The 72,089-nt window shown below is 43.0% G+C and overlaps 1 protein-coding gene and 1 long non-coding RNA gene across 4 annotated transcripts; both read left to right on the top strand.

Moving 5' to 3' along the window:
- The first annotated feature begins 37,120 nt into the window (after positions 1-37,120).
- Positions 37,121-51,077, top strand: LOC134356415 (tyrosine-protein phosphatase non-receptor type substrate 1-like). The gene is made up of 5 exons (XM_063067354.1): positions 37,121-37,231; positions 47,180-47,373; positions 47,723-48,043; positions 49,262-49,570; positions 50,588-51,077. The coding sequence occupies exons 2-5, from the start codon at positions 47,265-47,267 to the stop codon at positions 50,710-50,712; spliced, it is 864 nt and encodes a 287-aa protein (XP_062923424.1). The 5' UTR covers positions 37,121-37,231; positions 47,180-47,264; the 3' UTR covers positions 50,713-51,077.
- Positions 51,078-51,783: 706 nt separating this feature from the next.
- LOC134356414 (uncharacterized) lies at positions 51,784-59,493 on the top strand. Of its 3 annotated transcripts, none has more exons than XR_010020348.1 (4): positions 51,784-52,126; positions 53,631-53,753; positions 55,943-56,149; positions 56,773-59,493. It is a non-coding gene; the product is annotated as an uncharacterized LOC134356414 (long non-coding RNA). The 3 variants fall into 3 exon arrangements; XR_010020346.1 differs by having other exon boundaries at positions 53,631-53,759; XR_010020347.1 differs by having other exon boundaries at positions 53,631-56,149.
- The last annotated feature ends 12,596 nt before the right edge of the window (positions 59,494-72,089 follow it).

The following is a 72,089-nucleotide window of genomic DNA, read 5'->3' as shown; positions in this document are numbered from 1 at the left end:
CAATCCTCTCCAACAAGTCCTCAATCCGGGTCATCGGGTAGGCAACGAAAAATGAGATGGCATTCAGTTTCCTAAAGTCAAAGCAAATGCGAAGAGTTCCATCCTTCTTCGGCACAATGACAATAGGGCTACTCCACTCACTTTCAGATGGTTCGATAACTCCTAGCTCCAACTTCAAGCAGTCCTCCTACTTCAACGTCTTCACCAGACGTTCTGGTACTCGGTAGCATGCCTGCCGTACTGGAGTCTGACCTGGTTTGACTCGATGGCATGCTGCGACACATCTGTATGGCCTGATTTCTGTGTGAAAAACTGAGGAACGGTCTTGAATATGACTTGCAATTCAACTGGTTTCTTACCATCCAGTTGAGAGAGATGCACCTTAGCAGGCTGTTTTCAGGCCCCCACTACACCTTCAGAGTCATCTTCCTCAATCACCCGGCGTGCCAGTGGTGAGGTGATGGAAGGAGGGCTCCTTCTTTCCCTGCAGGCTCTCAAGTGGTTCACATGGTAGGTTTGCTTTTGTTTTCCCTTCACCGGATACAGGATCTCATATGTTGTAGGCCCCATCCTCCTTATAACCTCAAGAGGTCTCTGCGACTTGGCCAGCAGCTTGCTGGATAAGCAAGGCAGGAGCAACGGGAGCTTTTGACCTGGTTTGAACTCACGTTGGTGTGCCTGCTGGTCATACCACCGCTTCTGAGTCTTCTGGGCTTCCAGGAGGTTGAGTCTGGCCTCTTCGCGGTACCGCTCCAACCGTCCCTCATATGGAGGACATATTATAAAACACCTTGCCCCTATACAGGATTAGCTGCCACCTTCTCCTCCCAGTTCTGTTTCAGCAGATCCAGGGACCCCTGGACTGGCTAACCATAGAGCAGCTCGAAAGGGGAGAGTCCGGTAGACGCCTGAGGCACTTCCCTGTAGGCAAAAAAGAGAAAGTGTAACCACTTATCCCAATCCTTCCCTGTAGCAAATACAAACTTTCTGAGCATCCTCGAGTGTTTGGTTAAAACTCTCCACCAGGCCATCTGTCTCTGGGTGATAAGGAGATGTCCTGATAGTGGTTTTGCCCAACTCCTTATGGAGCTGGCTCATCAGGCGAGATGTAAAGTTGTCTCCCTGGTCGGTCAAGATTTCGTCCGGGATGCCTACACGAGAAAAGAGCTGGAGAAGCGCACTGGTTAGTTTTGGAGTGGTCACTGACCGAAGAGGAAAAGCTTCAGGGAATCGTGTGGCATAATCACATAAAACAAGAATGTAGTGATATCCTGCTGAGCGTCTTTCCAGGGACATCACAATGTCCATTGCAATCCGCCTAAATTGGGTGGTAAACACGAGCATGGAACGGTGGGGTGCTCGGTCTGATTTACGGACAGCGCTGGTTTTATGACAGTCTGGGCACGTTTTGCAATATGTCTGCTCATCAGTGTACATTGAAAGCGAAAAGAACCGAGAGGCCAGCCTGGGTCTTGCCTTAGGCTCGGAGTCCATACCCTAGCCTCTTCATGTCTCCTCCAGTTCTGGGAGCCGATTCCGAGTCCTAGCCCAGACCCTTAGTCCAAGCCTAGTCATAGTCCTGAGTCCTTGTCCAGTTCGCTACTCCTGCTCCTGCCTTGCTCTGCTGGGATCGAACAATAAACTAAATCGATGTAACCTCTCATGATGTGTCTTGCATTTGGTTCCACCCTTGATCCCAACGCTCTGCCATTGTGACAGCACACTTAGTCCAAACATATCTCTCCTCACCCCGCCAAAATGTTCTATTTTAACTTCATCAGTCTACAGGACTGTTTTTTTCCAAAATGCATCAGGCTTGTTTAGATGTTCCTTTGCAGACTGTGATGAGAGCGCAGGAAAGGTTTTCTTCAGATGACGTTTCCATGAATGTGATATTTGTGCAGGTGTAGTTGCAAAGTAGAACAGTGCACCACCACTCCAGCGTCTGCTAAATCTTCCTGAAGGTCTTTTTGCAGTCAAACGGCGGTTTTGATTTGCCTTTCTTGGAATCCTACGACCAGTTATCCCGGAAAGTTTTCTTGGTCTTCAAGATCTCAACTTGACGTCCACCGTTCCTGTTAACTGTCATTTCTTAATTGCATTACCAACTGAGGAAACAACTAGCTGAAAACGCTTTTCTATCTTCTTTCAGCCGTCTCCTGCTTTATGGGCATCATTTATTTTAGTTTTCAGAGAGCTAGTCAGCTGCTTAGAGAAGCCCCTGGCTGCTGATTGTTAGGACAACGTTTGAGCAGTTAGAGCATTTATAAAGCTATGAAATTTGCATGTCCTGGCCGTTGCCAATGATGACTATGAACAAGCCATAGCCCGACAAGCTAATTAATTTCTGAGACTTTGGTAAAAGTTATCTGAGAGTTCAAATCTCTTGGGGTGCCTAAACTTTTGCATGGTGTTCGTTTCCCTTTTTTTTTTACTCTAAAATTGTACAAAAGAAAAATAATACTCTAACCTTGCTTAAAATGTTGAAAGGAATGTTTCATCTTTAAAATTATGACTATTGGAGATCAGTTCGTCTTCTAATTACTTAACTATTTACAATAAATTATCACCAGGGTGCCCAAATTTTTGTATGCCACTGAATCTCCTCATTGATAGGTAGAGATGTGCGTAGTGGCAGCTAAACTAGCCGTTGAAGATTAACAAGGAAGCATACCTGCATTTGAAGAGGAGCTGACTACAGTATAACCTCCCTTTATGGGGTTACCCATAGCTTTATCTCTATTAGATACGGTTTAAGTTCTTCCTTTGAGCTTATGACTTTGTGATCAGCAATCCGAATACCATCACACAATAAGAAGATTAATTAAACATTTGCTCTTGTATAATAATAACGTATAAAATATGTATTCTGACTTGGTACCCTCTCTGTGCTCAGCCGGACAAGCATGATTTCGATGAGATGGTGGCGCTCCCAGACGAGGCGGACACTATGTCCAATCAACAGGGTCTTATAATCTTTTTTTACAATCACGTCACTGCTAGATACTAATCACCTTAAGTACTGCAGGTCCATCCAATCAACGGGTGCTTAATAACGATGCAGATGGAATTACTGCGTCCATTTTTTTTTGTGTGTGATGGGTGCTTAGTGCTACCATCTAGTGTTCTCAGGGTGCTTCCCTCTGTTCTTCGCTCTATACTACCTACAGCTTTCGCTGGCTGTAGCTCTTCCATAACCTCCCATGAAGAAGCAGCTTGATAAGGAGAAATTACTCTCAATCATTCTTTAGCTATATTATCATGGGCAATAGTATATTTTGTGGCTGTGTGCTTTTGTCTCAAATCTTAACCATATGTGCTATATATTCTATGAACTATGTGTTCCGTACTGTTGGCCATGCGTTTTGCACTTTGGTCCCGTAGGAATGCTGTTTGGTTTGGATATATACATGTATGATTAAATGATAATTAAACATACATTGAACTTGAACCTCAATATTTATAAGGTTTAGTAATTCTTCATTCGCATTATTGCTGCTTGTTTGGTTCGCTTTGACTTAATTATGAGTAAGGTTCCGCATTATTATTGCATTGCCTTAATAGAATCGCCTCTAAATTGCTTACATGTACTACCTCAAAGCAAGACCAAAAGTGGAAAAAAAAAACTATATACATAGCCGCCCTCAGACTAAACACAAACGAAAACTACATCAATGCCTTGGTAACCTGAGACTTTTAACTGCTAAATCCCTCGCCTAGACCAACCAAAAGCTAATTAACTCAACTATCCAATTAAATATGGTATCCTCCACCATCAGCACACCCGCTTCAGACCCAGTCACTACTACTGCTGGGGATGAGTGTTTTACTGAGTGCTCCATGTGCAACTACTTAGCACCACTAACCTCCTGTTGTCTGTTCCGTATGATCTCCTAAGCAGGGGTAAAAGTCTCCGTAATGCTCGTGAACCTGCGTCAGAACCGAAAATGCATGTCTCTTGTTTTGTCATGACACGATCCCAGGCAAAAATCCAAGCTCAGTCTGGAATACAGCCTTTGCCAGACATATGTGGTAGTCTGCGCAATGCTGGAACCAAAGGGCCCAGAAAGACACGTCGGCAACGGCGGTAAGAGAAACATGCTCGTACACCTTTATCTTGTGAAATGCTGAAAATGCAGTGTCAGATGTTAAGTGGGAAGTGCCAGAAAACACCACCATGTTACAACACCCTGATATTTGTTAAAGTCTTTGTTAACCAAGGTCTTAGCCACTGCTAATTACACCGTATAGGTAGGTGGTGTAGTGTATGTTCTTCACAACGGCATCCTTTATCAGGGAGAGGTGCCAAGTAACAAGAGGTTAGTGTTGCCAAGTAGTTGCAGGTCCCTTATACTACACCTTACACATACCATTCCCTGGGCAGGACACTTAGAACGCCAGAACCAGGCATGGAAATGTCATGGACTAGGGAGAGGAGGAACATGGAAAACAGAGCTTCGGTCTCGGGAGAGCGGGTAAATGGAATCATGGACACATACACAGAACAGAGAGCCGGGACCCCTCCTAGGGTACAGGACATATGGCAGGGACTCATGACCCACTGTGGGGCAACGGCAATACGGGCTGACTTACCCCACGGAGGCGAGAACAAGACGAGACCCCCTGCGAGGCAACGGCAAGATGGCGTGACTTAGCCCACGTAGGCGAGGACAAGGCAAGACATGACCCCCCGCGGAACAACGGCAAGAAGGCCTGATTACCCCGCGGAGGCGAGGTCCAGACAAGACAAATAACAAAGAACAACACAGTTCCTGTCTAGCTCCAGTGATAGACCTAGACCGAGGTGCAGGCGAGGGCTAAAGACGAGGGCTAGAGGCGAGAGGGGCAGAGAGAGTATTCAGACAGGGGGGTATGACAGGAATCACAGACCAAAGGGGCCAGATTAGGTACTCGGATGCCGCCAGCACCAGGACTTGACTTGGTACTCTAATGCCGCCAGGGACAGAACTTGGACGTGGTACTTGGGGGCCACCGGAGCCAGGACTTGGACGTGGTACTTGGATGTCGCCGGAGCCAGGACGTGCTGCTTGGGACCTCTGGGTAGTGGCAAGCTCTAGACTCGGCCCAGGAACTGTAGACAGTGGATCCTGATACTCTTCGGCGGGTTAACTGACGGACCCACCTTGATGAGGAATTTTTGCAAGCTCGCTTCGGCGAGGTAACTGGACAGGGTTGCTGCGGTGAAAAAGGGCGAATTACCGGCATTCGCTTCGGCAGAGACGAGGCTTGCTCCGGCCAGATGACATCGGCACACGGTACCTTTGATGACCTTGCAGACGCTACCGAGCGGAACAGCTGAAAGCCGGAGACTGTAAACTACCGGTTCAGACGAGCGTTAATTGCCTCTCATCACCAAAGCCGAGGGACACGGGAAAACAGGGAATCAACGGTCCGGATCGTTACGTAAACAAAGTAAATTTAAAGGGACCCTGATCCGGAACAGGACAGTATCCCCCTCCCAATGGGAGTGTCCAGGCGGCCAACAGATTTGCCTGTATTATCTATGATGCGGTAGGTTGGAGGGGAATTTGTCGGCGGGAAATACAGAACAACACCTTGACTTTAAGGCTGACAAGCGTTTGGAAAAACAGTTTGTGTCTGCTGGGTCCATGTTTAGCGAGAGCGTTCTGTCACACTGGCGGGGGTGAGGGGGTGGGCATTGGGAAGAAGGGTGGACCTAAATGCTAGACACATCTTGTGAGGTTCCTAAGATTTAGTTTATTGTTCGAACCAGGAGAGCTAGGCAGGAGCAGGATTAGCGACTGGACAGGGACTCAGGACTACTAGTAACGAGACTAGGGGTCCTGGCTAGGACTGGGAATCGGCTCCCAGACCTAGAGCAGACATGAAGAGGCTGGGTATGGACTCCGAACCCGAGACTGGGCAAGGACGTAGTACCTGGGTCTTGCCTCGGGCTCGGACCCCAGAACCGGGCATGGACGTGTCATGGGCTAGGGAGCGGAGGAACATGGCAACCAGAGCCTCGGGCTCGGGAGAGCAGGTACATGGAACCATGGATACATACACAGAACACAGAGTCGGGACCCCTCCTTGGGTACAGGACATAGGGCCGGGACTCATAACCCTCCGCGGTGCAATGGCAAGACGGCCTGACTTACCCCACGGAGACGAGGACAAGCCAAGACAAACATTAAAGAACAACGCAGTTCCTATCTAGCTCCAATGATTGAACTAGACCGAGGAGCAGGCGAGGGTTACAGCCGAGGACTAGAGGCGACAGGGGCAGAGAGGGGATCCAGACAGGGGGGTAGGAAAGGAATCACAGACCGCCAGGATCAGGACTTGACTAGGTACTCGGATGACACAAGGGCCAGGAACTGACTTGGTACTCGGATGCCGCCGAAGACAGGACTTGGACGTGGTACTTGGATGCCGCCAGGGCCAGGGCTTGGAAGTCGTACTTGGATGCCGCCGGGGCCAGGGCTTGGTATTGGGACCTCCCGGTAGTTGCGACCTCTGGACTCAGTCTAGGAACAGTTGACAGCGGCTCCTGATTCTCTCCGGCGTGTTAGCTGACGGACCCATCTTGATGAGGAAACTTTGCAGGCTCGCTTCGGCGAGGTAAGTGGACAGCGTTGCTACGGTGAGGAAGGGCGAAATACCTGCACTCGCTTCGGTAGAGACTAGGCTTGCTCCGGCCGGGTGACATCGGCTCACCGTACCTTTGATGACCTTGCAGACGCTCCCGAGCTGAACAACTGAAAGCCGGAGATTATAAACTACCGGTTCAGCCGAGCATTAATTGCCTCTCATCACCAAAGCCGAGGGACACATTAAAACAGGGAATCAACGGAACGGATCGTAATATAAACAAGGGAAATTTAAAGAGACCTCGATCAGGACCAAGACAGTACCACCGTTCCAGTGGGAGCCTCCAGGACACCAACAGGCTTGCCTGTATTATCGATGACCCGGGGGTGTGGACCGGGATTTGGCCGGCGGGCAAAACAGAACAAAAACACCTTGATTTAGACCATAAGACCATAAGACAAAGGAGCAGAAGTAGGCCATTCGGCCCATCGAGTCTGCTCCGCCATTTTATCATGACCTGATCCATTTTATCCTATTTAGACCCACTGCCCCGCCTTCTCACCATAACCTTTGATGCCCTGGCTACTCAGATACCTATCAATCTCTGCCTTAAATACACCCAATGACTTGGCCTCCACTGCTGCCCGTGACAACAAATTTCACAGATTCACCACCCTCTGACTAAAAAGAAAAACCTCGCATTTCTGTCCTGAAAGTGCGCCCTTCAATCCTGAAGTCATGCCCTCTCGTACTAGACTCCCCCATCATGGGAAATAATTTTGCTACATCCGCTCTGTCCATGCCTTTTAACATTCGAAATGTTTCTATGAGGTCTCCCCTCATTCTTCTAAACTCCAAGGAATACAGTCCAAGAGCGGACAAAGATTCCTCATATGTCAACGCTCTCATTCCCGAAATCATTCTAGTGGATCTTCTCTGTACCCTCTCCAACGTCAGCACATCCTTTCTTAAATAAGGAGACCAAAACTGCCCACAGTACTCCAAGTGAGGTCTCAGCAGCGCCTTAAAGAGCATCAACATCACATCCCTGCTCCTAAACTCTATTCCTGTAGAAATTAATGCCAACATTGCATTCGCCTTCTTCACTACTGACTCAACCTGGAGGTTAACTTTAAGGGAATCCTGTACGAGGGCTCCCAAGTCCCGTTGCATCTCAGATCATTTAAATAATAGTCTGCCCGTTTATTTTTTTCTGCCAAAGTGCATAACCATACACTTTCCAACGTTGTACATCCTTTGCCACTTCTCTGCCCATTCTTCCAATCTATCCAAGTCTCTCTGCAGACTCTGTTTCCTCAGCACTACCGCCCCCTCCACCTATCTTCGTATCGTCAGCAAACTTAGCCACAAAGCCATCTATTCCATAATCCAAATCGTTGATGTACAATGTAAAAAGAAGCGGCTCCAACACTGATCCCTGTGGAACACCACTGGTAACCGGCAGCCAACCAGAATAGGATCCCTTTATTCCAACTCTTTTTCCTGCCAATCAGCCAACGCTCTATCCATGTATGTAACTTTCCAGTAATTCCATGGGCTCTTATCTTGTTAAGTAGCCTCATGTGCGGCACCTTGTCAAAAGCCTTCCTTCTGAAAATCCAAATATATGACATCCACTGCATCTCCCTCGTCTAGCCTACTGGTAATTTCCTCAAAAAATTGTAATAGGTTTGACAGGCAGGATTTTCCTTTAAGGAATCCATTCTGAGTTCTGTTTATCTTGTCATATGCCTCCAGGTACTCTGTAACCTCACCCTTGACAATAGACTCCAACAACTTCCCAACTACCGACGTCAAGCTAACAGGTCTATAATTTCCTTTTTGCTTCCTTGCCCCCTTCTTAAATAGCGGAGTGACATTTGCAATCTTCCAGTCTTCTGGAACCATGCCAGAATCTATCGACTTTTGAAAGATCATCGTTAATGCCTCCGCAATCTCTACAGCTACTTCCTTCAGAACACGAGGGTGCATTCCATCTGGTCCAGGAGATTTATCGACCTTTAGCCTTTTCAGCTTCCTGAGTACTTTCTCTGTCGTAATTGTGACTGCGCACACTTCTCTTCCCTGCCACACTTGTGTCCAGTATCCTGCTGTCTTCCTCAGTGAAGACTGATGCAAAATACTTGTTCAGTTCCTCTGCCATCTCCTCATCCCCCAGTACAATTTCTCCAGTATCATTTTCTATCGGTCCTATATCTACTCTCACCTGTCTTTAACTCTTTATATACTTGAAAAAGCTTTTAGTATCCTCTTTGATATTATTTGCTAGTTTCCTTTCATAGTTAATCTTTTCTCTCTTTATGAACTTCTTGGTTTCCTTTTGTAAGATTTCCAAAAACTTCCCAATCCTCTGTCTTCCCACTAATTTTTGCTTCCATGTATGCCTTCTCCTTTGCTTTAACTTTGGCTTTGACTTCTTTTGTCAACCACGGTTGCATCCTTTTTCCACTCGAAAATTTCTTCTTTTTTGGAATATACTTGTCTTGCACCTTCCTCATTTCTCGCATAAACTCCAGCCACTGCTGCTCTGCCGTCTTTCCCGCCAGTGTCCCTTTCCAGTCAACTTTGGCCAGTTCCTCTGTCATGCCACTGTAATTTCCTTTACTCCACTGAAACACCGACACATCAGATTTCGGCTTCTCTTTTTCTAATTTCGCAGTGAACTCAATCATGTTATGATCACCGCCTCCTAAGGGTTCCTTCACCTCAATCTTTCCAATCCCCTCCGGTTAATTACACAATACCCAATCCAGTACAGCCGATCCCCAGTGGGCTCAACAACAAGCTGTTCTAAAAAGCCATCTCGCAGACATTATACAAATTCTCTCTTGAGATCCAGTGCTGACCTGATTTTTCTAATCTACTCGCATGTTAAAATCTCCCACAATTATCATAACACTACCCTTCTGACAAGCCCTTTCTATTTTCAGTTGTAATTTGTAGTCCACATCACTGCAGCTGTTTGGAGGCCTATAAATAACTGCCATCAGGGTCCTTTTACCCCTGCTATTCCTTAGCTCAACCCATAAAGATTCTGCACCTTCCCATCCTATATCACCTCTTTCTAATGATTTAATATCTTTTCTTACCAATAAAGCCACGCCTCCCCCTCTGCCTACCTTCCTATACACCGTGTATCTTTAGACGTTCAGCTCCCAGAGACATGCATCCTTTAGCCAGGTCTCACTAATGCCCACAATATCATACCTGCCAATCTGTAGCTGTACAACAAGATCATCCACCTTATTCCTTATGTTGTGTGCATTTAAGTACAACAGCTTAAGACCAGTATTTGATACTTTTTGCTTTGATTTCACTGCAACTTTATTGCACTTCAACTCATCTCAATGGCTACACATTTGCCCCATCACGTGCCTGTCTTTCCTGACATCTTTCCTGCTCACTATCTTAGATTTATTTCTGTTTTCCCCTTCCTCCGCTCTATCATTCCGGTTCCCACCTCCCCCCCCCCTGCCAAATTAGTTTAAACCCTCCCTAACAGCTCTATTAAACTTTCCCGCCAGGATATTGGTCCCCTTCGGGTTCAGGTGTAACCTGTCCTTTTTGAACAGGTCATACATTCCCCAGAAGAGATCCCAATTATCCAAAAATCTGAAGCCCTGCCCCCTACACCAGTCTCTCAGCCAGGCATTCATCTGCCTGATCCGACTACTCTTGCCCTCGCTAGCACGTGGCACAGGTAGCAATCCCGAGATTACTACCCTGGAGGTCCTGCTTCTCTGCTTCCTTCCTAACTCCTGGAAATCTCTCTTGAGGACCTCCTCTTTTGCCCTATCTATGTCCTTGGTACCCACATGTACCAAGACAACTGGCTGCTCACCCTCCCCCTTTAGAATATTCAGGACCCGATCCGAGACATCCCGAACCCTGGCACCTGGGAGGCAACACACCATGCGGGTATCTCTGTCAGGCTCACAGAATCTCCTGTCTGTTCCCCTGACTATAGAATCCCCCACGACTACTGCATTTCTCTTCTCCCTCCTTTTCTCCTGCACAACAGACCAGGTCACGTGGACGTCCCCCGTCAGGTCATCCCCCTCAACAGCATCCAGAACAAGATATTTGTTGCTGAGGGGGACAGCCACAGGGGGGCTCTCCACTCTCCGGACATTTCCCTTCCCTCTCTTGATAGTGAACCATTGTTCTCACTCCTGTACCATAGGGATGACTACTGACTCCTGTAGCCTAGGGATGGCTACCTCCCTGTAGCTCCTGTCGATCACTTCTTCACTTTCCCTGATAAGCAGTAGGTCATCAAGCTGCAGCTCCAGATCCCTAACACGGTCTCTGAGGAGCTGCAGCTCGGTGCAGCTGCTGCAGATGTGGCCATCAGGGAGGCTGGAGGTCTCCCAGGATTCCCACATCTGACACCCTGAACAAAGCACTAACCCTGCAGGCATGCAATCTAATTCTACACGAATGAAACAGGAAAAATAAGTCTACTCACACATTTACCTCGCTAAACAGGCAAACCTTTTTAAACCGTTAGCTCGTACCGTTAGCTGTAAGAGCCCTGCTGTTCCTGTCTGTCCGGGCCGATTCGCGAAAGGGGTGGCGGGGGGGGGGGGGGGTGGGGGGGAAGGAAAAGATAAAAAAACAAGAGTTGGCGCTTCGCTCTCGCCTCTTCCCGTTTATCGCCGAAGCCCGTTGAAGCCAAAGCCCTACACTCTGCTACCGCTCCGACAGCTGCCCGCTGTATAGGGTGGTCGACTTTCTAGCTGACAAGAGTTTGGAAAAACTGTTTATGCCTGCTGGGTCCATGTTTGGCGAGAGCGTTCTGTCACACTTGTGGGGGGGGGGGGGGAGGCGGCATTGGGAGCAAGGGTGGACCCAAATGCGCGACAGATCTTGTGATACACTTAGATTTAATTTATTGTTCGATACCAGGAGAGCAAGGCAGGAGCAGGAAATAGCAAACTGGACAAGGACTCAGGACTATGACCAGACTGGGACTAGGGGCCTGGGCTAGGACTTGGAATCGGCTCCCAGAACTAGAGGAGGCATGAAGAGGCTCGGGTATGGACTCCGCGCCCGAGAGTGGGCAAGGATCCACTACCTGGATCCTGCCTCGGACTCGGACCCCAGAACCCGGCAAGTACATGACATGGGCACTAGGTCCATGGAACCATGCAGACATACACAGAACACAGAGTCGGGACCCCTCCTTGGGTACAGGACATAGGGCCGGGACTCACACACAGAACAGAGAGTCGGGACACCTCCTTGGGTCCAAGACATAGGGCCGGGACTCATGAGCCTCCGCAGGGCAAGGGCAAGACGGCCTGACTTACCCCACGGAGGTGAAGACCAGACAAGACATGACCCCCGCGGAGCAACGGAAAAACGGCCTGACTTACCCCACGGAGGCGAGGACAAGACAAGACAAGACATGACCCCACGCGGAGCAATGGCAAGACGGCCTGATTTACCCCACGGAGGCGAGGACAGGACAAGACAAATACCAAAGAACAAGACAGTTCCTATCTAGCTCCAGTGATAGAACTAGACCGAGGTGCAGGAGAGGGCTACAGACGAGGGCTTGAGGCGAGAGGGGCAGAGAAGGGATTCAGACAGGGGTAAGACAGGAATCACATTCCGCCAGGGCCAGAACTAGACTAAAAACTCGGATGCCACCAGGGACAGGACTTGACCAGGTACTCGGATGCCGCCAGGGCCAGGACTTGGACTTGGTACTTGGTACTCCGGTACTTGGACAAGACAAGACATTACCCCCCGCGGATCAACGGCAAGACGGCCTGACTTACCCTACGGAGGCGAGGACAGGACAAGACAGATACCATAGAGCACGACAGTTCCTATCTAGCTCCGGGACAGGACTTGACTTGGTACTCGGATGCTACAGGGACAGGAATTGGACTTGGACGTGGTACTTGGATGCCAACAGGACAGGACTTGACTTGGTACTCGGATGCCGCCAGGGACAGGACATGTCTTGGTACTCGGGTGCCGCCAGGGACAGGACATGACATAGCACGCGGATGCCGCCAGGGCCAGGACTTGACATAGCACGCAGATGCCGCCAGGGACAGGACATGACTTGGACGTGGTACTTGGCTGCCACCGGAGCCAGGACTTGGACTTGGAAATGGTATATGGATGCCACCCGGGCCAGGACTTGACTTGGTACTCGGATGCTGCCAGGGCCAAGACTTGTCTTGGTACTCAGATGCCGCCAGAGCTAGGACTTGACTTGGTACTCGGATGCCGCTAGATCCAGGACTTGGACTTGGACGTGGTACTTGGATGCCACCGGATCCAGGACTTGGACTTGGACGTGGCACCTGGATGGCGCCGAAGCCAGGACGTGGTACTTGGAACCTCCGGGTTGTGGTGAGCTCTGGACTCGGCCCAGAAACAGTAGACAGCGGCTCCTGATTGTCTCCGGCGGGTTAACTGACGGACCCACCTTGATGAGGAAACTTTGCAGGCTGGCTTCGGCGAGGTAACTGGACAGGGTTGCTCCAGTGAGGAAGGACGAATTACCGGCACTCGCTCCGGCAGAGTCCAGGCTTGCTCCGGCCAGATGACATCAGCACACCGTACCTTTGATGACCTTGCAGATGCTCCCGAGCTGAACAGCTGAATGCCGGAGACTATAAACTACCCGGTTCAGCCGAGCGTTAATTGCCTGCAATCACCAAAGCCGAGCGACACGAGAAAACAGGGATTCAACGGTCCTGATCGTAACTTAAACAAGGTAAATTTAAAGGGACCCCGATCCGGACCATGGCAGGTGAAGAATTTCATTAAAAGAACACCTCTCCAACTGTTAAGAACGGGGGTGCATCGATCATGCTTAGGGTTTGTGTTGCAGCCAGTGGCACGGGGAACATTTCACTGGTAGGGGAGAATGGATTCAATTAAATACCAGCAATTTCTGGAAGGATAAATCACACCGTCTGTAAAAACAAAAAGCTGAAGATGAAAAAAGGGTGGTTTCTACAACAGGATAATGATCCAAAACACACCTGAAAATCCACAATGGACGACATCAAGAGGCGCAAACTGAACGTTTAGCCATGGCACTCACAGTCCCCCGACCTAACCATTATACAAAATACCCGGATAGACCATAAAAGAGCAGTGTATGTAAGACGGCCCGAGAATCTCACACAGCTAGACGCTTTTTTGCAAGGAAGAATGGTCGAATTTCCCCCAAACAAGAATTAAAAGACTCTTAGTTGGCTACAGAAAGCTTTTACAAGCTGTGATACTTGCCAAAGTCGTTGTCCAATCCCTTTAGGATTTTATACGTTTCAATCAGATCCCCCCTCAATCTTCTAAATTCCAACGAGTACAAGCCCAGTTCATCCAGTCTTTCTATATATGAAAGTCCTGCCATCTCAGGAATCAATCTGGTGAACCTTCTTTGTACTCCCTCTATGACATGGATGTCTTTCCTCAGATTAGGGGACCAAAACTGCACACAATACTCCAGGTGTGGTCTCAACAAGGCCTTGTACAACTGCAGTAGTACCTCCCTGCTCCTGTACTCGAATCCTCTCGCTATAAAAATTTTGATCAATGGTGCCTAAACTTTTGCACACCACTGTACATCCACGAACTGAATAAGTATGTTTCATCAGTCTTCACTGGGGAAGACACTAGCACAATAGTGGATATTCCATGTGTCAGTGAGCATCAAGTGTGGGGAGTTACCATTACTAGAGAAAAGGTTCCTGGGAAACTGAAAGGTCTGAATGTAGACAAGTCATCTAGACTAGATAATGTTCACCCCAGAGTTCTGAAAATGATGGCTGAAGAAATCGTGGAAGCCTAAGTAATGATCGTCCAGGAATCCATTAGATTCTGGAATGTTTCTGGAAGACCAGAAACTTTCAAATGCCACTCTACTCTTCAAGAAGGGAGAGGGACACAAGAAAGGATGGTGTCAAGTTAGTCTGAACTCAGTGTTTGGGAAGATGTTGGAGTCGATTAGCAAGGGTAAGTAACAAGGTACTTGAAGGCATATAATAAAGTAGGCCATAGGCAACATCGTTTCCTCAAAGGAACATCTTGATGGAAAAATCCATACATGAGCTGCATCTTTATTCTTTCTTCAGCCACTTGGTGAATTTCACACGTATAAGATATTTTTTAGAAGTCTATTTACAAATGGTCTAAGATTTCTGTAGTTACCGTTCCCAAATTCTAGCAGTCAATCTTCCTCTCCCAATTACCAATTATTGTACGGAATAACTCGCCACATCATCGCCAGATCGTCAATTCCGTTGGCAGACTGCTGTGGCCTCATCACCAACGTCTCCAAACACATGCAGTTAGGGAGAGTTCACTTAAACACCTTGAGCAACAACGTGTGCGTGTAGTACAGACATCGGATTACCAACGCATCAATGTCCCAGTGATTCCGGAAAACGGCGGCTCCCCGGGTAGAGGCAAGGGGCCTTCTACGAGCAATTTCTCCCAGGTCCCTCGTTCCAGCAACATAGCCCGTCTCAGTCTTTCGGTACTCCTCCACGCTCTGCCGGTTCTACACGCACAGGAGGCTCTCGTGGACCCGATTCTGTTTATGGAGTTTGGACCCTAACAAACTTACCTCTCATACATATAGATTTACGTGGATAGGGCGTTGGCTGTTTGGCAGTAAACATAGAGTGGGAACAAAGGGATGCGATTCTGGTTGTCTGCCGGTTACCAGTGGTGTTCCACATGGGTCCGTGATGGGGCCGCTTCTTTTTACGTTGTACCTTAACGAATTGGATAATGTAATAGAAAGCTTTGTGGCTAAGTTTGCTGATGACACGAATATAGGCCAAGGGGCTGGTAGTGCTGAGGAAATAGATAATCTGCAGAGAGACTTGGATAGATTAGATGAATGGGCAAAGAAGTGGGAAATGAAATACAATGTTGGACAGTGTATGGTTCTGCACTTTGGCAGAAGAAATAAAAGGACAGACTATTATTTAAATGGGGAGAAAATTCAAAGTCTGACTTGGGAGTCCTCGTGCAGGATACCCTTAATGTAAACCTCCGGGTTGAGTCGACGGTGAATAAGGTGAATGCAACGTTAGCATTCATTTCTAGAGGAATAAAGTATAGGAGCAGGGATGTAATGTTGAGGATCTATAAGGCGCCTGTGAGACCTCAGTTGGAGTACTGTGGGCAGTTTCGGTTTCCTTATTTAAGAAAGGATGTTCTGACGTTGGAGACGGTACAGAGAAGATTCAATAGAATGATTCCAGGAATGAGAGGGCTAACATATGAAGAACGCTTGTCCGCTCTTGGATTGTATTCCTTGGAGTTTAGAAGAATTGGGGAGGGGACTCACAGAAACATTTCGAATGTTGAAAGGCATGGACAGAGTGGATGTGGCAAAGTTGTTTCCCATGATGCGGGGGGGGGGGGGTCTAGACGAGAGGACATAGCTTAAGGGTTGAAAGGCGCCCGATGAGAACAGAGATGCGAAGAAATTTGTTTTAGCCAGATGGTGGTGAGTCTACGGAATTTGTTGCCACAGGCGGCAGCTGGAGGTCAAGTCCTTGGGTGTATTTAAGGCAGAGATTAATAGGTATCTGCGTAGCCAGGGCATCAAATGTGATAGTGAGAAGGCGGGGTTGTGGGACTGAATGGGAGAATGGATGAGCTAATGATAAAATGGGGAAGCAAACTCAATGGGCCGAATGGCTGACTTCTGCTCTTTTCTCTTATGGTTTTATTTTGTGCGTGTTGCTTGAATTTCCAGCATCCGTAGATTTCCTCGTGTTTGGTCAAAATTCGGTATTTATTTTCATTCTGTATGCAACTGAAAATTAAACGGAAACAGGACTGCGTTTTTAGCTTGGTGATGCCTGGATAATTTGCAGAATTAATCCATAAATTTGCTGCAGTTGCTTCACTTCAATAAAGCCTTTGCTCCAAAACGTTAACTTCCTTTTGTTCTCTACGAGTACTGCCTAACCTGGTGAGTATTTCCAATATTTCCCATTTTACTCTATGTACAGACATTTCTTGTTTTTTTTTCTATAATCGATGTTTAAGTCTCCAGGTACAGATCAATAACATAATCATGTCAATGCGTCCAGTAAACACGTCTATATTACTTTGCATCAAGTAACTGGAGGTTCGGCTTTTAGAAATATATGCTTTAGTTGTTTGACTTTTCCTGAAATATCAAGATAGAAAATTAAGCAAATGACGCCGGACACTTGGTGTGTCTCATTATTTTAGTTGTTGAATTGATTTATATATATATATATATATATATACTTTTTTTTCTATACAATAGTGCAAGACAGCAAATTGTCAGTCCGGAAATATTTCAAACCTGTTTAGAGTGAATTATCTAAAATAAATACAAAACCTGATTATCTTCAGAGTATTGGTTAATAATAACTTGATGAGCACGTAATGTCTGAGGAAATGAGATGGCGGAAAATATGTGCATGTTGTACGGTGCTTGGAAAATATGTGTCTCATTTACGTGATTATCCGATTTCATACTTCACTTTATTGTCGCCAAACAATTGATACTAGAGCGTACAATCATCACAGCGAAATTTGATTCTGCGCTTCGCTCTCCCTGGAGTACAAGTCGGTAGTAAATATTATAAATTTAAATTATAAATCAGAAATAGAAAATAGAAAAGGGAAAATAAGGTAGTGGGAAAAAAAAAGACTGAGAGGCAGGTCCCCATATTTGGAGGCTACGGCCCAGAACCGGGTCAGGATCCGTTCAGTAGTCTTCACACAATTGGAAAGAAGCTGTTCCCAAATCTGGCCGTACAAGTCTTCAAGCTCCTGACCCTTCTCCCGGAGGGAAGAGGGACGACAAGTGTGCTAGCTGGTTGGGTCGTGTCCTTGATTATTCTGGCAGCACGGCTCCGACAGCGTGCGGTGCAAAATGAATCCAGGCCGGAAGATTGGTTTGTGTGATGTGCTGCGCTGTGTTCACGATCTTCTGCAGCTTCTTCCAGTCTTGGACAGGACAACATCCACACCAGGTTGTGATGCACCCTAGAAGAATGCTTTCTACGGTGCATCTTTAAAACAAAGTGAGGGTTTTAGGGGACAGGCCAAAGTTCTTTAGCTTTCTCAGGAAGTAAAGACGCTGGTGGGTCTTCTTGGCAGTGGACTCTGTTTGGCTGGACCAAGTCAGGTCATTTGTGATATTGACCCCGAGGAACTTAAAGGTTTTGACCTGTTCCACTTGCGCACCACCGATGTAAATTGGGTCGTGCGGTCCACTACTCCTTCTGAAGTCAACAACAAATTCCTTCGTCTTGCTGACGTTGAGAGATAGGTTATTGTCTTCGCACCACGCCACCAGGTTCTTAATTTCCTCCCTGTACTAAAACTCATCATTACTCGAGATACGGCCTGCAATTGTGGTGACATTAGCAAACTTATATATTGAGTTTGATGGAAATTTGGCTACACAATCATGGGTGTACAGTGAGTAGAGCAGGGGGCTGAGTACACAGCCTTGTGGGGCACCGGTGCTCAGAGTGATTGTAGAGGACAGCATGTCCCCTATTTTTTCAGCCTGGGTACTGTCTGTGAGGAATTTGAAGATCCAGCTGCAGATCTGAGTGAAAAGGCCCAGGGTCCGGAGCTTAGGAATCAGTTAATTTGGAATGATGGTATTAAAGGCAGGGCTGTAGTCAATGAAAACGAGCCTTACATATGCGGTTTTATTTTCTAGGTGTTCTAAGGAGGAATGTAGGGTCAGAGGGATGGCATCTGCCGTTGACCTGTTGCTCCGGTGGCGAATTGCAAAGCGTCGAGGTAGACCGGTAGACTGTGGTTGATGTGTGCCATAACCAATGACTCGAAGCACGTTACAGCAATTGATGTCAGAGCCACAAGTTGATAGTCATTCAGGCATGCCACCTTGCTCTTCTTCGGCACTGGGATTATCGTTGCCTTCTTAAACCCGAGGGGATCTTAGACTGAAGCAAGGAGCAGTTGAAAATTTCAGCAAACACTCCAGCTAGCTCGCTTGCACAGGCCCGGAGAACCCGTCCCGGACGCCATCCTTGGATTCATCTTCAGGAAGGCCTTTCTAGCGTCCTCCTCGCTGACGATGAATCTCGATGCCACCAGGTCCGGTTCATCCAGAAAGAGCGGGACGTTCCTTTTCTGTTCCAATCTTGCGGAAGTTCGTCAGGAAGAGAAGCACAACAGTTATTGATATTCCCAGCCCTTTCTTTGCGCCCAGTAATCTCATTTAGACCCTGCCATAGTCTACCAGCATCCCTCTGGTTAGCCTGGGCTTCTATCTTGGCTCGGATATTACCTCTTGACGCCCTTAGTGGCTCTCCGGAGTTCACGCCTGGATTCCGTGTAGCGTCTGGTATCCCTGGAGTTAAAAGCCGCAGCTCTAGCCTTTAAAAGGGGCATGGCCTCACAATTCATCCAAGATCGTCTTGCGAGATACACAGTCCTCTGTGCACTTCCAGATAAAGTCCCTGATAACTGAGGCATACTCATTGAGTTTAACTTCCATTGATGGTCATACGTTTCCATAGCAATCAAAGCATTGCTAGAAATTTGAAATAAAGCCTCACAATTGTGACAGACTATTTTTCGAATATGTTTGTAAGGTCTACATCGGAAACTACACAGCAGAAATGAATTATATGAGCACTTTTATATTAAACACTTCAATCCATGTGACTAATGCTATAAAGTACTTGCGTGTTTTTGATTGGCATGTATGTAGAGGACCAATTTTTCAAGAGACGTGCTTTTTTTTTCGAAATCTTTTCTAGTTAACGCAAGGAAAAATCACCAAAAGTAATATACCAGGTGCTGCCACTGTATTGCGCGGTTTCGAAGTCAAGATTGTCCTGTTAAAGATCGTTATTGATTTTAGTCCCAGCGAAATTTTACTCATACAAATATAAGACAGTAAAATTAGACTCACACTATGCCAGATTCTGTGTGTGTGTTTGTGTGTGTGTGTGTGTGTGTGTGTGTGTGTGTGTGTGCGCGCGCGCGTGTACGTGCGCATTCCGGATCTGTTTGGAGTACATGGATTAACCGGATATTCAGTCGTAATGTATCTTTGTAGCTTGGCAAATCTAATTCAGGGCCTGATTCTAACTCAGCAACAGAACTGTGGAGTTTCGGAATTCCTCTACTGTTCATTGAATCGCAGTCAGATAGCTTTATCGAAGCTAATTTAAATACAACAGACATGACTGATTTCAGTATCGGATGAATCCGTCAAGATCTTTTGAGAAAATTTGCTGTGAACTGTCATAACATTACAGGCTTATGGTAATTACTGTTGATGAAATACATAATTGTATCCTTTTATGCTCCGAGCAGTGCCGATGAACTGTCTAAATCTTTGTTCTGTAAACTTACAAATACATTTTGGTCCTGTGAACGCGGTATGAAGCAGTTGCAGAAAAAAAATAATTTTGTTTTCAAAACAACATTTTTAAAGCATTTTTTTAAAACAGCATTTGGGATAACGTGATAAAGTAAACTAAACTATAATTAAATGACGGTTGTTCTGGTTCAATGGGATGATTGATGATTTATATGGAAAAATAATGGGCTGTCGATAATGGGAGTCCTAATGGCGGAAGACATACCTGATTAACATAATAATATCATGGCAGAAAATAACTCCCTGATTCAAACTTTATCTAGCAGTAGTGTATGATCCTAGATACAGTGTGAGGCTGTTTTATAAGATAAAAAAGGTAAAAAAATAATAAGTACAACAACACACAGGCGGATTTAAAATGCAATGAACACTGAAGCAATAGGAAACAGAATTTGTCATTATAATATTCGGTTACATCAGAGTGAAATGATTGATCTCGCTCCTCAAGGTTTTGTCAACTATTTCACTACAATATGTCATCAAGCCGGGTGACATGGATAGGTTAGGTGAGTGGGCAAATTCATGGCAGATGCAATTTAATGTGGATAAATGTGAAGTTATCCACTTTGGTGGCAAAAACAGGAAAACAGATTATTATCTGAATGGTGGCCGATTAGGAAAAAGGGAGGTGCAACGAGACCTGGGAGTCACTATACACCAGTAATTGAAAGTGGGCATGCAGGTACAGCAGGCGGTGAAAAAGGCGAATGGTGTGCAGGCATTTATAGCGTGAGGATTCGAGTACAGGGGCAGGGAGGTACTACTGCAGTTGTACAAGGCCTTGGTGAGACCACACCTGGCGTATTGTGTGCAGTTTTGGTCCCCTAATCTGAGGAAAGACATCCTTGCCATAGAGGGAGTACAAAGAAGGTTCACGAGATTGATTCCTGGGATGGCAGGACTTTAATATGATGAAAGACTGGATGAACTAGGCTTACACTCGTTGGAATTTAGAGGGTTGAGGGGGGATCTGATAGAAACGTATAAAATCCTAGGGTAGATGCAGGAAGATTGTTCCCGATGTTGGGGAAGTCCAGAACGAGGGGTCACAGTTGAGGATATAGGGGAAGCCTTTTAGGACTAAGATTAGGAAAAACTTCTTCACACAGAGAGTGATGAATCTGTGGAATTCTCTGCCACAGGAAACAGTTGAGGCCAGTTCATTGGCTATATCTAAGAGGGAGTTAGATATGGCCCTTGTGGCTAAAGGGATCAGGGGGTATGGAGGGAAGGCTGGGTTCTGAGTTGGATGATCAGCCATGATCATACTGAATGGCGGTGCAGGCTCGAAGGGCCGAATGGCCTACTGCTGCACCTATTTTCTATGTTTCTATGTTTCTATGCCACCCTGGATAGTTGTATTCATTAATCCACACAGCCAAATGATGCAGGCACATTTTCCGGGCTCGAAGCATATCTGTCCCATCTTTCCTATAGGCAGGTCAGCTTGCCAGCACAGGAAGTATTGACATCAAAATGAAACAAATATTTAAGGACTGAACGCATCAAGCTTGGTAACAGGGCAGGCAGAGGTGCTAATCACATTCTTTACGGGTAAAAGACTATAAACAGTGTTTACTGAAGGGATTGGTGGAAATATATTTATTTGTTTCTGATGATTAATGTTCTGGATGTAAGTAAATGAAACTTGTTTAGTACATCGGTGCAACAGAATCATAGGTAACGAGAACAGTTCAGTCAGTGCATCGCGTCCACGCCGATCATTATCGTTCAATTATACTAAACCTACACCAACCTCATTTTATTCTGCTCACATCAAACCAACTTCCCACGATTGCATACCAGAACTACTTTGAGTGACACATTAAACATTCCAGTGTTTTGGATTTGAGAGAAAACCCTTCTGAAAGGAGGAAATCTACAGGTAAAATATGCAAATTCCACACAAACAGTAGCAGAAATCAGCAGCAGAACGTTTATCGCTGGAGCTGGGAGAAAACAATACCCGCTACAATACAATGCAATTCACCGATAATGCAAAATTTAGTGTTTTGACCGATAATTCGGAAAGTACTCCGCAGTTGCAAACCGATGGCCATAAACTGTAAGATAAAAAAATTAAAACTGAAATACGTGACACGATGCAGCTTGGAAGGCCAATTAAGCACAGATAATAAAGAATATGTGTTCTGAAACTAGGAAGGACGGAATAACAGAGGAACTGTGGTTGCATGTTCATATATTATCGTGTAATAACAGGGACACATGTATTAATTGGGTACACCGGTTTCTGGAATTCACCAGCAAAGATATACAAACAGTTTATGGTAAAAGTAATAAATTAAGCGGATTATACCTGTCCTCTCACAAATACCAAAAAATCAGCCAGATGCTGGAAGTCTATTGCAACGCCCACAAGATGCTGGAGGATCTCAGTAGGCCAGGCAGCATCTATAGAGAAGAGTAAACCGGTGACGTTGCAGGCTAAGATCCGTCATCGGCACGAAACGTCGACTATTTTTTTTTCCAATGATGCTACCTTTAATTTTGTGTGTATTCTCGTTGCAACGTGATAAGAAGCTCGATACGGCAATGCAGAAGGCACTGGGATAATCAACAGTAGATTGTTTGAGACAGAAAGTGTCAACTTGAATATAGAGTTTTTAGAGGAATTTGAAAGCTGCAAATGAGCAGCCAGATGAGATCCAAAGGCAATCATAAAATGGAAAAAAAAAATAGAAAATCACTTGGAATGTCATGCTTACGAAGGCAATGGGAGACTGCTGAAAAAGACATTGATATAGTTAGTCCAGCATTAATGGAGTCCACCGAAGCTCCTGATCTCGTTGTATGATTCTCTGACTGAATTCACCAAAGTTGAACCTCTGTAAACAATAAGAATGGCACAGCTTAATGTAATGTTTATTCAATCATATTTCTGAGAGAACCACTCTCGGCTACATTATAGCAGATCCAGAAAAAATTGCTACGAAAAAAGAAGTATGAAGATACTCGTTTTGCATTCATCCGCATGGAATTATTATGGTTGTGTTGGTACTTTTTGCTGTATGGACGTGGAACGGAAGAGATCTGGAGTCATTTTGAAACTGGAGATAGACCCGAGCCTTATTTTCTCTAAATTTCCAACCGTGATAATTTGAATAATGAATGGACATTATTGAGATGAGTCAAAATTGAACGGATTTTTTCTTTTTCTCAAAGGCAAATGTAAACATAAATTAACAGACACCAGGTTTCAGCACGTAGAATACATTACCTTCAGCAGCTGCAGTACCTATTAAGTAATGGCAGATTTTATATTCAATCGGAAACAACCTAGCAACGTTGCGTGATCTTGCAACTCTGTGGTTTAGGCGAAAATAACGACATTCTTAAAATGAGATTATTTCAAAGCAGAGTAAGCAACTGTGATGTTGCCTTGTAAGCAATAGGTGGAAACCACTGCAACAGTCGAATATGTCACAGCCGTTTGTCATAAATACAATTCAAAACTGATCAGTATAGTTGTAGAAAGGAACGGCTGATCCCAAATTGATGCATTTTTTCAGATTGCATTGGTCACATCTTAAAATGTTATTTCCGTCGAGTTGTTCCTCGTACGCAGGTGTGCATGCATGTACAGTGTAATCAGTATATCTCATCATCTCACGTTCTTGATATTTATTATTTATTTATTTATTTATTTATTTATTTATTTATTATTATTATTATTATTATTATTATTATTATTATTATTATTATTATTATGGTGTTTGCACAGCTTATTGTCTCTTGCATATCGGGTGCTTTCCCGTCTTGCTCTCTGTGTGAGTGAGTGAGTGAATGTGTGTATGTGTGTGTGTGTGTGTGTGTGTGTGTGTGTGTTGGTGAATGATCACAGGAAAACAAATCACAGGATTGTTTATAGTGCCATAAATGTACTTCGGTAATAAGTTTACTTTGAACGTTGAATATAGATGTACTTGCAGGATTACTGGCACGTAGCCTTCACAGGAGAAAATGACTTTACCATACTGCGTGCACTTTTACAAAAGGAACACAAGTAGATCACAAGGAACTGTTCATTTTATTGTTAAATGATCAAAATTTTCATAGCGGTGTTGAACTGTAGTGATAACGATTGTGCTGTTCGTTCAACAACCGAATAGTTGAAGGAAATTAACTTAGTAGACGCGGTTATATGAAATTTTAGGCTTCTGCAGCTCTCTCTGATGACAGCTGCGAAAAGATAGCATGGCGTGGATGATGGGAAAATTCGATGAATTTTGTTGTCTACTTAAGGCAATGCTTCCAGTAGATACTGCCGATAGTAGGGAGAGAGAATGGTGATGTATTGGGTTGATTCTCTGTAAGGTGCACGTTTTTAAATTGTATTTTCGAATGGGATAAGACCATGACTTATCCAGTCATGATGTTTTCAAAAGTGTAACTCTAGCCGGTTTTTTAATGTGGAATTGCTAAGTCGAACGTGGAACAGATATTAATTTAATACTACTTTTTTGTGTAAGCGGGGAAGACTGAAATCCAGAAACTGCCTTTAAAGTTGTCCACACTTACTGCGAATCTCCTCTGAAACCCAAGATCCATATGAATTATTAATGGACTTGGTGGGAGGAGCGTACTCCTGCTACTTACTAATTTCCAATGGTAGTTTAATAAACGAATTTCTCCTTTTCAATTAGATGTATTACTTAAGAAAGTTCCATCAGTTTTTTTTTGCAAGTTGACTGTTGTGGGAAACAATAACTACAAAGCAAGTCAAATATGAATGACGTTATTACATAAAAGAGAATATACTGTTTTAAATGAAATATGATAATAGTAGGATACCATGTCAGTGACAACTGTTTGCAATTAGCATTTTAAGGCATGCACCTGCTTGCTGGCTAAGCATATCTTCCATCCTGTGCACAATTTCGTTTCTATTTTTCAGAGGCAACGTATGAATATTGCGATGTCACTTTTGCTCCGCAAGTATATACGTCGAGGCAACGACCAACGCAGTGTAGTGCTGTGCATTTGATATTTGTCAGATCCTATACTGGGGAGCTGACAGAAAGCTTGAATAGTATGAAACATATTAAATCCGCACCCAGATGTTCTGCTCTGTTGGCTTGAAGCTTCCAAAATGCAAACACTCTGGGAACACTGCCTGAACAAAAATAAATGCTTCTACTCATCCAATTACAAGATAAGTACAATGCAGTTCTCTTGGCTTCAAGGATGAATATAATCAGACCTATTTAAATATAAAATGCAAACATTCCGTGTACTTTCTCTATACCTCAAAATAGTTTATATACTAGATTGCCCTTCAATCTCTCTCCAAATTTATCTAACTTCCCCATAGTTAGTATTTTCTAATCCAGTTATCCTCACAGTAAAATTCTTTTTCACACTTTTCAAATCTTTTACATCCATCCTTCCTGTAGAAGCGACTACTAGAAAGTACGGTGTTGTAAATTTGTCAAAAATAATTGCACTTATACCTTTTCAGCACGATTTCCGCAAGATTACACTCAGTGCCCCTACTAATGCAAACAAGCATGTCCTACTCTTTATGTATATTGTTGCCACTTTCAGAGAGCTCTCGGTTTTTAACACACAATACCTCTGTATATCCATGCTTTTGAGCGTCCTGCCATTTACTGTATACTACACACTTTCATCGATGCACGTTTATTGGAGAACGTTGCAAGTAGCATATGGATTGTTTGCTATGCAACGGTGCCTGGGACTGATTGGTCCTTTCATTCAGTAAGTGTGTGAGTTGACGAGCATACCCTGTCTTCACATTCGTGTATTAATCTAGAGAGCAGATGCTACAACAGTAGCCCACGTCCCAAATGCATGCTATATGGTTACTTTAACATTGCAACAGTGTGTAATTGATTATTCGAATTTGGTGGAATGGATGTCAACGGGGAGAGAATAAACAGATTGAATATAAATCAATTTTAGACTTAATATAGTGACCTGTATTACCCAGTGGACCGGTGTCCATGTCCATACTGTACGTTTACACGACTTTATCATCTTCCTTGTCTGGCCAATCGACCGCTGGCATTTAGGGTAGCAATGAAGGTTCTCCATCTCTGGGGATATTCACAGTATCTTAATCGTGTCAGTAGCTTCTTCTTGGTTTCCTGTCAGTCATGCAAATCCTGGGTGGAGACTCAGGAATACCGTCACACACCCATTTACAATGATTCTTCACTGCTGCTTTCAGAGCAGTTTCTTTTTTTTTTCCATCCAGGTTAGTTAGCCCTGAGGTAGTGAACCTTGAGGATCGGTGGACCACTCTTAGTCTGCCCTCTACCTTTTGATATGTTTGGTATAGTTGGTCAGACTAAGATGTAAAGCATAAAACCTTGATTTCATCCAACCTATAGCTTAGCCTCTTTGAGGCACGCAAGCCTCCAGGACAAAATTATGGCCGTCTCAGAGGAAATGCAGATTGGTGAGGCGATGATGCTCGCTCCGTTATTGTGAATAAGTTATTGTAAGTCCAATTTTAACTCGGAATTGCCATCTCCAACAACTGATCAACTTCAATATAAAATCTTTTGTTTTAAATTTGCTAATGATACAACGATTGGAGGAGTAGTGGACAGTGAGCAAGGTTTTCAAAGCTTGCAGAGGGATTTGTACCAGCTGGAAAAATAGGCTGAAAAATGGCAGATGGAGTTTAATACAGACAAGTGTGAGGTATTGCAGGTTGGAAGGACAAACAAAGGTAGAACATACAGGGTAAATGGTTAGGCACTGAGGAGTGCAGTAGAACAGAGGGATCTGGGAATACAGTCACAAAATTCCCTAAAAGTGGTGTCACATGTAGACAGGGTCGTAAAGAGATATTTTGGTACATTGGCCTTTATAAATCAAACTATTGAGTATAAGACCTGCAATGTTATGGTGAGTTTGCATTGGTGAGGCTGAATTTGGAGTATTTGTACAGTTTTCGTCACCAAATTAAGGAAGGATATTAATAAGGTTGAAGGAGTGCAGAGAAGGTTTACAAGGATGTTGCGGACTTGAAAAATTGAGTTACAGAGAAAGGTTGAATAGGTTAAAGATGGCGCCGGTAACTGGCGACTTTGCGCGTGCTCTCCGAGCAAACTGACCTCTCCACTATCCTATACCTGAGAAACCCTTCTATACCAACAATTCAGCAAGATGAAGATCAACAACACCCAGGCGAAGCTACTGACCCAGCTGGAGACCACCGCGCCAGAAATGCTTCTTTATCTCCGGACCGCACCTGGACCCAACTAACGAGGCCCACCAAGTTCCCGAAGGCCCACGGCCTGCTACCGTGCGGGAGTGCTTGGAGACACGGCCCATTCCGACCAGCACCTTTCCGGAGCAGACGACCACACAGAAGTGAGGGCGGAAACCTCAAGGTGCCCCAGACGCTTCCCCGGAGCGACCACCGTAAAGACCCGTTGTAGGCCATCCACAGTTGCCGGAAATGAGGCTTCCGCTGCTGACTTCGGTAAACGAGCCCGAGGCTCGACTGAAGCGGAGGCCTCCGGAACCGTGACTCGGCTTGAGGACTTGCTTCAGCCAGGAGCCCGGCCCTGCGGGATTAAGTGTCGGATTCGGGGCCCGACCCAATCGACAGCCCGGACCTCCGGCAGCTGGAAGTGGCAGCGGAGCCTCCCCGGTCACTCGGCTCGATGTGGCGTATCCGACGAAGCGACCCGCCGATTGATCTCCGTGGGACGCGTCCACAAACCTCAAAGAGCTGACAATAACACACTGCATCGATGAACACCTGGAAATATGCACTACCTACCGTGGAAGCGTGGGAAAAGAGCTGGAGGTCAGATTGAAGCTGAGGGGCTTCAGGTCCCTATGCCCACCACCCTACTAGCTAATTTGCAAGCCATAGAGAACAAGGTGGATGACCTTAAAGGGAAACTCACCTACTGCAGGGAGATGCAGAACTGCTGTGTATCGTGTTTCACCGAGAGCTGGCTCTCCCCTGACACCCCAGACTGTGCTATCCGACTGGAGGGATTTTCGATCCATCGGATGGACCGCACGGCGTCTTCAGGCAAGACGAAGGGGACGTGGTGTCTGCCTACTGAACAGCACTGGATGGTGCTCGGACACAGTGGCACTGACAAACTCATGCAGACCGGACATGCAACACCTATCGGTGAAGAGTCGTCCCCACTATCTGCCACGGGAATTCACCTCGGTCATACTGACAGCGGTCTATATTCCCCCCCCCCCCGCCCCCCAGGCGGACGTGGAGTTTGCTCTGAACATACTATATGCCAACATCAATGAACTTGAAACCAGGTTCCGGAGGCTTTGCTCATTACAGCAGGGGACTTTAAACAGGCCAACCTCAGAAAGGCTCTGCCAAAGTTATACCAACACGTCTTCTGCCCGACTAGAGGTCCGAATATACTTGACCACTGGTACACAGCAGTCAAGGATGCCTACCGTTCCGTCCCACGACCTCACTTTGGAAAATGTCTTCACTCTGGCCCTACATTCCTCCTTAGAACACCTGGAGAATAAAGAGGCATACGTAAGACTCCTTTTCATTGACTACAGCTCTGCCTTTAATACCATCGTTCCAAATAAACTGATTCCTAAGCTCTGGAACCTGGGCCTTAGCAAACAGATCTGCAGCTGGATCTTCAACGTCCTCACAGACAGGACCCAGGCTGTAAAAATAGGGGGGAGCTCTCCTCTACAATCACTCTGAGCACTTGTGTCCCACAAGGCTGTGTACTCAGCCCCCTGCTGTTCTCACTGTACACCCATAATTGTGTAGCTAAGTTTCCATCAAACTCAATGTATAAGTTTGCTGATGACACAACAATTGTAGGCCGTATCTCGGGTAATAATGAGTTTGAGGGCAGAGAGGAAATTAAGAACCTGGTGGCATGGTGTGGAAACAATAAACAATCGATTAACGTCAGCAAGACGAAGCAATTGGTTGTTAACTTCAGAAGGAGTAGTGGACCACACGACCCAACTTACATCGGTGGTGCGCAAGTGGAACAGGTCAAAAGCTTTAAGTTCCTCGGGGTCAATATCACGAATGAGCTGACTTGGTCCAACCAAGCAGAGTTCACTGCCATGAAGGCCCACCAGCGCCCTTACTTCCTGAGAACTGTAAAGAAATTTGGCCTGTCCCCTAAAACCCTCACTAATTTTTATAGATGCACCGTAGAAAGCATTCTTCTCGGGTGCATCACAACCTGGTATGGAAGTTGTCCTGTCCAAGACCGGAAGAAGCTGCAGAAGATCGTAAACACGGCGCAGGACATCACACAAACCAATCTTCCGCCCGTGGACTCACTTTACACTGCACGCTGTCGGAGCAGTGCTGCCAGGATAATCAAGGACACGACCCACCCAGCCAACACACCTTTCGTCCCTCTTCCCTCCGGGAGAAGGTTCAGAAGCTTGAAGACCCGTACGGCCAGATTTAGGAACAGCTTCTTTCCAACTGTGATGAGACTGCTGGACGGATCCTGGCCCGGATTTGGGTCGTACCCTCAAAATACCCGGACCTTCCTCTCGTTTTTTTTTTCACTACCTTACTTCCCATTTTTCTATTTTCTATTTATGATTTATAATTTAAATTTTTAATATTTATTAATTTTAACTATTTTCAATATTTTTTATATTTCACATTTTGAAATCCAGGAAGTGTGAAGCGCAGAATCAAATATCGCTGTGATGATTGTACGTTCTAGTACCAATTGTTTGGCGACAATAAAGTATAAAGTATAACGTGTAAAGGTTAGAACTTTATTCCCTGGAGCGTAGAAGAATGAGGGGAGATTTGATAGAGGTATATAAAATTATGATCGGCACAGATAGTGTGAATGCAAGCAGGCTTTTTCCACTGAGGCAAGGGGTGAAAAAAGAACAAAACAGAGTACATGGGTTAAGGGTGAAGGGGGAAAGGTTTAAAGGGAACATGGGGCGGCGGGGGGGGGGGCTTCTTCACACAGAGGGTGGTGGGAGTGTGGGATAAACTGCCAGATGAAGTGGTAAATGCGGACTCACTTTTAACATTTAAGAAAAACTTGGACAGGGACATGGATGAGAGGCGTATGGAAGGATATGTTCCAGGTCAGGTCAGTGGGACTGGGCAGAAAAATGGTTCGGCACAGCCAAGAAGGGCGAAAATGCCTGTTACTGTGCTGTCATGTTCTATGGTTCTAAAAAAAAGCTTTCTTCACTTGCTGTCCTTCCTTCATCCTTTAAGAAAACCATAATTTCAAAACGAAAGGAAAGAAAAAAAAAATCATATATAGTAGCCGTTCCATGTTCAATGCTCAACACTTCTTAAATAGAGTATCACTTGAAATCTGCCACGTCACTTTGGTAGGATAGAGTCAGAGTTATAGAGAAGTACAGGACAGAAACAGACCCTTTGGCATATCTTGTCCATGAGGAAACCACTGAGATTGCCTACTCCCATTGACCTGCACAGGGCCATAGCTCTCCAGACCCCTACTCCTGACCTACCAATCTAAATTTCTCTTAAACGTTAAATTCGAACTCACCTGCAGCATTTGTGCGTAGAGCTCATTCCACACGCCAACGACCCGCTGTGTGAAGACGTTTTCCCCTATGTTCTCCTTAACCTTTTTTACTTTTCATTCTTAACCAATGACCTGTGGTTATAGTGCCACAGTGGCAAAAGACAGCCTGCATTTACTGTCTTTAGCCCTGATAATTTTGTATACCTCTATCAAATAGCCTCTCTCTTTTTTTTTTGTGTTCTCAGGAACAGTGCGAACCTATTCTGTCACTACTTTCGGATATGGTCCAAGTGCAGAGAGGACACTGAAGCGGAGAGTAGTTTAATGGAAAAGAAAACAAACGCTAGGCCAAACAGGGCTGTGGGCTAAAACTCTCAAACGGAAGACTAGATACCAACACCACAGCTTAAGTGAAGGGCTAAATACAAAATTAATACTTTGGTATACTATTCTTCAGCCCCAGTCCACTCGATAGTTCGTTTTATCAGGCCAGGCCAAATCCAAGTAGTCAGCGTAACGTTGCCGTACTTTGCTCAAGTCTCGGCAAGCGCTACTGCGAAAAGAAGGGTGTTAAATATCGCAACAATAAAATGATAATTAGCTGACACACGTATCTTCACAACCGCAGTGGCCGAATTCGCTGCGCTGCCGAGTCCGTGGTTGTGACACTATTCAGTCTTTTCATATAATTCAGGTCCTCCAGATCTGGCCATATCGTTGTGATTTTTCTCTTGTAGAAAGGTATTTTCCCTGCAGGTAAATGATCAAAACTGCACACTATACGCCAAATTAGGCTTCATCAATATCTTATACAACGTCAACGTAACATCCCTCTTCCTGTACTCGATCTTTAATTTATGAAGGCTAACGTGCCAAAAGCTTCCTTTACGGCCTTATCTATTTGTATTGGCACTGTGAACAAGTTATGTACGTGTATTCCCACATCCATTTGTTCTCCCACACTACCCAGTGCCTAATTTTCACTGTGTAAGACCTATCATGGTTGATCCTACTGAAGTGCAAAATCTCGCATTTGTCGGCATTAAATTTCATCTGACATTTTTCAGTCAATTTTCCCATCTGATGTGGATCCCGCTGCAATCCACGATAGCCTTCCTCACCATCCACTACACCCCCAGTCTTGGTGTCATCCGTAAATTTGCTGATCAACTTAACCACATTATTCACCAGATCATTGATTTACATGACAAAAATCAAGCGACCCAGCTCCGATCCCTGCGGCACACAACTAGGCACAGGGCTGCAGTCAGAGAGACAACCCTCTACTCATACTCTCTGGCTTTTCATCAGTTACAATGTCTAATCCAAATACAACATCATTGTGAATGGCAAGCGGCTGAACATTCTTGGGTAGTATTCCATTTCAAATGCCTTACTAAAGCCTATGGTAGACAATATCCACAGTCTTGTCTTCATCCACTTTCCTAGCAATTTCCTAGAAAATCTCTATAACATTGTCTCGACCTGACCTACCATGCACGAAGCCATGCTGGCTATCCTTAATCTGTTTGTGTCTAATCATATCTTTATATATCCTGTGCCTTAGAATATTCTAGAGTATCTTTTCAGCAATTGATGTCAGACTGCCGGGCCTATGGTTAGAACCTTTTTATACGGTGGAACTGCATGGGCTGTACACCAATCCTCTAATAATGATTTAAATATCTCTGCAATTTATGCACTTGCCTCCCGTAGTGTTAGAGGGAACATCCTGGCAGGACCCTAGGACTTATCCAGCCTGATTTTCCTCGGAATAGGACACACCTCTCTCCCTGTAGTCGGCATGGTCCACGAAGTTGATGCTACTTTGCTTCACTTCTATAGACTTTGTCTCCATCTCCTGTGTAAAATGATACAACATGATCTCACACATTTCCTCCAAGTTCCCTTTCACTGCTTTAAATTTCTGTGCTCGCATTCGTACTCATTGCATTTCGTTTGTATTACAGCTAGGCTTGCTAAGTATGTCCATTAAACCTTTTTTGGCTCGATTTCAACTCGTACTTTATTGGAAAAAAAGCGGTACTCCGTGCACCTGACACCAGTATGTTGTTTATAATTGAGGCATTACTTCCCTAACTCTGTATTAAATCAACACAGCAACAAACTATAAACTTGCACTGGCACTTTAATTACGTGCATCACGTAGTAGTAGCCTTTTGTCAATAATGTATAAGGGCATTCAGATCATTCTATGCTTTAAGACTTTGCAAGCTTGCAGATATTTGCTGACAAAATACACAAAAGTTGACGAGAGTTCAAATAACTGATACAGAAATAAGTGACTCGACATTTGAATGGATTTGAAATCCGACAGGAAATTCAGCCACAATGTCACATTGGGGTGCTGGGGACGGACCCAAATGTGAGACACAGACACTGACGTACAAGGAACAGGACTTGACTAGAGACAGGATGCAGGCAAGGAGCAGGCACAAGAACGCAGAGTAGGGCTAGGGAAAGCGGGACCAGGACTAGAAACCATGGACCAGGAGGCAAGGCATCGACTCCGAGCCTGAGACTGGACAAGGACCCGGAACTTGGGTCTTGAGCTTCGCTTGACGCTGCGGTCTTGGATCTTGAGCTTGGCTTGAGGCTGGGGTCTTGCCTTCAGCTTGGCTTGAGGCTGGGTTCTTGGGTCTTGAGTTTGGCCTAAGGCTGGTGTCTTGAGTCTTGAGCTAGGCTTTAGGCTGGAGTCTTGGGTCTTGAGCTTGGCTTGGGATCCTCGAGGCTTCCGTTCTTGGAGCTTGGCTGCGGGATCGTCGAAGCTTGGGTTCTTGGAGCTTGGCTGCGGGATTTTCGAGGCTTGGGTTCTTGGAGCTTGGCTGCGGGATCGTCGAGGCTTGAGTTCTTGGAACTTGGCTGCCGGGATCGACGAGGCTAGAGTTTTTCGAGCTCAGAGACAGACTAGGAACCGAGCATCAACATAGTGTCGGGACTTATCCTTCGACAAGTCGAGACTCATCTTTAACACGACAGGATCATGAGAGAGGACGGAACATAGACATAGAGCCGGGACTTATCCGAAGACAAGCCGGGACTCAACTTCATCTTGACACCAAGGTGGGACAGGTCCCTCCGTCAGGTAACGACAGAAAGGCCTGACTCACCCAACGGGGGCAAAGACAAGACAAGACGGATTCCACCGCAGGGAAACGGCTAAACGGCCTGTTTACCCCACGGAGGTGAGAAACAGACGAGACAAACACCAAAAAATAACAGACGGTTCCGTCGCTGCTCCGGGGAAACTCCATGTCTCATTTCGGCCATCAACCACAGCTGGCTACGGAAACAGCCAGATCCCCACTTAACTCGGAGTGACTGGCAGCCACTCTGCTGGCCTAGGAAACAGCCGAATTCCATACAGGAAAGACAGCTCCGACTACCGACAGCAAGGCTCCATGAAGAGATGGTTCTCCAATCCCCAGCAGGGCCTAAAGATGACGAGTGGCCGCTCAAACCTCCCACCAGAAGGTTGCTCCCAGGGGAACTGACGAAACAAACCAGCAACCCACACTCAACCCCAAGGCCACTTGTATTTCAAGCCCAAAGATGGGAATCAGCTGCCCATGATTAACTCAATGAAACGAGGGACAGCCGGAAGAACCGGAGTCCTGAGTACACGGACCAGACCATGAACCGGAATGCGGATTTCACGGACCAGACCATGACACACAAGAGTTGTGCTGATCAAAAGTTATAACATAGAACTTAGAATAATACAGCACAGTACAGGCCCTTCGGCCCACATTCCTGTTCCGACCTCAAACGCTGCGTCCCATATAACCCCCCACCTTAAACTCCTCCATACACCTGTCTAGTAGTCGCTTAAACTTCACTAGTGTATCTGCCTCCACCACTGACTCAGGCAGTGGATTCCACTCACCAACTGCTCTCTGAGTAAAATGCCGTCCTCTACTATCACCCTTGAAATTCCCACCCCTCAACTTAAAACCAAGTCCATTTGTATTCAGCAGTGGTGCCCTGGGGAAGAGGCGCTGGCTATCCACACTATCTGTTAATTTAATATATTGTATACCTCTACCATGTCTCCTCTTATCCTCCTTCTCTCCAAAGAGTAAAACTCTAGCTCCCTTAATCTCTGATCATAATCCATACTCTCCAAACGAAGCAGCATTCTGGAAAATCTCCTCTGTACCCTTTCCAGTGCTTCCACATCCCTCCTACAGTAAGTCGACCAGAACTGGACACAATAGTCCAAGTGTGGCCTAACCAGAGTTTTATGGAGCTGCATCATTACCTCGCGACTCTTAAACGCTATCCGTTGACTTATGAAAGCTAACATAAGCTTTCTTAACTACCCTATCTACCCGTGAGGCAACTTCGAGGAATCTGTGGACATGTACCCCCCGATCCCTCTGTTACTCCACACTACCAAGTATCCTGCCATTTAATTTGTACTCTGCCTTGGAGCTTGTCCTTCGAAAGTGTACCACCTCACACTTCTCCGGGTTGAAGTCCATCTGCCACTGCGCAGTCCACTTCCGCACCCTTTCAATGTCTCTCTGCAATCTTCAACAATCCTCTACACTATCTACAACACCACCACCTTTGTATCGTCTGAAAACATGCCATCCCACCCTTCTACCCGATATCCAGGTCGTTAATAAAACTCACGAAAAGTACCGATCCTTGTGGGACACCACTGGTCCCAACCCTCCATTCTGAATGCAGTCCCTCCACCACGAGCCTCTGTCTTCTGCAGGCAAGCCAATTCAGAATCAACTTGGCCAAACTTCCCTGGAGTCCATGCATTCTGACTTTCTGATTAAGTCTACCGTGTGGAACCTTGTCAAATGCCTTACTAAAACCATATAGGTCACTTCCGCTGCACTACCCTCATCTATATGCTTGGTCACATTTTCAAATACTTCCATCAGGCTTGTTAGACACGATCTGCCCTTCACAAAGTCATGTTGTGTCCGTCATCAGACCATGATTCTCTAAATGCCCATAGCTCATATCTCTAAGAGTCTCTTCCAACAGCTTTCCCAGCACAGACGTAAGCCTCACTAGTCTATAATTAGCCGCCCTATACCTACTACCTTTTTTGAACAAGGGGACAACATTTGCCTCCCTCCCATCCTCCAATTAGCTGTATGAATTACAGATAACTTATTGAGTATTCACTGAAATAGATTGCCTTAGGACAGGCAACACAGGATACAACAACACTCCAACCCAATATATAGATTCAACAGGGAACAGAATATATTGGGAACAACAGGAATTCTGCAGATGCTGGAAATTCAAGCAACACACATCAAAGTTGCTGGTGAACGCAGCAGGCCAGGCAGCATCTATAGGAAGAGGCGCAGTCGACGTTTCAGGCCGAGACCCTTCGTCAGGACTAACTGAATGAAGAGTGAGTAAGGGATTTGAAAGCTGGAGGGGGAGGGGGAGATGCAAAATGATAGGAGAAGACAGGAGGGGGAGGGATGGAGCCGAGAGCTGGACAGGTGATAGGCAGAAGGGGATACGAGAGGATCATGGGACAGGAGGTCCGGGAAGAAAGACGGGGGGGTGGGGTGACCCAGAGGCCACACATTTTAATTCCACATCCCATTCCCATTCTGACATGTCTATCCACGGCCTCCTCTACTGTAAAGATGAAGCCACACTCAGGTTGGAGGAACAACACCTTATATTCCGTATGGGTAGCCTCCAACCTGATGGCATGAACATTGACTTCTCTAACTTCCGCTAGGCCCCACCTCCCCCTCGTACCCCATCTGTTACTCTTTTTTATGCACACATTCTTTCTCTTACTCTCCTTTTTCTCCCTCTGTCCCTCTGAATATACCTCTTGCCCATCCTCTGGGTCACCCCCCGCCCCCGTCTTTCTTCCCGGACCTCCTGTCCCATGATCCTCTCGTATCCCCTTCTGCCTATCACCTGTCCAGCTCTCGGCTCAATCCCTCCCCCTCCTGTCTTCTCCTATCATTTTGCATCTCCCCCTCCCCCTCCAGCTTTCAAATCCCTTACTCACTCTTCCTTCAGTTAGTCCTGACGAAGAATATATTGGGAGATTGCTACTGTCATATCATTAAACTAATATGGATATCTATTGCATGTAATATTTTCTCAATTTATGCTTATTATGAGGACACTTTTGGATAGAACTCACCGAATGCGAAACATTTATTTAAAACCAACTTTCCTCTTCTGGTTCTCAACCTGACCAGCCTATGTTTCGTAAGATATTTCAAAATATCTCGGTTTAGCCTGTAGTGATCGTCAGTTATTTGCTCCATTCTAGCCTATCAGATTAAAGTCGCAAATTAGATGCCCAATGCTTATAGGTTTGAAGTTAAAATGCCTGCCCTTCCGTCAGAAATAAGAGTACTTATGCTGTTGAATGAAACCATGCCGTGGACTGCGTCTGATGAAGGCAATGGCACAGGGCCTCACGTTAGCGAAACAGCCAAATTGCACTAATCGTATCACCAACTGTCTTTAAAGTGTATTTTTACATCCTTAAACGTAGGATGAAAGACACTGGAGTCAATTGGTTTTATCTTCAATCTACCATCACGCCACTCTCTTAATATCAACCGCACTGCTGAAAACGCTTTAACCGTCATGCGTCGTAATATTTCAGACGGCTGTGTCAAGACGTCGAGTTTTGTCAGTTCTGTTTCAAAAATGAATCTTTTCTTGTTAGTGATCTTCAATATTATTTATCCAGGTAAAGTGTACTTTTCCCTATCTCTCTTGTGGAAAAAGTAAACAGTAAGTAATCCAGCGCTGGAAACTTAAAACCATTTTAATATTGTATATGTTTGAAATATGTAGTTCATTGCCGATCACTTCATTAGGATTAGGGTCATTCGACACAATACAATTAACGCCCCGAACATGAAATGATTATTAGAAACAAGTAGGTGTTGTGGCTGTTAGCACGTGGTAACTGGTAAAATAAGTTAAAATTATGATGTGCAAAAAATAAAAGTTGTATTCTCACGTATCTATGCTTGAAGATGAAATTGTTCATTCACATGCTGTGTATCTACGGCTATATGTATTAATTTCCATTCTTTACCACACAGCCGTGACAGAAGTACCGAACAAGGTTTTGCAACTCCCTGTCAGCTTAAACGTGATCATTGGTGGAAGCGTCACTTTCTACCGCGCTCTCCCACTCCTCCAAGATAACTCAGATCTAAATGTTGTCTGGTGGAAACTAGGGGGAAACAATTTTCTGCAGACTTGGCTGGACAGCAGGAAATATGTCCCTACTTTGAGTAACGGGAAGGCTTCTTTTCAGCTTATAAACGTCAGTGTCGCAGACACGGGAGTAAATTATTGTGGGGTGAAACGTCGAGATCATTCAATAATAAATGGAACTGGGTCAAAACTCCTGGTCCATGGTAAGAAGAAATTATTAAAGTTTATACCGAAATAAAGTAAAGAAAGTTCACTTCGATTTCTCTTATAATAACGACCTAAATTTTATGCCAAAAAATAATCTGGATTCTATTCCCACATAAATTGTCTGTCTTCTTAAGTGTTTCCGGATTTTATTTTTTTTTATTCCCTGGAGCGTAGAAGAATGAGGGGAGATTTGATGGAGGTATATAAATTTATGATGGGTATAGATAAAGTGAATGCAAGCAGGCTTTTTCCACTGAGGCAAAGGGAGAGAAAAGAAAATCAGAGGACATGGGTTAAGGGTGAGGGAGGAAACGTGTAAAGGGAACATGGGGGGCGGTTCTTCACACAGAGAGTGGTGGATGTATGGAATGAGCTGCCAGACGAGGTGGTAAATTAGTTTTTTTTTTAACATTTAAGAATAAATTGGACAGATACATGGATGGGAGTTGTAAGGAGGGATATGGTCCATGTGCAGGTCAGTGGCACAAGGCAGAAAATGGTTCGGCACAGCCAAGAAGGGCCAAAAGGCCTGTTTCTGTGCTGTAGCTCTTTCTATGGTTTTTCTATAGTTTATTGTTTCACTCTTCTGTAAATGCTGTGTTTTTGATCTGAGAGTTGGAAGCTGAATTGTGAATTCAAAATTGCTACAAGTACAATATAGGGTTCGCTATGGCTTCATTTAAGGACATGACTGAAAATTATTCGCATTCAAATTTGTTTCTGAATCGAATCATGAATATTTTTGTCATTCAAATTTAATCTCACTTTTTTGATTCTTAGTCTATGGAATAATGGTGGTGTAATAAAATCAAGAGCATGACTTTCACCAAACCTTTAACAGAAATTCCAAAGAAACACAGTCAAAAGATGATTCGGTGTTCTTCCTTAGTAAGAGAGCAGTGTAACCGACAGTTCGATGCTTGTGTTTTGTTTTACCAACTGAAGTAATTAATGTTGAGTAATCTTTTTTTTTCGCATCTCACATTAGATGTTGGATTCAAATGACGACAATTTCTGCTTCATTCTAGTGCTTCAAAATCTACGACTTTCTTATTTGCCGGGCATCGTTTAGATTTTCCTTCTTAATATTATAGTTTTCCTCCTGAAACATATCTGCAACACCTTAAAAAAAACTCCCAACCTCCCAAATACCTTTAGCTGTGTGATGAGAATTGTATTTTTCTAATGCTATCAAATATTGTATCTAAACGGATTCTTCCACGGACATTTCCAACATTTTGATGGGGAGTACCCCGGCGGCTGTGCCCCTTAACAACAGGTACTCCTGTTTGAGTACTGTTGGGGGGGACAGCTTACCCGGGGGAAGCGACAGTGGCCCTGCCTCCGGCACAGAATCTGGCCCTGTAGCTCAGAAGGGTAGGGCAAGGAAGAGGAGGGCAGTTGTGATAGGGGACTCGATAGTAAGGGGGTCAGATAGGCGATTCTGTGGACGCAGTCCAGAGACTCGGATGGTAGTTTGCCTCCCTGGTGCCAGGGTCCGGGATATTTCTGATCGTGTCCAAGATATCCTGAAGTGGGAGGGTGAAGAGCCAGAGGTCCTGGTACATATAGGTACCAATGACATAGGTAGGAAAAGGGATGAGGTCCTGAAAGAAGAATATAGGGAGCTAGGAAGGGAGTTGAGAAAAAGGACCGCAAAGGTAGTAATCTCGGGATTACTGCCTGTGCCACGCGACAGTGAGAGTAGGAATGCGATGAGGTGGAGGATAAATGCGTGGCTGAGGGATTGGAGCAGGGGGCAGGGATTCAAGTTTTTGGATCATTGGGACCTCTTTTGGCGCAGGTGTGACCTGTACAAAAAGGACGAGTTACACTTAAATCCTCGGGGGACCAATATCCTGGCAGGGAGATTAGCGGGGGCTACTGAGGAGACTTTAAACTAGAATGGTTGGGGGGTGGGAATCAAATTAAAGCGGCTAGGTGTGAGGAGGTTAGTTCACAACAGAGGGATGGGAACCAGTGCAGAGAGACAGAGGGGTGTAAAGTGAGCGTAGAAGCAAAAAGTACAAAGGGGAAAAGTAAAAGTGGCAGGCCGACAAATCCAGGGCAAGCATTAAAAAGGGCTAAGAGAGTTGTAAAAGAGTGCCTGAAGGCTTTATGTGTCAATGCAAGGAGCATTCGTAATAAGGTGGATGAATTGAAAGTGCAGATTGTTATTAATGATTATGATATAGTTGGGATCACAGAGACATGGCTCCAGGGTGACCAGGGATGGGAGCTCAACGTTCAGGGATATTCAATATTCAGGAGGGATAGACACGAAGGAAGGGGAGGTGGGGTGGCGTTGCTGGTTAAAAAAGAGATTAACGCAATAGAAAGGAAGGACATAAGCCGGGAAGATGTGGAATCGATATGGGTAGAGCTGCGTAACACTAAGGGGCAGAAGACGCTGGTGGGAGTTGTGTACAGGCCACCTAACAGTAGTAGTGAGGTCGGAGATGGTATTAAACAGGAAATTAGAAATGTGTGCAATAAAGGAACAGCAGTTATAATGGGTGACTTCAATCTACATGTAGACTGGGTGAACCAAATTGGTAAAGGTGCTGAGGAAGAGGATTTCTTGGAATGTATGCGGGATGGTTTTTTGAACCAACATGTCGAGGAACCGACTAGAGAGCAGGCTATTCTGGACTGGGTTTTGAGCAATGAGGAAGGGTTAATTAGCGATCTTGTCGTGAGAGGCCCCTTGGGTAAGAGTGACCATAATATGGTGGAATTCTTCATTAACATGGAGAGTGACGTAGTTAATTCAGAAACAAAGGTTCTGAACTTAAAGAGGGGTAACTTTGAAGGTATGAGACATGAATTAGCTAAGATAGACTGGCAAATGACACTTCAAGGATTGACGGTGGATATGCAATGGCAGGCATTTAAAGGTTGCATGGATGAACTACAACAATTGTTCATCCCAGTTTGGCAAAAGAATAAATCAAGGAAGGTAGTGCACCCGTGGCTGACAAGAGAAATTAGGGATAGTATCAATTCCAAAGAAGTAGCATACAAATTAGCCAGAGAAAGTGGCTCACCTGAGGACTGGGAGAAATTCAGAGTTCAGCAGAGGAGGACAAAGGGCTTAATTAGGAAGGGGAAAAAAGATTATGAGAGAAAACTGGCAGAGAACATAAAAACGGACTGTAAAAGCTTTTATAGATATGTAAAAAGGAAAAGACTGATAAAGACAAATGTAGGTCCCCTGCAAACAGAAACAGGTGAATTGATTATGGGGAGCAAGGACATGGCAGACCAATTGAATAATTACTTTGGTTCTGTCTTCACTAAGGAGGACATAAATAATCTTCCAGAAATAGTAAGGGACAGAGGGTCCAGTGAGATGGAGGAACTGAGCGAAATACATGTTAGTAGGGAAGTGGTGTTAGGTAAATTGAAGGGATTGAAGGCAGATAAATCCCCAGGGCCAGATGGTCTGCATCCCAGAGTGCTTAAGGAAGTGGCCCAAGAAATAGTGGATGCATTAGTGATAATTTTTCAAAACTCGTTAGATTCTGGACTAGTTCCTGAGGATTGGAGGGTGGCTAATGTAACCCCACTTTTTAAAAAAGGAGGGAGAGAGAAACCGGGGAATTATAGGCCGGTTAGCCTAACGTCGGTGGTGGGGAAACTGCTGGAGTCAGTTATCAAGGATGTGATAACAGCACATTTGGAAAGCGGTGAAATGATCGGACAAAGTCAGCATGGATTTGTGAAAGGAAAATCATGTCTGACGAATCTCATAGAATTTTTTGAGGATGTAACTAGTAGAGTGGATAGGGGAGAACCAGTGGATGTGGTATATTTGGATTTTCAAAAGGCTTTCGACAAGGTCCCACATAGGAGATTAGTGTGCAAACTTAAAGCACACGGTATTGGGGGTAAGGTATTGGTGTGGGTGGAGAATTGGTTAGCAGACAGGAAGCAAAGAGTGGGAATAAACGGGACCTTTTCAGAATGGCAGGCGGTGACTAGTGGGGTACCGCAAGGCTCAGTGCTAGGACCCCAGTTGTTTACAATATATATTAATGACTTGGATGAGGGAATTAAATGCAGCATCTCCAAGTTTGCGGATGACACGAAGCTGGGTGGCAGTGTTAGCAGTGAGGAGGATGCTAAGAGGATGCAGGGTGACTTGGATAGGTTGGGTGAGTGGGCAAACTCATGGCAGATGCAATTTAATGTGGATAAATGTGAAGTTATCCACTTTGGTGGCAAAAATAGGAAAACAGATTATTATCTGAATGGTGGCCGATTAGGAAAAGGGGAGGTGCAACGAGACCTGGGTGTCATTATACACCAGTCATTGAAAGTGGGCATGCAGGTACAGCAGGCGGTGAAAAAGGCGAACGGTATGCTGGCATTTATAGCGAGAGGATTCGAGTACAGGAGCAGGGAGGTACTACTGCAGTTGTACAAGGCCTTGGTGAGACCACACCTGGAGTATTGTGTGCAGTTTTGGTCCCCTAATCTGAGGAAAGACATCTTTGCCATAGAGGGAGTACAAAGAAGGTTCACCAGATTGATTCCTGGGATGGCAGGTCTTTCATATGAAGAAAGACTGGATGAACTGGGCTTGTACTCGTTGGAATTTAGAAGATTGAGGGGGGATCTGATTGAAACGTATAAGATCCTAAAGGGATTGGACAGGCTAGATGCAGGAAGATTGTTCCCGATGTTGGGGAGGTCTAGAACGAGGGGTCACAGTTTGAGGATAGAGGGGAAGCCTTTTAGGACCGAGGTTAGGAAAAACTTCTTCACACAGAGAGTGGTGAATCTGTGGAATTCTCTGCCACAGCAAACTGTTGAGGCCAGTTCATTAGCTATGTTTAAAAGGAAGTTAGATATGGCCCTTGTGGCTACAGGGGTCAGGGGGTATGGAGGGAAGGCTGGGTTCTGAGTTGGATGATCAGCCATGATCATAATAAATGGCGGTGCAGGCTCGAAGGGCCGAATGGCCTACTCCTGCACCTATTTTCTATGTTTCTATGTTTCTATTTACTTCATTACTTAAACCTGCCATTTGGCAATCCAAGCCTTCCTCTTAAAAATGCTACAGCTTCTTTGATGTAACCTTGCAGCATCGGAACCAGCAACTCTTTTAAGTTTGTGATCCCGCCTATAGGTACCATTATTATCTATGTGAGCATTTCACGGCATCGAAATTAAAATGAAATAATGTGATTAATTTATAATTTTCTCACCACCTATAGGCAAACAATGTTTATGTCCTGTGCAGATAGTAAACAGAAAGTCCAGTAATGTTATTGATGTCACAGTCGATGAAATGTATACAATGTCAATTTGCTTTTACCGAAGAAAGATTTAAATTATTCTGCAATTTTGGATAAAAATATCTGGTATGAATAAATATTTAACTTGTTCTGCAGTTCCAACGGTTCTATGCAACGGTGCCTGGGCCTGTTCGGTGCTTTCATTCAGTAACTGTGTGAGTTGGCAAGCATACCTTGCCTTCGTATTCGTGTCATTAAACTAGAGACTAGATGCTACGATATTCACTCACATCCCAAAAGCTTGGTATTTGGCTACTTTAACATTACAACAGTGTGTAATTGATTATTCGAATCTGGCAGAATGGATGTCAACGTGAAGAGAATAGAACTGATTGAATATAAATCAGTTCTAGATTTGATGTAATGACATGCATTATCCAGTGGACTGGTGTCCGTACTGTATGTTTACTGGACTCCATCATCTTCCTCGTCTGGCCAATCCATCGTTGGCATTTAGTGTAGCAATGAGGGTCCACCATGTCTGGGGGGCATTCACAGTATTTTCATCCTGACAGTAGCTTCTTCTCGGTTTCCTGTCAGTCATGCAAATCCTGGGTGGAGACTCAGGAATACCGTCACACACCCATTTACAATGATTCTTCACTGCTGCTTTCAGAGCAGTTTCTTTTTTTTTTCCCATCCAGGTTTGTTAGCCCTGAGTTGGTGAATCAGAGGGATCGGCGGACAATTCTTAGTCTGCCATCTACCTTTTGATATGTTTGATATACTTGATCTTGCTGAGACCCGGAGCATAAAACCTTGACTTCTTCTTGTATATCTTTTAGCATCTTTGAGGCACGGGAGCTTCCAGGACAAAGTTCTGGTCCTCTTCTTGGAAAAGCAGATTGGCGAGGCGATGATGCTCGTTTCGTAATTGTGATTAAGTTATAAATCCAATCTTAACTCGGAATTAGAATCTCTAACAATCGATCTACTTTAAAATAAAATAGCTATATTCACTTGCTGTCCTTCCTTCATCCTTTGAGAAAACAATAATTTCAAAACGAAATCAGGTATAATCGAAACAGGTATATGGAGGAATTTAACGTGGAGGTGTTATATGGGCGGCAGGGTTCAAGGGTCGTCACAACATTGTGCGCTGAAGGGCCTGTACTGTGCTGTACTATTCTTTGATCTTTGAAAGGAAAGAAAAAAAAATATGGTCACCGTTCCTTGTTCAACGCAAAAAACTTCTTAAAAAGATTTTCACTCCTAATCTGCCGTTTTCACTCTGTCAGGATAGAATCAGAGCTATTGAGAAGTACAGCACCGAAGCAGACCCTTTGGCACATCTTGTCGATGCCGAAACCGCTGAGATTGCCTACTCCCATTGTCCTGCAGAGGGCCATAGCTCTTCAGGCCCCCACTACCGATCTACCAGTCTAAATTTCTCCTAAACTTTGAATTCGAGCTCACCTGCACCATTTGTGCGTAGAGCTCATTCCACACTCCAGCGACCCGCTGTGTGAAGACGTTTCCCGTCATGTTCTCCTTAAACCTTTTACTTTTCACTCTTAACCAATGGCCTGTGGTTATAGTGCCACAGTGGAAAAAGGCAGCTTCCATTTACCTTGTCTTTAGCCCGCGTAATTTTGTATACCTTTATCAAATATCCTCTCAATTTTTCGCTTTCTCAGGAAGACAGTCCGAACCTATTCTGTCACTATGTTTGGATACGGCTCAAGTGCAGGGAGAAGGACACTGAAGCGGGCAGTATTTTAAGGAAAAGAAAACAAACACTAGGCCAAACAGGGCTGTAGACTAAAACTCTCAAACGGAAAACTAGATACTAAACACCACAGCTTGAGTGAAGATCTAAATACAAAACAGATACTTTTGTATGCTGTTCTTCGGCCCCAGTCCACTCGATAGTACGCTTTATCGGGCCAGGCCAAATCCAAGTCGGAAGCGTAACGTTGCTGTACTTTGCTCAAGTCTCGGCAAGCGTTACAGCAAAAACCACGGAGTTAAAGACCGCAATAATGAAATGATAATTATCTGAAGGGCATATTCACGAGCGCAGTGGCCGAATTTGTTGCGCTGCCGAGTCCGTAGTTGTGACACTATTCAGTCTTTCCATATAACTCAGGTGCTCCAGATCTGGCCATATCGTTGTAATTTTTCTCTTGTAGAAAGTTATTTTTCTTGTAGGTAAATGACCAAAACTGCACACAATACTCCAAATTAGGCCATATCAATGTATTATACAACCTCAACATTTCCCAACCTCCTGTACTCGATACTTTGATTTACGAAGGCTCACGTGCCAAAAACTTTCTTTACGGCCTTGTCTACTCGTATTGTCATGTCAACAAATTATGTACCTGTATTCCCATACCCATTTGTCCTACCACACTCCCCAGCGCCTAATTTTCACTGTGTAAGACCTATCATGGTTGATCCTAACGAAGTGAAAATTCTCACATTTGTCTGCGTTAAATTACATCTGACATCTTTCAGTCAATTTTCCCAGATGATGTAGATCCTTAATCTGCCCGTGTCTAACCATATCTTTATATATCCTGTGACTTAGAATATCTTCCAGTATCTTTCCAACAACTGATGCCAGACTGACGGGCCCATGTTTACAACCTTTTTATACGGTGGAACTGCATGGGTTATCCACCAATCCTCCAGAGCCTCGAAGAATGATTTAAATATCTCTGTTAGAGCCCTGAAAATGTATGCACTTACCTCTCATAGTGTTAGAGGGAACACCTTGTCAGGCCCCTAGAACTTATCCAGCGTGATTTGCCTCAGGATAGAAAGCAACTCCTCCCTTGTAATCGGCATGGGGCCCACGAAGTTGATCCACTTTGCTTCACTTCTACAGACTTTGTCTCAGTCTCCTGTGTAAAATGATACAGCATGATCTTACATATTTCCTCCAAGTTCCCTTTCACGACTTTAAATTTCTGTGGTCACATTCCTACACGTTGCACTTCGTTTGTATCACAGCTAGGCATATGAGGTATGTCCATTAAACCTTCTCTGGCTCGATTTCAACTCGTACTTGATTAAAAAAAAAACAGGTATTCCGTGCACCTGACACCAGAGATGTTGCTTATAATTGAGACATTACTTCCCTAACATTGTACAAAATCCGCCCAGCAAAAAGCTAAAAGCTTGCATTGTCATTTTAATTACTTGCGTCACGTAGCCAGTAGCCTTTAGTGATTAATGTATAACGGCATTCAGATCCCTCTATGATTTAATACTTTGCAAGCTTTCACATATTTGCTGACAATATACACAGAAGTTGAAGAGAGTTGAAATAACTGATACAGAAATACGTGACTCGACATTTGCTGGTCTGAAAATCCGACAGCAAAATCAACCACAGGACTTGTGTTGATTAAAAGTTATTTGCATGAATTACGGATAGTTTCTTGAGTATTCACTGAAATAGATTGTCTGTGCACAGGCAACATAGGATACAACAACACTTCAACCCAATATATAGATTCAACAGGGAACAAAATATATTGATGATATTGCTACTCTCACATCATTAAACTAATATGGATATCTATTATGAGTATTTTTGTTATGTTTTTACCATTTATGCTTATTATGTGGGCTCTAATGGACGGAACTCACCGAATGCGAAACCTCTATTTAAAGCAACTTTCCTCTTCCGGTTTTCAACTTGATCAGCGTATGTTTTGTTAATCATTTCAAAATATCTTGGTTTATCCTGCAGTGATCGTCGGACCTTTGCTCCATTCTAGCCTATCAGATTAAAGTCGCAAATCTGATGCCCTGTGCTTATAGGTTTGACGACAAAATGCCTGCCCTTCCGACCGAAATAAGAATACTTATGACGTTGAATGAAACCATACTGTGGATTGCCTCTGATGATGGCAATGTCAGAGGGACTCTCGTTGGCTAAACTACCAAGCTGCATTAATCGTATCACTAACTGCTATTAAGGTGTGTTTTTTCGTCCTTAAACGTAGGACGAAAGACTCCGGAGTCAATTGGTTTTATGCTCACGCTAACCTCACGCCACTCAATCGCACTGTTGAAAACACTTTAAGCGTCATGCGTCGTAACATTCCAGACGGCTGTGTCAAGACGTCGAATTTTGTCAGTTCTGTTTCAAAAATGCATCTTCCATTGTTATTAGTGATCTTCAATATTATTTATCCAGGTAAAGTGTATGTTTTCCTATCTCTCTTGTGGACAAAAAGTAAACAGAAAAGTTATCCAGCGCTGGAAACTTAAAATCACTTTAATATTGTCTATGTTTGAAATATTTATTTTCATTGCCGATCACTTCATTCGACGCCATACAATTAGCGGCACGAATCTGAAATGAGTATTAGAAACAAATAGGTGGTTTGGCTGTTAGCACGCGGTAACTTGCAAATAAGTTAATATTATGATGTGCAAAAAATAAGAGTTCTATTCTCACGTACTTATGCTTGAAGATTAAATTGTTCATTCACATACGGTGTATCTCCGGCTATATGTATTAATTTCCATTCTTTACCACACAGCCGTTGCAGAAGTACCGAACAAGGTTTTGCAACTTCCTGTCAGCACCAACGTGATCATTGGTGGAAGCGTGACTTTCTACTGTGCTTTCCCACTCCTCCAAGATAACTCAGATCTAAATATTTTCTGGTGGAAACTAGGGGGAAACAATTTCCTGCAGACTTGGTTGGACAGCAGGAAATATGTCCCTACTTTGAGTAAAGGGGAGGCTACCTTTCAGCTCATGAACGTCAGTGCCGCAGACACGGGAGTATATTATTGTGGGCTGAAACGTCGAGATAATCCACTGATAAATGGAACTGGGTCAAAGCTCGTGGTCCATGGTAAGCAGAAGTTATTAAAGTTGATACCAAAATAAAGTAAAGAAAATTCACTTCGATTTCTGCTTTAATTACGACATACATTTTAAGCACAAAAAAAGGTCTGGATTCTCTTCCCACATAAGTTGTCTGGCATTTGTAGTGTTTCTGGATATTTTTTTTATTATTATTTCACTCTTCTGTAACTGCAGTGTGTTTGATCTGAGAGCTGGAAGCTGAATTGTGAATTCAAAATTGCTAGGAATGCAATATAGGGTTCGCTATGGATTATTTTAAATACATGACTGAATGTAATTCGCATTCAAATTTGCTTCTGAAGCGAATCATGAATATTTAGGTCAATTAAATTTGAACTCACTTTTTTGATTCTTCGTTTCTGGAATAATGGTGGTGTAATAAAATCATGAACATGTCTTACACCAAACTTTTAAAAGAAATTCCAAAGAAACACCGTCAAAAAATGATTCGGTGTTCTTGGTTATTCAGAGAGCAGTGTAACCGACAGTTCGACGCTTGTGTTTCGTTTTACCAACTGAAGTAGTTAATGTTGAGTAATTTTTTTTTCGCAGCTCACATTAGATGTTGGATTCAAATGACGACAATTTCTGCTTCATTCTAGTGCTTGAAAATCTACGACTTTCTTATCTGCCGGGCATCGTTTAGTTTTACGTTCTTCATATATTTATTTTGCTCCTGAAACATACATGCAACACCGTAAAAAAGAAGTCCCAACCTCCCAAATACCATTAGCTGCGTGCTGAGAATTGCATTTTTCAAATGCCATCAAATATTGTATCGAAACTGATTCTTCCTCGGACATTTCCAACATTTACTTCATTACTTAAACCTCCTATTTGGCAATTCCACCTTACTCTTAACAATGTTACAGCTTCTTTGATATAACCCTGCAGCATCCGAACCACCAACTCTTTTAAGTTTGTGATCCCGCCTACAGGTACCATTATTATCTATGTGAGCATTTCAGGGCATCGAAATTAAAATGAAATAATCTGATTAATTTACAATTTTCTCACCACCCATCAGGAAACAATATTTATTTCCTGCGCAGATACTAAGCAGGAATCCAAGTAATGTTATTAGTGGCAGAGTTGATGAAATGTATATGATGCCAATTTGCTTTTACCGAGAATAGATTTAAATATTTTATGCAATTTTGGTTAAATATTACTGTTATGAATAAACATTTAACTTGTTCTGCAGTTCCACCGACCCCCTTACGAATTACTTACAATGAAACCAAACAGAATGGATCTATCGCCCTTGCAATTGCATGCACAACTCCTGAATTCTACCCTGGTGAGATAAATATTACTTGGTGCAAGAATGGTCTGACCGTCGGGAACGGTATAACTACAATAAAAGTGCTAAACGCAAATGGTCTCTATGAAGTTACCAGCATTCTGGTCGAGGTACAACCTGTCAAGAGCGGGACTATTTACACTTGTCAGGCAAGTCATCCTACAATCAAAACGGCAAAGGAGTTCCAATTTATGTCAACGACTACAGGAGGTAAATATAGAATTCTATTAACCATTAGCCACGTTCCTGAAACAATTTTTTTTTTCGAATATTAGGAACACATTGACGCACTACTTGTTAGTAATAGGCAGAATCTTAAAAAATGTTTGCGCCTGTATTGGAAAGGATGGCTGTAATTCGAAAGCGATGAGGCAAAATCAGTTAAAATCTTAATTTGACGAAACAATAAATTTGTGGTGCACTGAAAGGGGTGTCACGATAGCGTTACGGCAAGCGTAACACTTTTAGAGCGCCAGCTGTAATACTACAGATCAATTCCCGCCACTGTCACGAGTTTCCGCGTTTGACGCGTGGCCGCGTGTGTTTCCTCCGGGTCATATTGTTCCTCATACATTTCATAGATGCGCTGTGAAAGTTAGTAAGTTATGGACATGCTGTTTTGACACCACTTGAGTTGTCCAGCCAGATCTCGCTGATTGAATTTGACGTAAGCTACACATTTTCCTCTATGTTTTCATGCAAATGCCGCAATCAAAGCTGATTTAATTACTGGATATGATCTTGGTTAAGATGAATGCCCCGAGGATACCTACCAAAAATCTATTTGTACAGTCATAGGGCTATAGACTACCGATGCACGACGTCTGCCTAACCATTCCATGTCGATTACTGAGCTAATTCCGAATTTCTGTTTTTGTTGCCCGCTGTCCCATCCACTCTGTGTACCTATTTTACCTGCCTCAGCTACCTACTCTAACAGATCATTCAATATATCTACCACCCTCCGTGTGAAAAAAAAAAGTAATTCAGATTTGATTTTAAATCTTCCTTCTATCGTTCTAAAGTGATGCACCAGAGATTTGGAACTCCTCATCCTGGGGAACAGGTATTTAGTCTGAGGAAATGCCGAGTAAAATATCTAACAACTGTAGACATAATAGCAACTTCCGTATAGGCACATACCCAAATAAAAGATCAGAAGTGTGACATTATACTTTTCAATCACATTAAAGTTGTTCTACAATAATTCGTTACATTTCCTTGCAGAAATTCACCATGTACAATGGTATGTTCAGATTTGTCGGTCGATTGGCGGTGGATTGTACATTCTATTGCTTATAAGAATCATAATACAAAAGTTTGTAAGAAAATACAGAGGTAAGGAATCATGACATTATAACAAGTTAATTGCAAGCTTTGGTTTTCTTCAGTGAGCTAAGTGCACTTCGGTTAAAGTTAGATGAAATTAATGCCAAGGTTGATGCAAGGTTAGCACAGTCCTTGATTACATCCCATATTGCAAGGAAAATATACAGAACATATCATTAGATAATTGGCCTGCGTGGTAAAAAAAAATATATATATATATATTGCCGTGCAGTCTCATCACTTCCCTTTTGGCTGCTTTGAATATATCCGGAATAAATGTATTACATCTGGCACTTCGTTAACAGGATATATTTGAACAAGTTTTGACACCATGTGGTTCCGGATATACATTATTTACAGAAATGTGCCGTAAGGAGCCAGTAACATAATGAGGGATTTCACCCATTCGGCCTATGGATTGTTTGTCCCACTGCCATGGGGAAGAGTCTGCATAGCATCCACGTTAACACCACCATTTTCAAAAGCAGTTGCTTTCTGCAAATAGCGAGACCGGACCGGCACCTTCATCCACTAATGCACCTCTTCAAACCTCCAACCGTCAGAACTTTATTGCAAACTATATTGCATATATTTCTCTGACATTAAATATATCTTTGAAATCTTTGAAACCTTTATGTTTTCCTGTTAGTCACCTTATGTACAGACAGTCCTGTGCCAAGCGATTTTCTATCGACATACAATCAATCTATCTTATGAACTTATAGTTATGGTGTTGTTATATTATTATAGTGTTCTTTAGCTTATTGCATTTTTTGTGCTGCATCGAAGCCACAGTAACAATTGTTCCGTTTTCCATTACACGTGTGTACTGGAAATGACAGTAAACGTTCCTGAATCGTGAATCCTGAATTTTGAAACCTATAGTCATAAATTCAGCGCCGTGTTATGGCATGTTAGTCTGTGTGTGTGTGTGTGTGTGTGTGTGTTAGAGAGAGAGAGAGAGAGAGAGATAAAGGGGGTGGGGTGGGGGTGTAAGGAGAGCGTATAAGATAAAGTGTTCTGCCAGGAATACTCGGTTGAAAAAACTTGTCAAAACCACTTCCTCTTCCTTTACTACACTGAGTAAAATGTTCGTGAAGTTAATGCAGTATATAAATACCATCCTTTAATTTTGTCATGCTGTCGAGAGCAGTGAGCGAGAAGTGAGGCATGGCCGGGGTATTATACGCTGTGCTAAATGCTGAGGGTAATGTTAGACGCCATAATTACAAATCGAAGAGCAATTTCTGTTTTTAACATATGGCAGTATTCAGCAAATATCGTACTACAATATTGCTTCAAATATTAATGTAAATATTGCCCATCAGAAATATTATTTCATGCTGAAAAGCGAATAATTAATTGGATAATTTGGAATTATGATCATGATTATGTACAAGAGATTCGGAAGACAACGCAGTGCATTCTGAAGGACAGGTAGGTTCTGTTCTGTTTTTGCTTTGGTAGATTGGTAAATAGATAGAAACAAAGCGAGACAGAAAGGCAGACTCTCGACATAGATATGTAGCCACATATAGTTATAAATAAATGCAATTAAACAAATAGTGGACACAAACAACCCGACATTTACCCTCTATCGTGGAAAATTATTTTGACTGATTATTATTTCCTGCGTCCCTTTCCTGCTTTTTTTCTTCTGTCACTCTTGACATGTCGAAATATTTCATTCTCTGCAATTAGTAATTAAATTGTCTGACCACTGACACAATTTGTACCAGAAAAAAATAGCATTCACTTCTGTCTGGCACATTTTGAATATTTGGTTAATAGTTTCTGATCTTTGATATCTGAAGCCTCAAGCAATGTTGTCCCTCTTTCTAAACTGACTAGCCTTCCCTTTTTGCAGTTAGTTATGTAAGTTCTTATTTTTACACAACAGGGCATGATTGCTTACACGTGGCCTTTGAAATATACGCCAAACTTGCCATTATATCTCTGTAACTGCCACAGTCGGTCAACAATATATTCCTTCTTCACTTTTCCTGCCTATCACCTCCCTGCTTCCCCTTTCCCACCCATTTATCGTTCCCCTTACTGGTTATTCACCTGGAACCTACCAGCCTTCTCCTTCCCACCCTCCTTCCACCTTCTTTATACGGCCTCTGCCCCTTCCCTCTTCAGTCCTGATGAAGGGTTCCGGCCCGAAACGTTGACTGATCGTTCCCACGGATGCTGCCCAACCTGCTGAGTTCCTCCAGCGTCTTGTGAGTGTTGCTTTGAACGCAGCATCTGCAGAGTATTTTGTGACTCTAATATCTGAAAACTCAATCAATTCTGTCCCTCTTTCTAATCTGTCTCGTGTGCCCTTTTTGCAGTTAGATTTTCAATATTTTTACACACCGGTACATAACTGCATATATTTGAACTTTGAAATATACGCCAATATTCCCATCAGATCTATGTAACTGCCACAGTCGGTCAACAATAAATACATATAGCAATATATAAAACAAAAGATCTGATCGTGGATTACCGGAGGAACAGAGACAGGCTAAGCTCGATTAACAGCTGACAGGGTGAATAGCTTCAAGTTCCTCGGTATATACATCTCTGAAGATCTCAACTGGACTGTACACACCGGCTGTGCGGCAAAAATCAACAACAACAACAACAACAACAACAACAACAACAACAACAAGCGTCTCTTCCTCTTCCAATTGAATCACGATGCTTGTATGTTCTAGATCTACTTGCCCGCATTACGCAGTTTGTTTTTTTTTCTCCTCTCCAGCTCATATAACCTCCCTACCCTTCTTCTGTCTAAGCTCCAGACGACTGAGAACGAATTTGCTACCCATTATTTATTTTTGTCTGAATCCCAATAAAACTTTTCAGTTGAAACTTTAATAAGAGATTCTTCCCACTATGTTGACTGCTGTCTTTGAGCTTGCATGCATGTTTTCTTTTTTTTTTGTAATAGAATTCTCGTTCGCTCGTCAATCACGTGCTCGTCTCCAGACTCTGAAGAATTTGAGACATTACGACCAATAAATCCATATTTCTGTTTCCATTTGGGAACTTCGTTTTGGGATGCAATTGTCAGGTCCTGGTAATTTGTTACCCTTTTATCCCCATTAATTTCGAATTTTTATGTCTTTCCGAAAACTGATTTCCTTCATTCCTTTCCTCCTTACATACTCATGTCGCAGCTGCTTCTTTTGTGCTGCTTTGCGAAGACTAAATGAATGCAGTGATCGAACTTCCCCTGCATGTTATTTGGCCAAGTATATTTACTACCTTTATGAATGTAAAGTTACCATATTTGCTGCACTCTTTATAAATTTGCACAATTTTCAAATGAAAATGTTACATTCCTTGCACGATTGTTTTCATACTCTAATAAGCATATCAATTTTCATGTTCTTTTTTCTGAATTATCAATGCCTATATTCTGCAACCCTTCATTATTTCTGAGAGGCTTATAAACGTTCTCTTTGAATCTTATAATTTCTCTTATGTCCGTGGTTGAACATCTTTCTTTACGTAATTTTGTGCAGGACATGGAAACCATCGAAACCATATAAAAACTACAGCACGGAAACTGGTCTTTTGGTCCTTGGCTGTGCTGAACTATTTTCTGTCTACTCCCACTGACCTGCAAACGGACCATATCGCTCCATACACCTCCCATCCATGTATCTGTCCAATTTATTCCTAAATGCTAAAAAAAAAAAAAATAGCATTTACTACCTCGTCTGGCAGCTCATTCCATTATCCCACCACTCTCTGTGTGAAGAAGCCCCCCCCACCACCACAACCACAATGTTCCTTTAAACTCCCCCCCCCCACCCTTGACCTCTGTTTTATTCTCCCCTTGCCTCAGTGGAAAAAATGTCTGCTTGCATTCACTCTATCTATACCCTTCATAGTTTTATGTAACTCTATCAAATCTCCCCTCATTCTTCTACACTCCAGGGAATAAATTCCTAACCTATTCAACCTTTCTCTGAAGCTGAGTTTCTCAAATCCCAGCAACATCCTTGCAAACCTTCTCTGCACTCTTTCAACCTCACTAATAACCATCCTGTAATTTGGTGACCAATATTGAACACAATACTCCAGATTCGGCCTCACCAATGCGTTATGCAACTTCATAATAACATACCAGCTCTTATACTTAATACTTTCATTAATAAAGGCCAATGTACAAAAAGCTCTCTTTACGACCTTATTTACCTGTGCCGTCACTTTTAGGGAATTTTGTATCTGTATTCCCATATCCCTCTGTTCTACTGCACTCCTCAGTGCCTTACCACTTACCCTGTATGTTCTACCTTTGTTTGTCCTTCCAGACCTCACGCTTGTCTGTATTAAACCCCATCTGCCATTTTTCAGCCCATTTTTCCAGTTGGTCCAAGACCCTCTGCAGGCTCTGAAAACCTTCCTCACTGTCCACTACACCTCCAATCTTTGTATCATCAGCAAATTTGCTGATCCAATGTACCACATTATCATCCAGATCATTGATATAGATGACAAATAACAATGGACCCAGCACTGATCCGTGTGGCACACCACTAATCACTGGCCTCCACTCTCAGAATCAATTCTCTACTATCACTCTTTGGCTTTTTCCATTGAACCGATGTCTAATCCAGCTACCACCTCTCTATGTATACCTAGCGACTGAATTTTCCGAACTAACCTGCCATGCGGGACCTTGTCAACGGCCTTACTGAAGTCCATGAAGACAATATTCACTGCCTTCCCTTCATCAACTTTCCTGGTAACCTCGTCGAAAAACTCCAGCAGATTGGACAAACATAACCTACCACGCACAAAGCCATGTTGCCTCTTCCTAATAAGTCCCTATTCATCCAATTGCCTGTAGATTCTGTCTCTTAGTACTCCCTTCAATAACTTATCCACTACCGACGTCAAACTTACTGGACTATAATGTCCAGTATTACTTTTCGAATATTTTTTAAACATCTTGTGATTTTTTTTGTATCTGTGTTCATTAAATATTACCATAACCTAACTAATGACTGATTCACCCTTCAGACATTATTGTTTTGTGTGCTCTCTAACACTGGTGCTTCAACTTCAATATATATTTCTTAGATCATGCTTTGCCCACCTTTCCAAAAATGCTTTTAAAAAATGTATTCTTTCTTCATGATTTGCTCAATTATTCAGAAGACAAATATTACTGATTAAACTGTGCATTATTGCATGTATCTCTAACCAATTGTTAAATTTAATCCAGCTTATCGTCTCTACTCTCTGCAGATAACAAAATTTCGAAAAATCACAACTATGAATGTTTTATTTCTATTTAAGAGGAAGTAACCTCTCTGAAACAAAATGACCAGAGACCTTTAAGAATATTTAAAGTGTTTTAGGTGCACAGAGTCCGAATCAAAATACAAAACATTTCATGGATGGCGAGCGTCCATAATGATGGATGCCACCTTCTTGAAGCAACGCCTTGTGAAGGTATGCTTTATTTGTCGCGTTGTGGCCCGAAAGGAAATGATTGTGTGGGCAATCCTTTGCATCCCCTTATGATTCTCCTTATTGATACTCCAGAACAGTTGTTAATGCATGCCAATATAGTAAGCAGGTTACAGCAATTGCTGTGTTATTTAAATTTCGAAATGGGAAAATACAGTGGAATCATTGGGCATCTGCAAGTCTATGTGACCCAGTGCGCAAAATTTCACTTAGCACAATTTAAGAAATTTTATCAAATCAATCGTCTAAAGGATAATGCAACTATTGTCATACTGATAAGTTCGTGTCATGAATCTTCCTCTATGTACATACTGCAGTATATAGTTCATGATAGTTACCTGAGCGTCAAGAATAATAAGTTTGTGTTCGAGCAACTGTAATGCGTAACTTTAATTTCCGTTTTATGGAGATATCACTGAACGATAAGGTGCATCATACTACGATAAATGTGACCAAGTCAGTTAAAAGCAAGGAACATCTGCATCGAGGAGAGATACTTATATACGAAAAAGTATATCAAAGACCACTTTCTATGAGTATTCTTTGATCGGAAAGCTAAATTTATTTGCTAGGTTCTAGCTATTTTCCCAACCTTTGTTTTGCAGGCAAAACACACGACTAGCATGAATGACTGGCCTGATTCCCTGAAGACAAAGTACTCTGAACGAAATTACAGGAGTGCGGATATGCAAAAGTGCACATGAAACAACAGTCTAGGATATTTATTAAGAAAGCAGTTAACGGGACACCTGCGGAGAGGTCACCACAATTGTTCAGTTTCCTCCCTTAACTTATGGGTTTGGACCGGCCTTCCTCTTGCTCTGATGTTGTAACTAGCATTTTTTAACATCTCAATCCTCCATTGCGACTGAATTAACCGGAACAATTATTTTTTTCTGTCATTTTTCCAATAATATCAAATATAGTGCATGACACCAAAAGATATAGGTGCCGCTTTACGCCATTTCGCCCATCTAGCCTGCACTGCCATTTCATCATGGCTGATCCAATTTTGAATGGACAATTAAAGGAACACAGCACAAAAGGAATGCATTCCTTTAGTAATGAAATACCTAACGAGCTGGGGACACTGAATGCTGCAAGAACTGAAACGACAAACTGGCTTTTTCGACTTTACATCAAATTTCGAGTTACTCCTTATTCTAATTCCTTCACCATACCCATATGCTATACCCAAAAGTGGCGAGACTAAATTAAAATCAGTATTTGTCTGCATTGAAAATGGCTGATTCATGAAACAAAAATGCAAGCGTAGGAACATTCTGCGTTTGGTTCAAATTACCATAGATCACCAAATGTTGTCATCTAAGATTAAACAAAACTGCCCCAATGTGCTCTCTTCTGCAGAAAACAAAATTCTGTGATCATGCAGTTTGCTGATTTTACACCATGAACTTGGACCAGTTTGTAATTTTTCCGTCAGTGCTTTCAAATCCATGCCAATTGGCCCGGTGACTTTACAAATTGCTCTGTAATACATTAAAACGTGAAACTGTACACCGCCCATAACGTCATATAGTAATATCATAATTGCAGACGTTTGTTGAGAATTTTTCGAGCACCCTTCAAAGATGACGTACAGATTTTGTATTTCTGCCCCCTTCAGCATGAGGTGTGAAGTCTAATTCTATTAATGGCAGTATTCACAGATAACAGGTAACAGACAATAAGGAACTAAGGAGAGGTTCACGATATTTTTCCTGTATCCTTTTTCCACATTGATTTTGAGACCAGCAACAGTACTGTCAATTTCAAATTTAAAGATAGGCTTGTCCTGTACCTGGACCCAGAGTCATGGGTGTAATAGGGTTACAGCAGGGGATATGCAGTCATTGGTATAATAAGGTTAGAAGACTCTCCAGGAGACGCTCATAGCGTGAGGTACAGTTCGCATTCTCACCATTCTCTTTACTTCTTTTACCTGTAACCACCTTTATTTACTTTATCTATACCTGCACTAAAGGGTTTATACCACAAATAGATCTTTGAACTTCGATTTTAACTTACTGAAAATGCTGACCAGAGAGCATAAAGTTAAAGGTGGGAAAGTTTCCGGCGGGAACGAAAAAAAAAGATAGCGATCCCCAAGCATCTAAGCATATTCCATTAACAACGAAACAATGTCAAAACTTCTAGAGGATACAGTTAACTAAAGATTTGCTCCGTTTGAAGACGTTTTGAAGATCATTCAATATGATGTTAAATCATATGTTAAATCTAGTACGAAAGGGCATTACTTAAGGATTGAAGGGTGCCCATTCAGAACAGAAATGCGAAGTTTTTTTTTTAGTCAGACGGTGGTGAATCTATGGAATTTGTTGCCATGGGCAGCAGTGGAGGCCAAGTCATTATGTGTATTTAAGGCAGAGATTGATAGGTATCTGAGTAGCCAGGGCATGAAAGGTTATGGTGAGAAGGCGGGGGAGTGGGACTAAATAGGAGAATGGATCAGCTCATGATAAAATGGCGGAACAGACTCGATAGGCTGAATGGCCTACTTCTGCTCCTTTTTCTTATGGTCTTATGGTCTAATTGGTTTAGATGCGAAGTCGATCAACAACAGATTAGAATTTCAGAGCTGGTTGAAGCCGGTCGGAAGAGAGACCAAAAAATTGAATCTGTGGAGAGAAATCTGTCTTCGACATCTCAGCTGTTGTAATGTTATAAATCAAAGATTATCGATCTTGAAAATCAAACTTGGCGACAGAATCTGGGAATAATCGGAGTTCCCAAAGATGTTGAGATGGGCGATCCCACTAAATACTTTTCTAAATTGTTAATGGATGTGTTTGGACCAGAAGTTATGGCGGCCCCCCCATTGCTAAATCGTGCGTATCGCACCTTCCGAAGAATTTAAACCGAGACCTGTTATTGTTCGGTTTCACGATATTCACATTAAGGATCAAATAATGCATTTTTTTTTCTTTTTTGTAATTTGTAACTTGCTTTTCGTGTTTTTTTTTGAAGAAAAAAGCTAATATCCAGATTAGAGATTTCGTTTTTTACATTTTGAAGGCTGTCGCCTTGGTTTTGTAGTGTAGGAGTTTTTCGTATTTTTGAATGAAAGTATTCTTCTTTTTTTCTTTTTTCGTTAGTGATTTTGTATTTTTTTCACTTTTCATCAGTTTTCTTTTGAGAGTAATTAAGTAGTAGATTCAGTGTTTGATTTTCCTTTTGTTTGAAACTTTATTGGAGAAGTATTACATCTTAAGGTGGTGAATTGCTCTGTCCTTCTTCTCAGAATTTATCTTCTCTTGCTGCGTCATTTCCAATCATTTATATATGAAATAAACTAATAATATGAATCGGCACTTGGTCTTTTTTTTGAATTATGAGGAAGTAAAAACTATTTTATGTTTGTAATTGTTGTAATCTTTTATTTACAATTATAGTGATCGATTTTTTTTTTTCTTTTTGACCACTCCGGAATGACTATCGACCTGTGGCTCTGGCATCAATTACTATGAAGTGCTTCGAGAGATTGGTTATGGCACACATCAACCACAGCCTACCAGTCAACCTCGACGCTTTACAATTCGCCTACCGGAGCAACAGTTCAACGGCTGGTGCCATCTGTCTGGCCTTACATTCCACCTTACAACACCTGGAGAATAAAAACGCATAGGTAAAGTTCCTTTCCATTTCTACAGCTCTGCCTTTTCTACCATCATTCCAAATAAACTGATTCCTAAGCTCCAGAACCTGGGCCTTAGCACTCAGATCTGCAACTGGATCTTCAACTTCCTCACAGAAAGGACCCAAGCTGTATAACTAGGGGACAAGCTCTCCTCTACATTCACTCTGAGCACCGGTGCCGCATAAGGCTGTGTACTCAGCCCCCTGCTGTACTCACTGTACACCCGTGATTGTGTAACCAAGTTTCCATTAAGCTCAATATAAGTTTGCTAATGACACAACAATTGCAGGTCGTTTCTCGGGTAATGATGAGTTTGAGTACAGAGAGGAAATTAAGAACCTGGTGACATGGTGCGAAGACAATAACCTATCCCTCAACGTCAGCAAGACGAAGGAATTGGTTGTTGACTTCAGAAGGAGTAGCGGACCGCAGAACTCAATTTACATCGGTGGTGCGCAAGTGGAACACGTCAAAAGCTTTAAGTTCCTCGGGGTCAGTATCACAAATGACATGACTTGGTCCAACCAAGTAGAGTTCACTGCCAAGAAGGCCCACCAGCGCCTTTGCTTCCTGAGAAAACTAAAGAAATTTGGCCTGTCCCAAAAAACCCTCACTAATTATTATAGATGCACCGGGGAAAGCATTCTTCTAGGGTGCATCACAACCTGGTACGCCAGTTGTCCTATCCAAGACCGAAAGAAGCTGCAGAAGATCGTGAACACGGCGCAGCACATCACACAAACCAATCTTCTGTCCGTGGACTCACTTTCCATTTAAGAGTTTGTTTATCCCGCCGGAATAGCTTTATTATTTGCCTTTTTTAAAATTATTTATAATTTTTTTGTTTATTGAAATCTTAATTCTATTGAGATGGAACTCCATGGATCTGAGTGAACATTTATTATAGGCAGTACTGGCATACAGTTTATTGCCTACTTTGATTTTATTTTTATGGTAGTGGGTTGAGGAGATAATGTTCACAATATAATACGGTGCGTGGTTGATGGCGACCACTAGTTGCCATGGGGTTAGGTTCGCATAGTTTAGCTGCTCCTCCTTACGGTGGATCTGCACAAGCCCTATAGTTTTATGTTTTGAGTAAGGGAGGGGGAATTCAAGACTTCAGATGTCTATATGTGCAAATGTATATCGTGCACCCAACACAGGAGTAATATTTCTTACTCCGTTTCCTGGTATAAATGACATGCATATATACGTAACAAAAACACACTCACAATATCTTGAATATTAAAGTCAAAGGTTGGAATGTTAGGGGACTAAAGAAGTTAACCAAATTAAAACAGATTATAAATAGGATCATACCGCTCAAGTCCAAAAATAGTTTTTTTCTTCAAGAAACCTATCTGAAAATCTCGGATATTAAATAGGTGCGGAATAGATGGCCTGGACAAGCAATATATACAACATACAACAGCGATGCTAGAGGTGTACTTACACTTATGCATAGAACGATACCATTTCAAACTATGAAAACAACCTAAGACTCAGCCGGAATGCATGTTATTATGCAAGGTAATATCCTCTGTTCCACATTAAACCTTGTCAATATAAATGGCCTAAATGAGTATAATCCTACTTTTTTTTCAAGATTTTTCCCTCACTGTGTACGTTTTCGAGGCTTTTATTTCATTGGAGGAGACTTTAATTGCACTTTAAACCCAGCAATGGAATGCTTTACAGGCTGTGTTACCTACAAGGCACAAATTATAACATTATTAAAACAATACATCGTGGATACAAATTTGGTTGTAGTATGCAGAGAACAAAACCGGGCAAAATAGAATACTCTTGCTATTCAAATACATGCACATCTCGTTCTCGTATTGATTATTTTCTTGTCTCAAGAGAGCTCTTATCAAAGATTAAAAGTTGCTGGTATGATAGCATTACATATGGAGCGACCATGCTGCTATTTCATTAAGTACTCATATAGAGAAATTTATTCACAGTCCCCCTAACTGGCGATTCCAGGTGATATGGCTACAAAACCAAGACGTTGTTAAATTTGTGGAAACTAAAATAGATAGTTATTTTGAGTTAAATACAGTTCAAACTGGTGGCAGCACGAGATGGGAGGCGTTCAAGGCATATATTAGAGGATAAATCATTAGTTATACAAGCTCCACGTCCAAACAACAAAAATAGAGATGGAAACTTTGGAAAAATAATTATACCTTTAGAGAAAGAACGAAATGAAAGGGATGATCAACCAAAACCAAGAGATCTGCTACCTTTGAGAGCCAAATATGAAAAATTATATGCAGATAAAGCTGAAAAAAAGTTTAATGTGGATGAAGCAATCTTATTACGATCAATGAGAAAAAGCTGGAAAACTATTGGCATGGAGAATTAACAAAGTAGAGGTTCATAGAGCAACTAATAATATAACAACCTCTTTAGGAAGCCGAACAGTAGACTCATTGGAAATTTAAAAAAACTGTTTTACAAAGTTTTGTGTGCACTTATATAGATCAGAATTCCCCCAAGTCTCAGAATAACGGGATACATTTTTTGATCACTTTCAATTCCAGACACTGACAGAAGATGCAAAAAAAGGAGATAGGTACAGGTATACCAATTCAAGAGATATCACAGGCTATCCAGAATATTAATAGTCGTAAAACGCCAGGGCAGGACGGCCTAACAATTGAATTCTACAAATCATTTCAAGAAAAAAATTACTCGTCTCACTCTTAAATATGTATGATGAACCTTATCGGAATGTAATTCTTCCACCCTCTGTAAGGTTGGCAATGATAACTCTGATCTTGAAGCCAGGCAAACCGCCTACAGAATGTTCCTCATTTAGACCGATAAGTTTAATTGGATCGGACACAAAAATACTTTGTAAAGCCCTGGTGAGAAGATTAGATAATTATATGTCACATCTAGTTCATAATGATCAGAATGGTTTTCTGCAAAAACGCCAAGGATTCCATATATTAGAAGAGTTCTTCACATAATTCACGAAAAAAATAATGCTAAAATACAGCGGTGTTATCACTGGATGATCGGTAGGCCTTCGTTAAAAGAGAATGGCCATATATATTTAATATATTGCCTAGATTCGGATTTGGAAAAAACTTCCTTAAGTGGATTCAGATTTTATATACAAATCCAAAAGCCAGTGTCTTAACAAATAGTACAGTTTCTAAACCAGTCGTCTTGAAGCGAGGTACTCTCCAAAGATTCCTTTGTCACAGATGTTCTTTATACTGGCCATAAAACACCAAGCTATGGCAATAAGAACACAGACAGGCCTATTGGGCATCCAGCAAGGATAACAGGAACACAGAATATCCTTATATACTGACAATGTGTTTTTTTTTACATTTATTTCCGTCATTATTCCAAACCTAATGCAACAGATTGAATCGTTTGGCCAGTTCTCTGATTATGACATGAACAACTCAAAATCATCAATATGTATTTGAACACAGAAGAAAGATTGAAACCAGTCATAAAAAAATACATTTATAAATACAAAGGAAGGATTTACCTACCTTGTGTCAAAATTACCCCTGAAATTAAAACAATGGTCCCAACAAACTGTGATCCACTAGTGGGGGAAGTGAACGAGACTTGGGATCGATGGATAACAATGCCCACATCGATGAATGGCCGTATAAACATGATGAAAATGAATATATTGCCAAAATTTCTATACCTTTTTCAATCACTTCCTCTCCCACTACCAAAATTTTAGTAAATTAATTTGGAATAATAAAAAAATCTAGACTGGGACTTAGGCTGTTATACGTGCCATATCAAAGTGGTGGACTACAGCTCCCGAACCTGAAATGGTATTATTGGTCTGCTCAGTGACATTCCACATTGTTTTATTTCTTTATGGATGACATTCCAGCTTGGTTGAATATTGAACAGGCATCAATGCAAAAACTCCCATTAAAGCTCTATCTATACTCTACAGGCCCAAGAAATCTGAAAAGAACAACCGAGAACCCTTTCCTCGAAAATACTTTTGACATCTGCGAATATACTGTTGACATCTGATATAAAGCACATCAACATATTAAAGATACTCATCCCATTACTCGCTTCTCCCCAATATATGGCAATACGTACTTCAGGGCAGGAAGAGCAGATGGTGGTTTCAGAATCTGGGCAAGCAAAGGTGTGCAGAAAATAGTGGGCCTTTATATGAATGGTATCCTCACTATAGGAAAGATGTGAAAGCATTGGAAAGGGTACAGAGGAGATTTACCAGGATGCTGCCTGGTTTAGAAAGTATGCATTATGATCAGAGATTAAGGGAGCTAGGGCTTTACACTTTGGAGAGAAGGAGGATGAGAGGAGACATGATAGAGGTGTACAAGATAATAAGAGGAATGGATAGAGTGGATAGCCAGCGCCTCTTCCCCAGGGCACCACTGATCAATACAAGAGTACATGGCTTTAAGGTAAGGGGTGGGAAGTTCAAGGGGGATATTAGAGGAAGGTTTTTTACACAGAGAGTGGTTGGTGCGTGGAATGCACTGCCTGAGTCAGTGGTGGAGGCAGATACACGAGTGAAGTTTAAGAGACAAATGGACAGGTATATGGAGGAATCTAAGGTGGGGGCTTATATGGGAGGCAGGGCTTGAGAGTAAGCACAACATTGTGGACCGAAGGGCCTGTACTGTGCTGTACAATTCTATGTTCTATGCAATCTGATTACATTTGATGAATTGTATCAGACATTCCATATTCCTGAAAACACTTTAAAAATATTTGCAACTGAAATATTTCATACTATCAAAATATAAGCATTTAATATCCGAACCACCACTAACTATCACATCTTGAAAATCGCACAGTTCTAAACCTAAAATAGAGGAGTCAGATTTCTTTATTCTATACGGCTTTGATGTCATATGGTAAGGATTCCGCCATTGACAGGCTTGGGGCATGGAGCCTGGAGGTTCAAGAGGACATACAAGAAACTGAATGGGAAATGACATGCTTAAAAGCTCAAAACTAATCAATAAACACGAGAGTGAAGCTATTGCAATACAAATGATTAATGAATACAATATTACCCCGGGCAAACTGAAACGTTGGTCCCCTGACTTCCCGGAGAACAGTGTTAAATGTTATAAGAAAAGGATACTCTGTTTTCCTGTGTATGGGACTGTCCAAATTTTAAGAAAAATACTGGAAAACAGTTGCTTAGACTACATCTGAGATCGTTGGAGTAAAGGTGACTCACCAAGTAAAATCTGTGTACAATGTATATATCCAAAGAACTTTACAGTTAGTGAAAAAAAAACAATCAATTTCAATTGACTTTGGACTCCTGCAGGCCAGGAGGATGATAGCTTTATCTTGGAGAAAAATGGATATACATTCGGTGCATGTATGGGTGAAGGAGATGACATCTTGTATTGAATTGGAGAGACTGGCTTACATAACTAGAGGAAGGGCAGGAGAATTTGAAAATATGTGGAAACCTTTATTGGTGTTTTTTTGGACATCAAGGTGCACAGTCATTTTAAAATAGCTGTGTGTTGTTGAGTGTTTCTTCGTTTTTTTTTCTTTTGTTTTTACTTTGTAATCTATCTGAAGCATGTGCAATGTTATAATTCTATTTCTTTGATGATTGTGAACAAAAAACCATGACATTTCTCAATGTTTAGTTAATTATTATTATTGTTTATTTGTATACGTGAAATGCATGTAAAATCCAATAAAAATATTGCTAAAACTTAGCAGCAGCAGTTCAATGCAATACATAATATAGGAAAAATTATATTAATAATACATACATTACTGTATACGTATATTGAAAAGATTAAAAATCGTGCAAAGTACGGAAATATATATGATTATGTTCATTATGATTATGATTATGAGGACACGTAGACCCCTTTCATTGTAATTTAGTAATGCATGCATTAAGAAATGATAAAATGTTTTTTCCAGAATGATATCACGAAAAACACATGACAAACCGATTTAAAAAAACTCACAGAAAACACAAAATTATAGCATATAGTTACAACAGTGCAAAAAAATACCGTAATTTGCTAAGAACAGACCATGGCACAGTAAAGTCTCTCGAAAGTCCAATCTTCTCAAGCAGACGGTAAACCTCCAAAGCCGCCAAATTGCCTCTGCAGCATCCTGTAAGCATCCGTCCACAGTCCGCCTCCGAGTCCGTCCGAAAAACTCCGAACCTCCGACCACCTATTCGACGCCGAGCACCGAGCACCATCTGTGCCGAGAGCTTCGATCCCGGCCCCGGCAACAGGTGATACGCAAAGCCTAGTATTTGGGGCTTCGTCTCCGGATATTCTCGATCACACAGTAGCAGAGGCAGCGAAGCAGGCATTTCAGAAGTTACTCCGGATGCTTCTCTGCGCTTCTCACGGCTGTCTCCATCAAATGCGGATTGTGCACGGCCCCTAGTTACATATACTATAACATTCGGAATGGCCGCGTGCGCTGCGTCGCCCCGCCATCTTCTCCTCCCTCCTCCAAAGAGCGAGGTTCTGTCGAAGGGTTCAATGTCCATTTGGGAATAGGATGGCAAAGGGGCAGAGGTAGATCTCTTGAAATGATTGATAACACGACATTTGCCTTCCTCGATTCCGACTCAGACTGCAAGGTAAAATTCAGTGTTTTCTGCATTAGGACTGCCAAATCCCTCTGCAAGTCAGATTCCTGGATTATCTCCCCGATTCGAAAACAATGCGTGCTAATACAAAATTGCATGACCATGCATTTTCCGGCATTGTATTTCATTTGCCACATTCTTGCCCATTCTCCTAATCTGACTGTCCTTCTGCATCCTGCCTGTTTCCTCAACACTACCTGCCACTCCACCAAACTCTGTATCATCTACATTGAGGAGAAGATGGCGGCGCGACGGCAGCGCGCGCAGACTCTCCAGTGATGAATATCTGTTGTCTATCATGTAGGGGACCCGGCACAAATCTGATTTGATGGAGACGGCGGTAAGAGTACGGAGGAACATCTGGAAAACTTCTGAAGTGCCCGCTTCGCTGCCGCTGCTGCTGTCTGGTAATCGGAATCTCGGGATCAGAATGCCCCGAATACTCGGCTTTGCTTGTTTCAGCGGCCGGGGTTAGGTCGAGGGCGCTCGGGAGGCTCTGTCGGAGGGACTGCTCGGAGGCTCGATGTGTTCGGACGGACGGACTGTGTTCTGGCTGTGGTCGGCTGCTTCCAAGGCATCGGCAAGTTGACGGTGCCTGGAGGTTTATGGCAGGAAGTTTTACTATTTTGCCGCCTGCCATCGGAGACTCGGGAGTCGGTCGACTCGGGGACTTTTGAGACTTTTTTTTTTACCGTGCCCATGGTTTGTTCTTCATTAAATTATGGTATTGCTTTTCCTGCTGTAACTATATGCTATAATCATGTGGTTCCTTCAGTGTTAGTCTTTGGTTTGTCCTATTTTCTGTGATATCACTCCTGAGAAACATTGTATCATTTCTTAATGCATGTATGTATTTGTAAGTGACAATAAAAGAGGTCTGTGTGTTCACATAATCTAAAATTTGGAAACAAAACAGTCTGTTCCATCATCTAAATCATTTATATACGGCACAAAAAGAAGTGGTCCCAACAGCGACCCCTGTGGAACACAGCTAGTCACTGGCAGCCAACCAGAAAAGGATCATTTGATTCCCACTCGCGGCCTCCTAGCAAGCAGCCAAAGCTCTAACCATGTTAGTAACTTTCTTGTAATACCATGGGCTCTTAAGCAGTCCATATATATAACATCCACTGCATGCCCTTTATCTATCCAACTGGTAATAACCTGAAGGAATTCGAATAGATTGTTCAGGCAGGATTTTCCCTGCAGGAAACCAAGTTGACTTTGTACTATCTTGTCCTGTGTCACCAAGTACTCCATCACCTCATCCTTAACATTTGCCCCTAACAATATCCTATCTCTATGAATGATGTCCAGGAATTTCCCAACAACTGACGCCTGACTCCCCAGTCTATACTTCCCAGGATTTTCCCTTCTTTCCTTCTCAAATAGAAATACAACATTAGCCAACCGCTACTCGTCCGGAACCTTGTCTTTCCCAGAAAGGACACGAGATTTCTAGTCAAGGCCTGAGCAATCTCGTCTATTGCCTCCTTCCATGATCTTGGCTAAATCCTATCGGGACTTGATGACATCCACATGAGTGCACTAAGGAGACCTACACTTCCTCTTCTTCAACCTCTGCATGCCCTAAAATACTGATTCACACAAAATTAATCACATGGTTCTTCATGTCCTTCTTGTCGGGAAACACTGAAACAATGTACTCATTAGGTACCTCAATTACATTCTCTGCATCTAAGCGAATTTTCCTATATTTATTCTTGATCCTTAATATTACCTGCTAATAACTTTTCATGGCCTTTTCTGGCTTTCTTAATTCTTTTTTTTTTTATTTTGGCTCTTTTCTGGCTGCTTTATACACCTCATGTGCTCCAGTAGAGCTTAACTTCCGAAGCTGTACGGAATTATCATGCTTCTTCTTGACTAACTTCATCAGCTCTCTGGATATCCAAAGTTCGAATATCTTTCCATCCTTGTTTTTCATTGTAACAGGTACATAGCTTTCCAGTATTCTGCGCAACTGATCTTTAAACACCATCCAGATGACTGATGTGGACTTGTCAGAAATAAAAGGCATAGCCAATAATCTCGTCTTAGTTCTTTCCTAAAACACTTGTAATTTGCCTTACTCCAGCAAAAATACTCTTATAAACACCTATCCATCCTTATCTATAGCTATCCTGAGAGTTAAGGAGTTGTGGTCACTGTTCCCTATCTGCGAACCGACAGAAAGGTCAGTTAGCTCACCAGTTGCATTGCCCAACAACTGAATAATCAAGATTCCATGTATCTCTGCTCTAAAGATACTCAGCAGTGAGTGGCGATGCATTCTACAGATTAATTACAGGCCGCCAAAATATTCTTCCTCATCTCTGGTGTAGAAGGTCGACCTTGTGTTCTGCTGCTGTACCCTCTGGCCCAAGACACTTCCACTCAATCCGCCCCCCCCCCCGCCATCACTCTGAACTCCAGAGTGTACAGGAAACCAATAAATGTTTCTCATACTGTAAATTCTTCAATTCTCCTCAACATGCTCTGGATCCTCTCCAGTGTCAGGACAGCTTTTTTTTGGATCAGGTGTCCAAATTTGCTCACTATACTCACTCAATTGCTCACTAAGTGTGGTTTAACGAATACCTTATAAAGCCTCAGCCACATTATTCCTCCGATTTTTGAATTATCTCTCTGTTCACATTTTCATTTCGACCAAATGTATGAGCTTATACTGCCCTAGCCGAAATTCCATATGTCCATCATTTGTCCATTCTAATCTGAATATCTTCCTCTTCAGATTCCCTGCTTCCTCAAACCACCAACACCGATCCCTGCGGACCACATGCAGCCAACCAGAAATTTCCCTCTTTATTCAAATAAAATTGTTTCAGTCCCGCACTAGCACAAAAATGTTGAGATAGGATCTTATGTGTATCATAGGCACAGTTGGGATGCCTATGAATTTATTATGGGATGTTTTGTCTACACGCCGTTTGCTGGCTATTGCTTATATTGCTGCTAAAATTGGAAGAATGCAAAAACTTTTTGCAAAGCACATTCAGAGGGAAGGACAGGGATGGAAAGGAAACAGTACCTTGGATGTAAAGAGAGGTGATGAATTTAGACAAGAAGGAAAATGAGAAGTATATGAAGCTTTGGAAGCTAAGATCAAACGTGGCATATGAGGATTATAAAAAATCCAGAAATAACTTGAGAATAGAAATAGGAAACTTGAGAGGGGTCATGATAAGCCCTTGACAAGTAGGATTAAGATGAATCCCAAAGAATTCTATATATACATCAAGAAAAAAAGAGAATAAGTTGGGAGAGGTAGGACCATTCAATGAAAAACACGGGGAATTTGTTTAAGGTCATAGATTCACAGACAAGTACAGCACAGAATCAGGCCCTTCGGCCCATACAGTCCGCATTGAACCATCTGAATTGCAAACTCCCATTGGGACCACTGGAGCCTCTACCATCCATGTATCGATTCAAACCTCCCTTAATCTTTCAAAATGGAAGCTTGACAACATTCTTAGGACACTTTTGAGAAGAATTTCCCCCTGATATTCCTCTTAAACTTTCCGCCTTTCAGCCTTAACCTATGACTGCTCGTTTTCGTCACACCCTTCCCTAGTGAAAAAAAACCCTGCTTGCATTTGCCCTATCTACACCCTTTCTAATCTTGTATATCTCTCTCAATCTTCTACCATCCAGGAATTAAGTTCGAACTTAGTCAAGCATTCCATAAACTCAGGTCCTCCAGACCCGTCAACAAACTTATAAAAAATCATTATACTCTTTCAACGAAACTTCCATCTTTCCTGTACGTAGCTGACTAAAACTGCACAAATTAGGGCTGGTGAATGTCCAATTCAACTTGAAAATCTCCTGTACTCAATATTTTGTTTTATGATTGTCGCTGTACTAAATGCTTTATTTCCGACCCTATCTACCTGTGGCGTCGGTTTCAATGAATTATGAACCTGAATAGTTATACTACACACCACAGTGTCCTACCATTCACTATGTAAACGAATCGTAGTTGACCCCACTGAAGCACAACACCTGGCAATTTTCTGCATTAAATTCCATCTACCATTTTTGAGTCCTCCTTTCCAGCTGACCCAGATCCCGCGACAAACCATAATAGTCTCTCTCAATGTCTAAAACACCCCCACTCTTGGCATCAGTCGCAAATTTGTTGATCCAGTAAGCCACATTAATATCCAGATCATTGATATAAATAACAAGCAGCAATGGACCCAGCACAGATACCCACAGACACCACTAGTCACAGGCTTCCAGTCAAAGAGGAAGCCATCTACTACCACTTCCTGGCTTCGCCCGCACAGCCAACATCTACTGCAATTTACCACTGCACATTGAATGCCGAGCGACTTAACGCCTTGCCCAATCTCCCATGCAGGACCTTGTCAAATGCCTTACTTAAGTCCATATGAATACCATTACCTGCCTTGTCTTCATCAACGTTCATAGACCACATAGAGCCAGAACATAGAACATGTAACCCACTCTAGAAACTGCCTAATATTACCCTAACTCATAGCCCTAGATTTTTCTAAGCTCCACGTACCTACCTAACAGTCTCTTAAAAGACCCTTTTGTATCCGCCTCTACCAACTTCACAGGCTGTGCATTCTACGCACCCACCACTCTCAGTGACCAAAAAAAAAAACCTCTCATATCCCCATTGTAACTATTTCCATGAACCTTAAAATTGCCCCCTCAACCCTAGGAAAAAATACCTCTCGTTGTTCACAGCATCAATGCCTCTTATCATCTTATACACCTCTAACAGGTATCCTCTCATCCTCTATTTCTCAGGGAAAAGGTCAAGGTGACTTAACCTATCTCGTAAGTCATGCTCGGCAGTCCAGGCAACATCCCAGTGAATCTCCTGTGCACTCTGTCTATAGCATCCACATCATTCTTGTAGTGAGGTGACCAGAAATGAACACATACTCCACGTGGGGATCTAACCAAAGTCTTATGTAGCAATATTTCCTCACGGCCCACTTTGATGAAGACCAACACACGCTACAGCTTATTAACAGTACTGGTCTCTTCTCTTCCCCTCTTTATCAGGGAGAAGCAGAGAGAAAAAGAGAGAGCCTGTTACATGAGTGACATCTCTGTCAGTTTATTAGGTATTAAGAGAGCTCGTGGCATGTAACATTGGTCGGGTAAACGGTTAGTTGTCTTTTTTTTCATAACTGAAGATCATGGTCTTCTGAAGGGGATTTGCGACTGTGGGTGGTCGGTGGTTGGTGCTGATGCATTTCGAATAAAGTAAGTGGGGGATGGGAAACGGGAGGGATGATGCATTGTTACTGCTTGTGCGTGAGATGAGGGAGAAGGAAGCTTTGTGGTTATGTTGTTTTTATTGTCATTCATTCGTTGGGGTACTCTGTTTTCGTGGATGTTTATGAGGAGCAAGAATTTCAGGTTGTATATTATATATAGGCATAGGATAATCTGATGAGACCATGGATTTGCGCCTTGGAAAATTTCCGGGGCCCAGGCCTGGCAAGGTTATATGGAAGACAGGCAGTTGACAATGCTGCAAGTCTCCCCTCTCCACGCCACGGATGTTGTCCAAGGGAAGGGCATTAGGACCCATATAGCTTGCAACCGGTGACATC

The sequence above is a fragment of the Mobula hypostoma genome, chromosome 14 (genome assembly GCF_963921235.1).
Source record: "Mobula hypostoma chromosome 14, sMobHyp1.1, whole genome shotgun sequence".
NCBI classification, from domain to species: domain Eukaryota; kingdom Metazoa; phylum Chordata; class Chondrichthyes; order Myliobatiformes; family Myliobatidae; genus Mobula; species Mobula hypostoma.
The sequence above is the reverse complement of the archived record's forward strand: the minus strand, read 5'-3'. Positions and strand labels throughout refer to the sequence as shown.

What these genes read in the sequence shown, in the direction of transcription:
- LOC134356415 (XM_063067354.1), top strand. Translation starts at nt 47,265, where the DNA reads ATGCGTCGTAACATTCCAGACGGCTGTGTCAAGACGTCGAATTTTGTC. An exon ending in CTTCAATATTATTTATCCAG is followed by an intron (nt 47,374 to 47,722) that starts GTAAAGTGTATG and finishes TTTACCACACAG; the next exon opens with CCGTTGCAGAAGTACCGAAC. An exon ending in TATGTCAACGACTACAGGAG is followed by an intron (nt 49,571 to 50,587) that starts GTAAATATAGAA and finishes ATTTCCTTGCAG; the next exon opens with AAATTCACCATGTACAATGG.